This window comes from Saimiri boliviensis, chromosome 17 (assembly GCF_048565385.1).
Source record: "Saimiri boliviensis isolate mSaiBol1 chromosome 17, mSaiBol1.pri, whole genome shotgun sequence".
Taxonomy (NCBI): domain Eukaryota; kingdom Metazoa; phylum Chordata; class Mammalia; order Primates; family Cebidae; genus Saimiri; species Saimiri boliviensis.
In genome coordinates this window covers 7,445,032-7,495,788 of record NC_133465.1, presented here as the reverse complement: position 1 = coordinate 7,495,788, position 50,757 = coordinate 7,445,032, and the positions used below count along the sequence as shown (strand labels likewise).

The window sequence follows — 50,757 nt, the reverse complement described above, 5'->3', positions numbered from 1 at the left end:
GGAGGATTGGTAAGTCGCTTTCTCACCACCATGGCTATCTCTTTTTGACCCCAAGCAGATCTAGACAAATCTCCAGCACAGGGTGTCACCAATAATCCCCACAGTGAGTAAACTAACCCCTCCAAGAACATTCTGAAACTGACCTTAAAAAGATTGCTAAGCCGGCCAGGCGTGATGGCTCATGCCTGTAATCCCAGCACTTTGGGAGGCCGAGGCGGGCAGATCACCTGAGGTCAGGAGTTCAAGACCAGCCAGACCAACATGAAGAAACCCCATCTCTACTAAAAACACAAAATTAGCCGGGCGTGGTGGCACATGTCTGTGATCCCAGCTACTTGGGAGGCTGAGGCAGGAGAATCGCTTGAGCCTGGGAGGTGGAGGTTGCAGTGAACCAAGATCGCACCATTGTACTCCTGCCTGGGCAGCAAGAGTGAAACTCCGTCTCAAAAACAAAACAAAACAGAAGACTGTTAAGCCGCTATATTTTTTTTATTTTTTAGGTTACAGAAGTAATACATTCTATTGGTAAAAAACATTTTAAATGCCACACACACATACACGCATATACATACACAGACATACGTACATACACATACACAGGTACGCACAAACACACACACGAGTGTCCTCTCAGTCCTCCCTCGTCTCCCCAGAATCCATTCTTTCATGTGTCCCATCAGAGCCCTTCCTGTGTGCACGCTTAGATGCAGTATTATATGTCATTACATAGCTGGCCTGTCCCACTTGGCAATACTTTATGGACATTGATCTAATCTATGCCATTACCTGACAGTGTTGCCTCCTTGAACTTAGCGGCTGTAGAGAATTCCAAAGTAAGGATGTGCCATAGATTATGGAATCATTTTCTGTGGCGGGCAAATGGCTGTTTTGTTTCGTTTTCCTATAGAATGTTTCAAAGTAATTTTTTGCTTGTAAGCTTGTGGTAGGTCAAGACTTCCCGGTTTTCAGTTGCAAAATTTTCTAGGATTGCCCCTTCAAAATGTACATGATTGGCATTAAATTTAAAAAATTGTGAAAATAGTCTGGGCACATTGGTTCACACCTGTAATCTCAGGATTTTGAGAGGCTGATGTGGTGGATCGCCTGAGTTGAGACTAGCCTGGGCAATATGGTGAAACCCTGTCTGTACAACACACACACACACACACACACACACACACACACACACACACACCTGCTGGGTGTGGTGGTACATGCCTGCAGTCCCAGTTGCTTGGGAGGCTGAGATGGAAGGCTAGTTTGAGCCCAGGAAATTGAGGCTGTAGGAAGCTGTGATTGCATCACTACACTGCAGCCTGGGTGGAGAGCGACGTCCTGTCTCAAAAAATAAATGATGGAAGTAATAATACACACACTCTAAAGTTTCATAGGGCTAGAATTTGTACAGAAAACTAAAAGTTTTGTAAAGTATGTAAAACTAGAAGTATAAAGTCTCTAAGACCAGAGGTTTTACAGGGCAATCGGTCAGCTGAACGGCCCCTTTACCTTCTCTTGTCGCCTGGAGAAACTGCTTTTGGTGGTTCTAGCTGTTTCTTCTAGTACTGACATCTGCAGTTCTAAGTAAGACACACAAACTGATATTTCATCTTTTTATTAGTTGTAGACATTAGTCACTATCATGCAAATGAGGTAAAATCATCCAATTTTGTCTACAATTTGTATTTAAATACTACTTTAAAATGTGTATCAGCTGTACTGGTAACAATATTGTTCCTGCTGAGTCAACTACTATAATCTGATTACATTTCCTTTCTTGCACAACTCTTATTTCTTCTGAAATCAAAATGAAAAGTGTTCCATTTAAAAAATTTGTCTCATATTCTTAGAACTTATTGCTGAGTTTTCTTGAACTGTAAAAAGCTTGACAATATCATTTTTCCGGATGTGCAAACCAGTCATATGATCAGTATTTTAGCTGTACTTGGTGTTCTTTTTCCTAGAGCCAGAGACGTGATTCTAAGTTTTTTGGGGTCTGAGGTGTAAACAATTATTCTCTGTAAGAATAATTACAGCCGGGCGCGGTGGCTCAAGCCTGTAATCCCAGCACTTTGGGAGGCCGAGGCGGGTGGATCACGAGGTCAAGAGATCGAGACCATCCTGGTCAACATGGTGAAACCCCGTCTCTACTAAAAATACAAAAAATTAGCTGGGCATGGTGGCATGTGCCTGTAATCCCAGCTACTCAGGAGGCTGAGGCCGGAGAATTGCCTGAACCCAGGAGGCGGAGGTTGCGGTGAGCCGAGATCGCGCCATTGCACTCCAGCGTGGGTAACAAGAGAGAAACTCCATCTCAAACAAAAAAAAAAAAAAAAAAAAAGAATAATTACAATATGGATATAAAATTAAGCATAAAATTACCATTTATTTAAATTAGAAAAAAATCACAAATTTAAAAAGCAGACAGATACCTGAAACATCACAGAATATAGAATATGCTATTATATATATATATATATAAATTGTGTGTGTACATATACATATATATGGACACACACACACACACACACACACACATTTTTTGAGACAAGGTCTTGCTCTGTCACCCTGGCTGGAGCTCAGTGCCACGATCATGGCTCTCTGCAGCCTCAAACACCTGGGCTGAAGGGATCCTCCCACTTCAGCCTCCCAAGTAGCTGGGACTATAGGTGCATACTACCACGCCTGGCTAATTTTTAAATTTTTAATAAAGACAGGGTCCCACTAAACTGAATTTGAGATCAGAAGGCCTTCTGAAGACCAGTTTGAACCTCCTGGTCTCAAACTCTTGTGCTGCTCAAGTGATCCACCTGCCTCAGCCTCCCAAAGCTCTGAGTTTCCATGTGGTGTTATAGGTCGTTAGGCGTGAGCCAGCAGGAGAGGCTTTCCTAGCCACTAGGAATGTCAGGTGATGGTTCAGCAATGATCACATTGCCTCTCTAAAGTGATAAATTGGCAACTGGTGGTGTCAGGGAGAGGCCATTTACCGAGGGTCAACACCTGTTGCGCTAAAGTGTCGATTGGATACAGATTCCAGGGAGAAGCCACTTCCCGGGCATACACATTAAGAGACAAAATGGACCAGGTGCAGTGGCTCACGCCTGTAATCCCAGCACTTTGGGAGGCCAAGGTTGGTGGATCATGAAGTCCGGAGTTTGAGACCAGCCTGGCCAGTGTGGTAAAACTCCATCTCTACTAGAAACACAAAAAATTAGCCAGGCGTGGTGGCGCCTGCCTGTAGTTCCAGCTCCTCGGGAGGCTGAGGCAGAAGAATCGCTTGAACCTGGGAGGCAGAAGTTGCAGTGAGCTGAGATTGCGCCACTGCACTCCAGCCTGGGCGACAAAATGAGGCTCTGTCTCAAAAAAAAAAAAAAAAAAAAAAAAAAAGCCAAAATGGCTTAGTATGACCTTCTGGGGCACTCCACTGGGAAGAGGAAGAAAGCCTCAGATGAGTGTGAGTACAACTTCCTAAACCAACTGGGCGTGCTCACCTCCCCAGGGTAAGGTGGGCACATGGGGGCAGCCACCCTAAGGGACAATCAGGGGAAAGGAGCCAGCCTAGAAAGTCCCTGGATCAACGTTAAATGTCGAGCTTGTTCTTCAAGTAGCCGGCTTGGGTCTCTTCCAAATGTACTTTCCTTTCCTGTTGTAAAGCCTTTTAAAATAAGCTTCCACTCCTGCTCTGAAATTTGCCTTGGTCTCTTTTTCTGCCTTATGCCCCTCAGTCAAATTCTTCCTTCTGAAGAGGCAAGCACTGAGGTTGCTGCAGACCCGTGAGGATTCACCGCTGGTAACGTGGACGCCTGCCGCAGGTGACAGTGTGAGCCACTGCGCTGGTCCTATAATATTTTAATAATCTTTCAACATTCCTCAAAAACCGATCCCGCCCCCATTTTTTGCTGCATACTGTTTGCCTCTGCATATTACAAACTCATTTTCTCTTTCTTTTCTTTCTTTCTTTTTTTTTTTTTTGAGACAGAGTCTCGCCCTGTTGCCCAGGTTGGAGCACGGTGGTGCAATCTCCGCTTACTGCAGCCTTCGCCCCCCGAGTTCCAGTGATTGTCCTCACTCAGCCTCCTGAGTGGCTGGTATTACAGGCACCTGCCTTCACACCTGGCCAGTTTTGGATTTTTAGTAGAGATGGTGTTTCACCATGTTAGCCAGGCTGGTCTTGAACTCTGGATCTCCAGTGATCCACCTGCCTAAGCCTCCCATAGTGCTGGGATTACAGGTGTGAGCCACTGTGCCTGGCCTTCTCATTTTCTAATTGAGATTTTTTTTTTTTTTCTTTTTTGAGACGGAGTTTCACTCGTTACCCAGGCTGGAGTGCAATGGCGCGATCTCTGCTCACCGCAACCTCCGCCTCCTGGGTTCAGGCAATTCTCCTGCCTCAGCCTCCTGAGTAGCTGGGATTACAGGCATGTGCCACCATGCCCAGCTAATTTTTTGTATTTTTAGTAGAGACGGGGTTTCACCATGTTGACCAGGATGGTCTCGATCTCTCGACCTCGTGATCCACCCGCCTCAGCCTCCCAAAGTGCTAGGATTACAGGCTTGAGCCACCGCGCCCGGCTTTTTTTTTTTTTTTTTTTTTTTTTTTTTTTAACTGTTGAGTTTTGGTAAGTCATTGCATATTCTAGGCACTAACCCTTTGTTGGACATGTGGTTTGCAAATATTTTCTACAAGTCTGTAGCTTGTCATTTTATCGTCTTAACAAAAACCCATTTCCAAAAAGACTAATAGGATAAATAATATCTTGGCAAGTCCAATTAAGGAACTGAGAAAAGTGACATGACCACAGGAAATAGGAAGGTTAAATGACACTTTTCCTGTTTTTATTTGGCTGGATTCCCAAAGCTGAGAATGATTGTCGATAAGGGTCTATTTAAAACAGGCCTGTAATCCCAGCACTCTGGGAGGCCGAGGTGGGTGGATCACCTGAGGTCAGGAGTTTGAAACCAGCCTGACCAACATGGAGAAACCTCCATCTCTACTAAAAATACAAAATTAGCTGGGCCTGATGGTGCATGCCTGTAATCCCAGCTACTTTGAGAGGCAGCAGCAGGAGAATCGCTTGAACCTGAGAGGCGAAGGTTGTGGTGAGGTGACATCACCCCATTGCACTCCAGCCTGGGCAACAAGAGCAAAACTCCATCTCAAAGAAAAAAAGAAAAAAAAAAAAAGGCCAGTGTTGGATGCTTGCTGGGAAGTGCACCTTGACTGTCACACCAGCACAGATGGCTGGCCCCATTTCCTTGCATTCTTCTCTCCCCTACCCAAGCCCTTGAGGAGAACTGAGAAGAGGAGGAAAAGAAAGAGAAAGGAGGAACAGAACAGCCCATGCCTCCAGTCCTGGCTTCTCTCGTGCAGTTTCCGAGAGGATTCTTATGAAAGTGAGTCATTAAAAGGGTTCTTTGGAGAACTGGAGAGGAGAATGGGGAAGCAAGAAGAGGAAAGGAAGTTCAGTGCCTGTGAGATAGAAGCTCACTAGGAGAGGAGGGTTCTTGTACAAGGAATCCAGGAAGTGCTTGAAGGCAGGTCTTGTGTTGGTGGTGGTGTAACTTTAGCTCGATCCCACCGGGGAGCATCAGAATCAGTGTAGGTCACATCTCAGAATTGCCCCCATTAGGAACAGGGGAGCTGGAGGTCTCACACCTCAAAACCCAACAGTCGGGGGTTAACATCCATTCCAAGACTTCCTGCCTTCTGGGTGCTCCAAAGCTTGAGGGCAGTCCTCTGACACAGAGACGCTGGTGCTGCTGATTGTTAAGAATTCGGCTGGAGACCGGGCGCGGTGGCTCACGCCTGTAATCCCAGCACTTTGGGAGGCCAAGGTGGGCTGATCACAAGGTCAGGAGACGGAGACCACCCTGGCTAACATGGTGAAACTCATCTCTACTAAAAATAGACACACACACACACACACACACACACACACACACACACACACACACAATTAGCCAGGCGTGGTGGCGCATGCCTGCAGTCCCAGCTACTCAGGTGACTGAGGCAGAAGAATTGCTTGAACCTGGGAGGTGGAGGTTGAAGTGAGCCAAGATCGTGCCACTGCACTCCAGCCTGGGTGACAGAGTGAGACTCTGACTCAAAAAAAAAAAAAAAATCATAAATGCATATTGAATTTTGTCTAATGCCTTCTCTGCATGAGTTGATACAATTATGCAGCTTTTCTTCTTAGATTGTTAATATGGTGGATTACATTAATTGATTTCTGAATATGGAACCCGCCTTTCAGGCCTGTGATAACCCCTACATATTTGTAGTGTTACTCTTTTATGCATTGCTAGGTTCCAATTGCTAATATTTTGTTGAGATTTTTATGTCTATGTTCATGAGAGATATTGTTCTGTAGTTTTCTTTTCTTGTATTACCTTTGCTTTCAGCATCAGAGCAAAGGCTAGCCTAATAAATGAGTTGGGGAGTGGTCCCTCTTTTTCTATTTTCTGGAAGAGATTATATAAAATTGGTGTTGTTTTATCTTTAAATGTGTGGTAGAATTCTCTAGTTAAACCATCTGGGCTGGTGATTTCTTTTTTGGAAGGTTTTAAACTATGAATTCAATTTCTTTCTTTCTTTGAGAAAGTGTCTCTGTCGCCTAGGCTGGAGCTCAGTGGTGCAATGATAGCTCACTGCAGCCTTGACCTCCTGCAGTGGCTGTGCAGCTGGTGGGTGTTCAGATGAGGTCACTGCCCCACCTCAGCCTCCTAAGTAGATGGGGCCACGGATGCACCCCACCACACCAGGCTAATTTTTCTATTTTTTTATAGAGATGAAGTTTCGTCAGGTTGCCCAGGCTGGTCTCAAACTCCTGAGCTCAAGTGATCCTCCGACCTCGGCCTCCCAAAGTGCTGGGATTACAGGCATGCGCCACCATGCCCGGCTAATTCTTTTTGTTTTTGAGACGGAGTCTCACTCTGTCACCAGGCTGGAGTGCAGTGGCTATCTTGGCTCACTGCAACTTCCGCCTCCCAAGTTCAAGCAATTCTTCTGCCTCAGCCTCCCAAGTAGCTGGGACTACAGGCACGTGCTAGCAAGCCTGGCTAATTTTTGTTTATTTAGTAGAGATGGGGTTTCACCATGTTGGCCAGGATGGTCTCCATCTCTTGACCTTGTGATCCACCTGCCTTGGCCTCCCAAAGTGCTGGGATTACAGGCGTGAGGGAGCCACCGTGCCCAGCCTCAATTTCTTCATATTTCTTTTTTTCTTCTTTTGAGACGGAGTTTTGCTCTTGTTACCCAGGCTGGAGTGCAATGGCGCGATCTGGGCTCACCGCAACCTCCGCCTCCTGGGTTCAGGCAATTCTCCTGCCTCAGCCTCCTGAGTAGCTGGGATTACAGGCACGCGCCACCATGCCCAGCTAATTTTTTATATTTTTAGTAGAGATGAGGTTTCACCATGTTGACCAGGATGGTCTCGATCTCTTGACCTCGTGATCCACCCGCCTTGGCCTCCCAAAGTGCTGGGATTACAGGCTTGAGCCACCACGCCCGGCCTAATTTCTTTATATTTCTAAAACGATTCAGTTTATTTAATCTTGGGTAAATTTTGGTAATTAGTGGTTTTTGAGGCATTGTTACAAATTACTGAAATTCTGTGCATATTCATAATGGTCTGGAAACAGATGCTCGGTGCCACAAAGAAAAATGAGCACTGAGACAAAAGGTTCTTTCAGCAACGCAGTTTTTACTTCCTGCACTGCAGGAAGGGTACCCTCGCTAGCCATCTTGCCAGGGGAGTACGACAAACAAAGGAAAGCAGACAAAAATGTATCCCTTGCACATTTGGGGTTGTCCTTACTGCTGTGTCTGGTCTCCCTTGGCTGGAGCCAGACCTCACAATCTAAACTAAACCCCGAATGGCTAGTAACTTAAAACTTTTCTAAACAGGTAAAAGCAATGGCCAGCTGGGACATGCCTGTGAGCACATCCAGCACAGATATCTTGGCTAAAGTACAAGGACATAGAATGTTCTACCTGCCTGTAAGCATGGCATGTCTAACAGAATAGGGCTTAACAAAGAGCTATTAGCATACTTACGATTTATTCTTTAACAAGAAGGGAAACTTTAAAGAGGAAGTTCTTTACTTCCCACAATTATTATCCTTTTAATCTCTTCAGGGTCTGTAGTAAAATCCCCTCTTTTATTCTTAATAATAGTATTGCGTGGTATCTGCTTTTTTTCTTCTTCATCAGTGTTACTAGAGGTTTATCAATTGTATTGATGATTTCAAGTAACCAGATTCTGGTTTCGTTGATTTTCTCTACTGTTTTTCTGTTTTTAGCTTCACTGTTATCTGCTCTTATCTTTGTTATTTTCTTTCTTCTGCTTGTTTCGGGTTTGTTTTGTGTTTCTTTTTTTAATTTTGTAAGGTGGGAGCTTAGGCTATTGACTTATGAGAACTTTCTTCTTTTTAACATAAGCATTTTATATTATAAATTTCTCTCTAAGGGGCTAGGTGTGATGGCTCACGCCTGTAATCCCAGAAATTTGGGAGGCTGAGGTGGGTGGATCACTTGAGGTCAGAAGTTTGAGACCAGCCTGGCCAACATGGTGAAACCTCATCTCTACCCAAAATACAAAAATTAGCCAGGCGTGGTGATGTGTGCCTGTAATCCTAGCTACCCAGGAGGCTGAGGCAGGAGAATTGCTGGAATCTGGGAGGTGGAGGCTGCAGTGAGCAAAGATCGTGTCACTGCCTGGATGACAAAGCGAGACTCTATCTCAAAAAAAAAAAAAATTAGGCAATAGGCCCCTGAGGCTCTGCCATTTTTTTTTCCTATCTTTTTTATCTCTGTTGCTCAGAGACACTCTTAGGGAGCATCCATGGATCGATCTTCAGATTCACTGACTCCTTTATCCTTCCATTCTGTTCTAGGTCTAACCGCTGAGTTTTTTGTTTCAACTATTATACCTTTCAATTTTAACATTTTTATTTTTTAATTTTAAAAAATTCTACTTATTTAATTTTTTTTGAGATAGGGTCTTGCTGTGTTGCCCAGGTGCAGTGGTGTGACCATGGTTCATTGCAGCCTGGACCTCCTGGCCTTGAGTAATCCTCTCACCTTAGCCTTCTCAATAGCTGGGACTACTGGTGCATGCCACCATGCCCAGCTAATTTTTAGGTTTTTTTTTTTTTTTTTTTTTTTTTTTTTGTAGAGAGAGATGTTCACACTGTGTTGCCCAGGCTGGTCTTGAACTCACGGGCTCAAGTGACTCTCCTGCCTTGGGCTCCAGAAGTGCTGGGATTACAGTCATGAGCCACTGCACCTGGCCCGTTTTAACATTTTTATTTGGTTCTTCTTTATAGCCTCTACTTCTTTATTTATTTTTTCTTTTCTTTTTTGAGATGGAGTCTTGCCCTGCCACCCAGGCTGGAGTGCAGTGGCATGATCTTGGCTCATTGCAACCTCCGACTCCCGGGTTCCAGCAGTTCTCCTGCCTCAGCCTCCTGAGTAGCTGAGATTACAGGTGTCCACCACCACACTAATTTTTGTATTTTTAGTAGAGATGGGGTTTCTCCACGTTGACCAGGCTGGTCTCAAACTCCTGACCTCAGGTGATCAGCCCACCTTGGCCTCTCAAAGTGCTGGGATTACTAGCATGAACCACTGCACCTGACCTATAGCCTCTATTCCTTCACCAAGGCTTTCTATTTTTTTTTTTTTTTTTTGGAGACGGAGTTTCGCTCTTGTTACCCAGGCTGGAGTGCAATGGTGCGATCTCGGCTCACCGCAACCTCCGCCTCCTGGGTTCAGGCAATTCTCCTGCCTCAGCCTCCTGAGTAGCTGGGATTACAGGCACGTGCCACCATGCCCAGCTAATTTTTTGTATTTTTAGTAGAGACAGGGTTTCACCATGTTGACCAGGATGGTCTCGATCTCTCAACCTCGTGATCCACCCACCTCGGCCTCCCAAAGTGCTGGGATTACAAGCTTGAGCCACCGCGCCTGGCCGGCTTTCTATTTTTAACATTTGTTTCAAGAGTATTATCAATGGCTCTCTCAAGCATTCTTATAATATCCGATTTAAAGTCTGTCAGATAATTTCAACATCGTTGTCATCTTGAGATTGCCCTTTACCATCAGGTCAAATTTTAGTTGTTATTTATATGTCAAATGATTTTGATTTGGGACATTTTATTTTAGTTTTGAGATGGAGTCTTGCTCTGTCACCCAGGCTGGAGTGCAATGGCATGATCTAGGCTCACTGCAACCTTGACCTACCAAGTAGCTGGGATTACAGGTGCATACCGCCATACCCAGCTAATTTTTTTTTTTTTTCACAAATAACTTTTTATTTGCCACTACTGTAAGTCTGAACTTTAAACAGATTCTTGGACTGGTGGTTCATATCCATCAGCTCGTTCAACTTTAGCACCTGTCTCATCTCCAGCGGCTTTTCCAGAACTACTGCCTTCACCATGAAGCTCCATGAGTTTTCCCAATTCAAACTTGGGCTTCTTCAGCATTTTTACTTTTCTAACGAAGACATCATGGAGAGGATAAATAGATTGGCAAGCCTTTTCTATGTCTTTTCCAATGCTGTCTGGAATCAATTTATTGACCACTTCTTTCAAGTCATTTGTCTGCACCTCTCGGGTCATGATTTCCATCATCTTCTTCCGGATTTGGCGGACCTGTTGGTGCTGAGCATAAGAGGTCTTCCATATCTGATTGTTGCGTTTTTTAGTAAAACCAACACAGAACAGACGAAGCAAGTAACCATCGGTAGTCTTGACATCAACATGAGCTTCAATCATTGTCTGCCATTTTTTGACCATGGAACACATTTTGTCACGGGTAAGATCCATGCCATGGAAGTTAGTCAGGCAGTTTTTGCCCTGAACATCTTCAGTAATGAGCTTGAATTTCCTAAATGCTACTTCATCATTCTGCAAATCAGCAAGACTAACTTCAAATACTCGGCCCTTGAGGCCATCGGATGCAATTTTGGTTCCTTGGGTCCTGGTGACTAGCGTCTTTCCAATATTTCTTATGTTGAACATAGCGGGCGCTTTCACATCATACCAATCTTTCTTAGAAAATGGATCAACCGGCCGGGCGCGGTGGCTCAAGCTTGTAATCCCAGCACTTTGGGTGGCCGAGGCGGGTGGATCACGAGGTCGAGAGATCGAGACCATCCTGGTCAACATGGTGAAACCCCGTCTCTACTAAAAAAATACTAAAAATTAGCTGGGTATGGTGGCGTGTGCCTGTAATCCCAGCTACTCAGGAGGCTGAGGCAGGAGAATTGCCTGAACCCAGGAGGCGGAGGTTGTGGTGAGCCGAGATCGCGCCATTGCACTCCAGCCTGGGCAACAAGAGCGAAACTCCGTCTCAAAAAAAAAAAGAAAATGGATCAACCACTTTCTTCTTGGCTCCCTTTTTGCCGCCTTTCGTAAGGCGCTTGTTCTTGCCAACCACCATGGTGCTGCTCAGAGAGCCAAAAGCAATTTTTGTGTTTTTAATAGAGACGTGGTTTCATCATGTTGGCCAGGCTGGTCTCGAACTCCTGACCTCAGGTGATCCACCCACCTTGGCCTCCCAAGTGCTGAGATTACAGGCATGAGCCACTGGACCCAACCTATTCTGGACATTTTAAATGTTAAGTTATGAGATTTGAGGTCTTGTTTAAATTCTATAGAGAATGTTGATATTTTGGTTTAGCAGGCAATTGACTGGTTAGGTCGAGGCTGTCTGTTCCAACACACCTCTGTAGGCTGCGGTTCCAATGTCAGTTCAGTTCTAAGGCCTTTTGATATGTTATGTTCTCTTCCTGTTTTTTAGACCCCTTTAGGTCCGTCATGGCTGTGTGCCACTCAGTGGTTAGTGTGGAAAGTAAGCGGTAGTTTATTCGTTAGTTTGGATCTCAGAGTCTTTAGGATGCTAATTAGGATAAGATCCTTACAAAACGGGCTCAGTAGTTAGCCCTGGAGCTCATCTACAACTTTCCCAAGCACACATATCGTCATGGTCTCCCTGGTACCCTCTGGTTTCCTGCAGCTCCTCTTTTTGGGTCTACTGTGAGAAACCCGAAGGTCTAAATGGAGGGAGGGCACAGAGAGGGGAAACAAACCAACCATTAACAACACAATGGTATTCACAATGTATTAGACCTTAGGCCAAAACTCTAAGGAAAGTTCCTCTCCCTTAGAGTGTTGGCCTCTGATGGCCCCAATTATGCCACTACTGCCATTGCTGCCATGAGATTGACCACGGACATGGACACAAGAGAAGAAAGCGTGGGTAGGGGGGGAAGCCCACAGGAGATTTCTGTATATCCTGTAAGTGTTAGGAGTTTCTATTTCTAGGCCTCCAGCCAGACCTAGAGAGCATTTCCTGGAGCCCCCCTCTATCCACGCCACAGTGTTCATTTCTAGAATTTTGGCCATGCTGAACTCAGGTTGGGGAACAGTAGGAGAAACGATGGTAAACTCACTGCCAATTCAGTGGTGCTTCAAATTCTGGCGTTTTTCTACAACAAACATGTTACGATTCATTTTTCCGGGTTTTCAAAAAGCTGATGCATATGTTCTACCCACCTTTTAGAGTTGTATTCAGTGAGAGAGAAAGGGTGGAATGTGTTTATATCATTTTACCTGGAACTGGAAACCCTCAGTAAATGTTTAAAAGCTCAGAATAATACATTTTCTATGATCAAAATGGAATGAAATATTAAATATGTTAAAATCAATAACAAAAAAAGTAGGAAAAAATCTCAAATATTTTGAAATTAAACAATACACCTCTAAATCACCTATGGACCAAAAAAGAAATCACAAGATAAATTAGAAAATATTTTTAACTGAATGAAAATGAGGGCTGGGCACTGTGGCTCTCGCCTATAATCCCAGCACTTTGGGAGGCTGAGGCAGGCGGATCACGAGGTCAGGAGATCGAGACCATCCCAGCCAACATGGTGGAACCCAAACAGTGCTTAGATGAAATTTTACAACATTCAGTGCTTATACTAGAAAAGAAAAAGGGCCAAAAATTAAAGAATCTAAGCTTTTACCTTAAGAGACCAGAAAAAGATGTTTATATCTAAAATATGAAAATGAAGAAAATAAGAGCAGAAATCAATGAAATAAAAAACAAACAAAAATAAGGAAAATTACTGATACCAGAAATGGTTTTTAAAAAGATCAATAAAATTGATAAAAGTTAGATTGATTGAAAAAAAGCATGAAGACACAAATTGTCAGTGCTGGCCAGGTACAGTGGCTCATGCCTGTAAGCTCAGCACTTTGGGAGGCTGAGGCGGGCAGATTACTTAAAGTCAGGAGTTTGAGACCAGCCTGGCCAACATGTGAAATCCCATTTCTACTAAAAATACAAAAATTAGCTGGGCATGGTGGCGCACTCTTATAATCCTAGTTACTTGGAAGGCTGAGACATAAGAATTACTTGAACCTGGTAGGCAGAGGCTGCAGTGAGCTGAGATCGTGCCACTGCACTCCAGCCTGGGCAACAGAGTTATACTCTGTCTCAAAAACAAACAAACAACAAAACCCCAAATTGCCCATGTCAAGAATTAAAGAGGCCAGGCTCACACCTGTAATCCCAGCATTTTGGGAGGCAGAGGCGAGTGGATCACTTGAGGTCAGGAGTTTGAGACCAGCCTGGTGACACTCTGTCTCTAGTGAAAAATAAAAAATGAGCTGGGTGTGGTGGCATGTGTCTGTAGTCCCAGCTACTTGGGAGGCTGAGGCAGGAGAATTGCTTGAACCCAGGAGGCGGAGGTTGCAGTGAGCCAAGATTGCACCACTGCACTCCAGCCTGGGAGACAGAGTGAGACTCTGTCTAAAAAAAAAAAAAAAAAAAAAAGAATAATAATTAAAGAATATAAATACAGATCCTACGTACATCAAGAGAATAAAATGAACAACTTTTGCCAATAAATTTGCTCATATAGAATAAAATGGACTAATTACTTGAAAGATACACATTACCAAAACTAAAAAAGCAATAGGAAATCTGAACAGACCTATCTGAATTCAAATAAATTCACAATTTAAAATCTTTCAACAAAGAAAATATCCAGTTTCAGATGACTTCTCTGATGAATTCTATCAAATGTATAGGTAAAAATAATTAATTAAATGGAGAAAAGTATTTTCAATCAGTGGTGCTTGAACATGTATATATATGAAAAAATTGAATTCATAATGATCATAGACACACACAAAAGCTGAAACTGTCAAAATTATAAAAGAAAACACAGGCTGGGCATGATGGCTCACACCTGTAATCCCAGTACCTTGGGAGGCTAAGGTGGGAGGATTGCTTGAGGCCAGGAGTTTGAGAGCAGGCTAGGCAACAATAGTGATATCTGGTTGCTATAAAATAGAATATGTAACTGATGTGGTAGGTGCATGCCTGTAGTCCTAGCTACTTTAGGAGGCTGACGTGGGAGGATCACTCGACCCCAGGAGTTCAAGTCTGCAGTGAGCCTCGTTGTGCCACTGCACTCCTGCCTGGGTGACAAAGCAAGACCTTGTTATCTTGAAAAAAAAATTTTTTTTTAATGGACAAGAGGTTTGAATGGAAACTTCACAAAAGAAGATATCCAAATGACCATACACCTATGAAAAGATGTTCTGTATCATTAGTGATCAGGGAAATGCATATTAAAACCAAAATGAGACACCATTACAGAACTATTAGAATAGATAAAATTTTAAAGTCTGAAAATATCAACTATGGGCATGAATGTGTAATAACTGGAAAGCTCATACATTGTTTTTAGAAAGGTATAATAGAAATATATTGGAAAATAGCTTGGGAGTTTCCGATAAAGTTTAATACACATTTACCATATAATCCAGTAATTCCCCATTGACAGAAATGAGCAAACATGGCTACATAAAGACTTGTACCAGATGTTCATAGTAGCAAAGGCTGATAATGGCCAGAATCGGGAGGCAACACAAATGTCTGTCAACGGGTGTGTGGATAAATAAATTGTGATACATTCATGCAATGGAATATTACTCAGCAATAACAAGAGTGGACTACAATATTTGCAACAACATGGACGAATCTGAAAAACATGATGTGTGAAAGAGCCGGACCCCAAAAATGTACATCGCGTATTATTACATTTATTTGAAACTCTTAAAGAGGAAACCCTAATTTACAACGACGTTATGCAGATCTGTAGTTATCTCGGGACAGGGATCAGGGTGATTGAGAAGTGGCACAATGGAAATTTTAGAGTGGTGGAAATGTTTTTGATCTTGATTATGATGGGGAATTACTGGATTATACGGTAAATATGCGGAGGTTGCAGTGAGCTGAGACCGTGCCATTGCTCCATCCTGGGGGACAGATACATCTGTGCGCTGATTCTCTTGGATTTTTAAAGTAGACAATCATATCGTTTACCCGTAATGAGAGTTTTCTTTCCCTCTTAACCTTCACATGTTTCAGTCACTTGTCTTTCTGTACGGTCTGGTAGAATCTCATGGAGAACGGGTGGCATGAGCATGCTTTCTCTTGTTTCTAGTTTAAAAAAAAAAATCCTGACCAGTATGGCTGCTTCTCGTAGTTCCAGTGGGGAGAGAAGGAGGAAGCAGGAAGCGGGGTGGCTGCAGGGGGACCCCCCGCGGCTGATGCCACCGCCTCTGCTCCTAGTGTGGGAAAGGAGGTGTGAGTCCCAGGTGCGATCTGGCGGCAGCGCCCCTGGGAGAGGGTCGGCCATGGGAAGGCGATGGCAGATTTAGATCAACTCAACATCAACAGCATCATCCAACGGCTGCTGGAAGCCAGAGGGTTCAGGCCTGGGAAGAATGTCCAGCTTCAGGACAATGAAATCAGAGGACTGTGCTTAAAGTCTCGTGAAATCTTTCTCGGTCAGCCTATCCTGCTGGAACTCGAAGCACCACTCAAAATACGTGGTAACATCCATGGGCGATGCTATGATTTGCTGCGACTTTTTAAGTACCGTGGTTTCCCGCCAGCGCCAGAAAGCGACTACGTGTATCTTGGGGACTATGTGGACAGGGGGAATGAGTCGCTGGAGAAGATCTGCTACAAAATCAACTATCCTGAGACATTTTTTTTCTTCTCGGAGGGAACCGTGAATGTGCTAGCATCAACAGAATTTATGGATTGTAGGATGAATATAAAAGAAGATACAACATTAAACTATGGAAAACTTTCACAGACCGTTTTAACTGTCTCCTGGTAGCAGCCATGGTGGATGAGAAGATATTCTGCTGTTATGGAGATTTAGCACTAGATCTTCAATCTATGGAGCAGATTCGGAGAATTATGTGACCGACTGATGTACTAGATCAAGATCTTCTTTGTGATATTTTGTGGCCTGATCCTGATAAAGATGTCTTAGGCTGGGGTGAAAATGACGGAGGAGCGTCCTTCACATTTGGTGCAGAAGTGGTTGCAAAATTTCTCTGTAAACATAATTCGGATCTTACATGTAGATGTAGAGCCCATCAGGTGGTTGAAGATGGATGTGAATTTTTTTGCAAAGAGGCAGTTGGTCACTCTGCTTTCTGCACCCAATGATTGTGGAGAGTTTGACAATGCAGGTGCCATGAAGAGTGTGGACAAAACACTAATGTGTTCTTTTCAGATTTTAAAGCCTGCAGAGAAAAAGAAGCCGAATGCCATGAGACCTGTAGCACCTCCAAGGGGTATGATCACAAAGCAAGCAAAGAAATAGATGTATTTTGGCCGGTGCGGTGGCTTACACCTGTAATCCTAGCACTTTGGGAGGCTGAGATGGGTGGATCACGAGGTCAAGAGACCGAGACCATCCTGGTCAACATGGTGAAACCCCGTCTCTGCTAAAAATACAAAAAAAAAAAATTAGCTGGGCATGGTGTTGTGTGCCTGTAATCCCAGCTACTCAGGAGGCTGAGGCAGGAGAATTGCCTGAACCCAGAAGGCGGAGGTTGCGGTGAGCCAAGATCGCGCCATTGCACTCCAGCCTGGGTAACAAGAGCGAAACTCTGTCTCAAAAAAAAAAAAAAGAAAGAAAGAAAGAAAGAAATAGATGTATTTTGACACTGCCTAGTTGGGACTCGTAACATAGAGTACATGACCTTCATTTTTAAGACTGTAATGTGTACTGGTCAGCTTGCTCAGATAGGTCTGTGTTTGTGGGCACCGTTCCTTCCATTTTTGATTTAGTGAATGGCATTGGCTGGTCAGAACAACAAATGCAGGACTCCTCTCTCCAAAAAGAAAAGCGTCTTGTGTTTTAATTCTCTTTTGCTTTTGCAAACAATTTTAATGATGGTGTTAAAGCTGTACACCCCAGGACAGTTTATCCTGTCCGAGGGTAAGTATACAATTGATCTTGATGTTCAGTTCAGTGTAACCCATAGTCATGTTAGGCGAATGTGGTAACCGCTACACTATGGAAACCTGCTTCATAATCATGTAAATGCTCGTTTTCTTTAGGACATAGAGCCCGAGGTGCTCTGAGTCTGTACATGTTCTTGTCATAAAATGCACACTTGATACAAACCACTGTGAACATTCTTTATTTGAGAATTTTGTTTCAAAGGGATTATTTTTCCCTCTCATTGTCTTGTTATGTACAAACTAGTTTTTATAGCTAACAACATTAGGAGTAACTTTCAACCTTGCCAGCATCGTCAGTATGATGCATATTTAATTAAATCACTCTTTTCCCCTACAGTATACTTAAGACAATGATTAAAGCCATTCTTTTCTTTCTTTCTTTCTCTTTCTTTCTTTCCCTTCCTTCCTTCCTTCTTAAAAAAAGAATTCACAGAAAATGTGGTGGAAGAAGGAAATGATCATTGTCAACTGTGAAAAGAGATCTCAGGGACAGAAGCATTTAGGAGAGAAAAGGAGATGGCTTGCCAAGACCTGGCAAAGGAATCAGACTTTAGGAGGACAGGCTTGCCAAACTAAAATCACAACAGGTATTGAAAGGGAAATTCTGCAAGGTTACCACTGTTAACAAGTTTTATCAGTCTGCTCATGATGGCAAAACCCAGCGCTTTTCTCACGTGATTTTCATACTCACAAAAGGTCATGACATATCCAGGCGTCAGCATTGCAAATGTCAGAGTTAGAGTTGTTTTTCCTAGGGAGTCAGCAATTTATAGAAAATGCTCAATGTTTATTTTGGGGACTGGAAGGAGAACTATTTTTTTTTTTGTATGTGAAACAAGAAATTTATCAGCGAAATTCTGTGTGTTCCACCTTCACAATATATCTAAAATCACAACACTTCTCACAACCTCATTTCTCACCCGGATGTTGCAGCAGCTCCTTAACTAGATTCTCTGTTTCCAGCTTGTTCTTCTTCATCAGATTCCCAACACAAATGCCACACTGTTACAGTTAACATGTAAGTCAGGTTATGCCATTCCTCTGCTCCAACACCTTCAAAGTCTGCATCTCTGACTCAGGGTAAAAACAAATCCTTGATAACAGCCAACAAGGCCCACATTTTCCCCTGTCGGTCATCTACTCTTCTCCTTCCTGACTCACTTCTCTGTAAAATCTCTGGCAGCTCTGTCAAATGGATGATCCACACACACACCAGACCTTCTCCCACCTCAGGGCCTTTGCCCTTGCCCTGCCTCTCCCTGGAGCACTCTTCCTGCCAGAACTCCCTTGGGACTTGCTTCCTTACCTCCTTCAAACTTTGTACAGATATCACCTTCCCAGTGAGGCCTTTCTTGACATTTTGGTATGGTTTGGATCTGTGTCCCCACCCAAATCTCGTGTTGAATTGTAATCCTCAATGTTGGAGGCGGGGCCTGGTAGGAGGTGACTGGATTATGGTGTGGATTTCTCATGCTTGGCTTAGCACCATCTCCTTGGTGCCGTTCTCATGAGAGGGAGTTCTTGTGAGATCTCGTCATTTAAAATCTGATGCCCTCTCTTTCTCTTGCTCCTGTTCTTAACACGTGAGGTGTCTGCTCCCCCTTCACCTTTCACCATGATTGTAAGTTTCCTGAGGCCTCCCCAGAAGGTGAGCAGAGGCCGGCACCATGCTTCCTGAACATCCTGCAGAACTATGAGGCAGTTAAACCCCTTTTCTTGATAAACTACAAAGTCTCAGGTATTTATTTACAGCACTGTGAGAATGGACTAATATATGCCCTATACTTGGGGGACATTAAAAATCAACCCTATCTCATATCCCTGCTCTTTTTCCCCAAAGCACTATTGCCATGTGAGTGCTTTAGGGACAAAGAGCAGGGATATGATATATATTGCCATAATATATATATATTAGGAGATGGAGTCTCGCTCTGTCACCAGGCTAGAGTGCAGTGGGGTGATCTTGGCTCACTGCAACCTCTGCCTCCCGAGTTCAAGCGATTCTCGTGCCTCAGCCTCCTCAGTATTTGGGACTACAGGCGTGCGCCACCACACCCAGCTAATTTTTGTATTTTTGGTAGAGACGGGGTTTCACCATGTTGGATGGTCTCCATCTCTTGATCTTGTGATCTGCCCTCCTCAGCCACCCAAAGTGCTGGGATTACAGATGTAAGCCACCATGCCTGGCCTGTGACTTATGTATATTTTATTCATTTATTTTGTTTATTGATCACCCACCGGAAGGTAAGCTCTATGAAGCCAGGCCTTTTTTGTCTGTTCACTTTTGAACTCCTGAACTCTGCCTCTTGGGAAGGAGAGTGCTCGGCATGCCATACATGCTCAATAAGTATTTGAATAGATGAATAAATGCATATAAGAGTGAATGGATATAGCTTTATTGCAGCACTATTGACAATAGCAAAGACTTGGAACCAACCCAATGCCCATCAATGATAGACTGGATAAAGAAATTGTGGTACATATATACCATGGAATACTATGCAGCCATAAAAAAGAATGAGTTCATGTCCTCTGCAGGGACATGGATGAAGCTGGAAACCATCATCCTCAGTGAACTAACACAGAAACAGAAAACCAAACACTGCATGTTCTCGTTCATAAGTGGGAGTTGAACATTGAGAACACATAGACTCAGGCAGGGGAACACCACACACCATTGCCTGTCGGGGGGTCAGGGGAAAGGCGAGGGAGAGCATTAGGACAAATTTCTAATGCATGCAGGGCTTAAGACCTAGACGATGGGTTGACAGGTGCAGCAAACCACCGTGGCACATGTAGACCTATGTAACAAACCTGCACGTTCAGCACATTGTATACCGGAACTTAAAGTAAAAAACAAAAAAGAGGAAGAAGCAGCTTCAAACCCACTGAACCAGATTAAAAAAAAAAAGGTGAATGGAAAAATATCATGTTCTTTATTTTTATTTTTATTTTTATTTTTATTTGAGATGGAGTCTCGCTCTGTGGCCAGACTGGAGTGTAGTGGTGTGATCTCAGCTCACTGCAATCTCTGTCTCCCAGGTTCAAGTGATTTCCCTGCCTCAGTCTCCTGAGTAGCTGGGACTACAGGCACACACTACCATGCCTGGCTAATTTTTTGTATTTTAGTAGAGATGGGGTTTCACCATGTTGGCCAGGATTGTCTCGATCTCCTGGCCTTGTGATCCGCCCACCTCGGCCTCCCAAACTGCTGGGATTATAGGTGTGAGCCACTGCGTCTGGCTCATCATGTTTTTTCATGGAAGATTCAACAATGTCAAAATGTTGATTATCCCCAAATTAATATGTGAATACACTGCAAGACTGTGGTAGACACATATGTGAGCTACCCACGTCCCCCTTCTAGGAAGGCTATGGTGTCCCATTGTGGGGAGTGTAACCTGCAGAGAGCTGCTTCCCAAGGTCACGTCCATGTCGAGGTTGACTGCCAGTGACTGAAGGAGGTGGTGCTCTACAGGCCCCTGTGTCAGGCCAATGCTGGACAGTTCCCAGGGGCAGCACTGTTTGAACTCCCAGAGCTCCCTGTTGGTTTGATCAAAGGTCTCCAAAGTGTTGGGTTTCTCCCTCTGTGCAGTGCTGTTTCATCCACTTTTCTTTTCCAAGTGTTAATCCCTAATAAACAGCCTGCACCCCAAATTCAGCTTCAACCTTGGCTTCCGAAAACCTAACCTACAACATACACTAATCAAAATACCAAATAAAAACAAAACCGGAAACAATCTGGTCAGTCACGGTGGCTCCTGTCTGTAATCCCAGCGCTTTGGGAGGCTGAGGCGAGGCAGATCATCTGAGGTCAGAAGTTTGAGACCAGCCTGCCAACATGGTGAAACCTCATCTGTACCAAAAATACAAAAATTAGCCGGGCGTGGTGGCAGGTGCCTGTAATCCCAGCTACTTGGGAGGCTGAGACATGAGAATCGTTTGAACCCAGGAGGTGGAGTTTGCAGTGAGCTGAGAGCGTGCCACTGCACCCCAGCTTGGGTGAAAGCGTGAGACTCTGTCTCAAAAAAAAAAAAAAAAAAAAAAAAAAAGGAAACAACTTAAATTTCTGATTTTGTTAAAAGAGAAGCGCTAAATAAATAAATTATGGTGCCTATGATGAAATGGGTGCAGGTAGATCAAGTACATTTTGTAAACTGATGCGGAGAAATGTTCCTGATAGATTGTTAACTCCTAAAAAAGCACATAGCAGAACACAGTCCCATGTACATAGAAAATATAACCTAAAATGTATTTCTTCTCCTTCTCCATCTTGTAAGATACTCAGGTTCCTTCCTACTGAAAGGGATGTGCACATGGATTCGGGGCAATTCCCTTAGGGGCTCGGCAGGGGTCATGGGATGAAATGGAATCCTGTTCATGAAGACAGCCCATGTGCCGAGAGCCAGACCGGGGTGCCAGACTTTCTCTCTTACAAGCTGTGTGTGATCTCCGGCCCTGTTAGTCCGTCATCCAAAATGCCTCCCCAGATGCGTGCAGGGAATGGTCATGTAAGGTAAGTGTCTGGCATAATGCCATCACAGATTAGATACTCAATACAAGTTTGCTCTTTTCTTTGGCTTCTCCCTTCCTATTCTGACCAAGAAGTTCTATTCTCTGTCACCCACTTCCCTCCTTCCGAGTGGAGTGAGGCGAATGAGGCCAGAGCTGGGCAGCTTAATGACTGGGACCCAGAGGATGCTGATGCTAGGGACTCGGGCCAGGATTGAGCAAGGGCACAGAATGGGCTTCTCTAGGACCAGGGGTGCGATGATGGAGACCAAGAATTCTGGGAAATTTAAAGGCAGGAAGTGAAAGGAAGTGTGGGGTAGAGAAGGAACAGCAGCTTGCACCTCTGACTGACTTTGATCCAGCCCTGCTCCCAGATGGTAAAAATGAGGAAGTTAGAGGCGCTCCAAAAACGAGGAAAGGAAGTGGCATGTCCTGGAGGAGGAGAGCAGAGCTGGCCTCAAACCCAACTCTCCCCACCCACACACGACTGCTGTGTGTTCCAATTCCAGTGCACTCTCATTTACTGGAGGAAATGGGATGTCCCAGATTATAAGGCTCCTGGGATTTCAGACACAAGACCAGCAGGACTCCAGTCACCCCTACCCCAGCTCTCCAGGGCTCAGTGCTTCCAGCTCTGAGTGACGTCCCAGCTCTGGTCCTTGCTGCACAACCAAGGTGGGAATCACAGCCTCCAGACCCCCCACAGGTAATGGTGCTGCAGGGGCTGCTGAGACCCAGGGGGCAGGGAATGTCAGAGGAAGCAGGGAGAGGGGGACTTTGGGTCTTGGGCGGGACTAAATGAAAATAAATACAAGGGGGCAGTGTGGGATTTAATTACTATGCAGAGATTTAAGACTCTATTCCCTTCACAGGATTCTAGATCGAGTTATGGCAGCCACAATCCCCTGTTATAAATTAAGACTCTGGGAGACTGAGGCAGGAGAATTGCTTGAACCCAGGAGGCAGAGGTTGCAGTGAGTCAAGACTGTGCCACTGCACTCCAGCCTGGGCAACAAGAGTGAAACTCCGTCTCAAAAAAATAAAAATAAAAATAAACTAAGACTCAAACTCAGCCTCATGGCTGGCCCATTTCCAGCCTTATTTTCCGCCCCAGCCCAGCCATGCCCTAACCCCAATACTAACCCCAGCTCCTACTTTTTTTTTGAGTCTCACTCTGTCACCCAGGTTGGAGTACAGTGACATGATCTCATCTCACTGCAAACTCTGCTTCCTGGGTTCAAGTGATTCTCCTGCCTCAGCCTCCCAAGCAGCTGGGATTAAAGGCTTGCACCACCACACCCAGCTAATTTTTGTATTTTTAGTAGAGATGGGGTTTCACCATGTTGGCCAGGCTGGTCTCAAACTCCTGACCTGAAGTGATCTGTCTGTGTTGGCCTCCCAACGAGCTGGGATCACAGGAGTGAGCCACTGCACCCGCCCAGCCCCCCACCCAATGCCACCACCAAGCTCCTACTTTAACCCCAGGTTCAACTTGAATCTTAATGCCAGCCCAAAGCCCAAACCTCAACTGTATTCTATTTCCAAATTCAGCCCCAAAGTTAACCCCAGTTTCATCTACGGCTCCAACATGGATACGGACCCCAGTCCTAGCATGAGACACGACCTCAAGTCCTGCCCGATTACTGGCCCACTGGGCAGTCCTGGCAATACATTCAGCTCTCACTTTACCCTCCAGTTTCACTCCCAAACTCAACTCGACCCCACTTCTAACTTGGCTGCAAACCCAGGCCCATTTCCGTCTTAGCCTTAACCCTGGGCTCCTTCTCAACCTGAGCCTCTTCTCCCAACTCAGCTTCAGCCCTGCCCTCGGCTCCAACCTAGCCCCAACCTCCTATGCCCCCTCTCCGCCCCAGCCTGGCCACTGGCCCTGCCTCCGTTTCAGCTGTGACAGCCTCAGAGCCGTGTTGGCCCAAGCATGACAATGAATTATGAAAACTTGCAGCACTTGGAGAGTGAGGAGAAAGTCCAGGGGGTTAGAAATGGTAAGAGGAAAGGGGAGACTCTCCTAAAATGCCCTCTTTATATGTCTAGAAGGATTTCTCCAGTCATTTCTGTCCCTCCACCACATGGGTCCCCATGCTGAGACCCAGGCTCCAGCCTCTGACGGGCTCAGTGTGAAGAGGACGCGAGGTCCCCAGAAAGACTGGAACAGGGAGGATCACAGTGGACCCGGCTTCTCATGCTCTGCGGGGTGGGGACGAGAGCTGTGCATTGGTAGAGGGGAAGATAAGTGGTTGGGTTTGAAGGAAACTCATTTGTGAACCTGACTGTCCAGCAGGTAGGTGAGCCTGAGCCTGTGAAGGGCCTGGCTGCCCCAGCTCTCCCTGTGTCCTCCTACCTCCGCCCCCAGCTCTGACCATGGGACCCCTCATATTGCTATTGTCCCCATCTGTGTGTGTGCACGTGGGTCCCCAGGGGTGGGAGGGGCCCGTGTGATTGAGGACTTGTGCTGGTCCCTGAGATCCAAGGCCTGGGCATCCCCCGCCCTGAAATCCACCTCGTCCGGTCCTCCCCTGGCGTCCCCTGTGCCTAGCCCTCCTCTCTAGACAGCTCCCTGGGCCCTCCCCTCCTCCTGTCTCTGTCGTGTCTGGCCCCTCCTCATCCTGACACCCTCTCGTCTTGCAGAGCTGCCTCCTTCCCAGTCCCTCCTGCAGCATCTCCGCTCTGGGCCCTGGCTCCTCCTGCTGGCCCTGGGCCTCGGCCTCCTGCTGCTGGTCATCATCTGTGTGGTTGGATCCCAAAGTGAGGGTCACAGGGGTGGACAGGGAAGAGAGAAATAATGGGGTGCCACAGCAGGGCAGTGGCGGGGCAGTGGTGAGGCCTACAGGAGGAGCAAGGCGGGGCACAGTGCTGGGCAGCTGTGGAGATGACAGCGGGCCATGGTGATGGCGATGCCACCAATAGCCTTGGCGGTCATCACAGGGCCACTGAAGCACTGATGAGTGATGGGTGGGAACAGTCGGGGGGCACTGATGGAGAGAGTTGATGGACCCATAGTCAGATGGCTGCTGGCTCTGCCACTCATTAGTTGGGTCATGTACTCAAATTACTTCACCTGTCAGAGGCTTAGTTTCATCATCTGCAATACTGGACAATAACAGTGCCGGCCCCACGGGGTTGCCGCGAGGACCCAACGAGGCAATGCTGATGGAAGGCCCTGCTCGGTGCTGGTACAGAGGACCCGATGAATCCCAGCTCTGACTTTCCCATCCACCTGTCTAGATTCCAAATTTCAGAGGGACCTGGTGACTCTGAGAACAGATTTTAGCAACTTCACTTCCAACACTGTGACTGAGATACGGGCACTGGCTTCTCAAGGTGAGCCTGGCTTGAATGGGGCTCTGGGCTGGGGCGGGGCTGGGCCGGGCCAGGGAGGAGGAAGCTGATCCCTAAAGCCGAGTCTCCATGTCCTCCAGGGAGCAGCTTGCAACAAACAGTAGCATCTCTGAAAGCTGAAGTGGAGGGTCACAAGCAGGAACTGCAGACACGTGAGAGACCCTCCGAGTATGGGTGTGGGGGGCTAGGCTCTCAGACACAGGTGGGGGTGGCAGCAGATTCAAATTTCAGAGGGACCTGGTGACTCTGAGAACAGATTTTAGCAACTTCACTTCCAACGCTGTGGCTGAGATACAGGCACTGACTTCCCGGGGCTGAGCCTGGCTTGCATGGGGCTCTGGGCTGGGCCCGGGCCGGGGAGGCGGCAGCTGACCCCTAAGCCGAGTCTCCATGTCCTCCAGGGAGCAGCTTGCAGGAAATGATAGCATCTCTGAAAGCTGAAGTGGAGGGTCACAAGCAGGAACTGCAGACACGTGAGAGACCCTCCGAGTATGGGTGTGGGGGGGCTCAGACACACGTGGGGGTGGCAGCAGACTGCTGGTGCTGAACTGCCCTCCCCTTCAGCCAGCAGCTTGAAAGGGAGCCTGCTTTCTCCGGAGAACAGGCTGGAGAAACAGGAGCAGAGGAATCCAGAGCGGATTTGCTGGTTGCACCTGGGCATGATGTGGGGGATGGTGGGGGGCGGGAAGGAACGTTCCTAGGCCTGGCCCTGCGCAGGGGCCTCTGAGCTCCAGGAACACAGTAAGCAGAAGGCACACCTGGGCCGCTGTCCCCACTGCCCATCTGTGTGTGTCCCAGTTCATTCTGAAATGCTCCTGCGAGTCCAGCAGCTGGTGCAAGACCTGAAAAAACTGGCCTGCCAGGTGGCTAGTCTCAAGAACAACGGTGAGGAAGGTCGGGGGAGGGCCGGACCCTGCTTTTCCGCCCACAGCCCGCTGGGCAGCACCTCAGCCTCTCCACCCCATTTCGCCCCACTCAGCCTCCACCGAGAGGACCTGCTGTCCCATCAACTGGGTGGAGCACCAAGGCAGCTGCTACTGGTTCTCTGGCTCCGGGAAGACCTGGCCCGAGGCTGAGAGGTACTGCCAGCTGGAGAGCGCGCACCTGGTTGTCATTAACTCCAGGGAGGAGCAGGTGAGGCTTCTACTCAGTTCCTAAGACCCGTCACATGGAGGGAAATGGTGCTTAAGCTTGGCAGCACATTGGAATCATCTGGGAGCTTCCAGAATGACTGTCACCTGTGCCACACCCTCAGCTTTAATAGGTCTGAGCAGCGGGAGAAACTCCTCCAACTCCTCAGTTGATTTAATGAAGAGCAAACGTTTAGAATCCCTAGTTCAAGGAATTGGCTGGCATGGGAAGTCACCACTGCCCTTCTGTCACCCCAGAATTTTGTCCAGGCACAGTTGGGCTCTGCATACACCTGGATGGGCCTCAGTGACCCCGAAGGAGTCTGGAAGTGGGTGGATGGATCTGACTATGCGTCCGGCTTTCAGTGAGTACACCCGGGCTTTCCGTGCACTGCCCCCCGGGAATCTGACTGGCGGCTTCTCCTCCCCCGAAGTGAATTTTACTCCATCGACCCTTCCTAGCTTGCTGTTGTCCTCTCCCCTCAGGAACTGGAAGCCAGGCCAGCCAGATGACTGGCAGGGACACGGGCTGGGCGGAGGCGAGGACTGTGCCCACTTCCACCCGGATGGCAGGTGGAATGACGACGTGTGCCAGAGGTCCTACCACTGGGTCTGCGAGGCTGGCCTGACCCAGGCGAGTCAGGATAGTCACTGAGCTGCCTTTTGCTGGACTACCCGGCCATGGAAATGGTGGAGGGAGGAGGATTCTTCCCAGGACCTCTCCACAAGACCGCTTTGGGAGAGGAATAAGCCCTGGAAGATTGGAAGCGCTGCCAACATTTGGCATTTTTTCCTCCTTAATTTTACAAAGATGATAGAGAGTTCCTAAGCTTTTGTTTTTCAACTTTTGAAAGTCAACTTCCTTAAGGCATACTTTTTACATAATAAAAATGCACTCTTTCAAAGAGTAGAGATGACTTTGGCGAATACGCATGCCTAGGTGACCACCACTCCAGTGGCAAAAGAGAGCATTGCCATCACCCTCCCAGTCCGCTCACGCCGCTGTGCGATCTAACCTCTTCCCTGTTCCCAGGCAACAGGTGGTCTGCTTTCTTTCACTATTTATTGTCCTTGCCTCTTCTAGTTTCTAGAACGTCAAGTAAATGAAATCATACAGTATATACTCTCGTGACAACTTACATATTTTGCGTTGCTTGATTTTTGGCAATCTAAAAATGGCAGAGTGGAGAAGCCAGGTGAAGTCTTTGCAAGTCCTATGCTATTGTGAAAATAGCATTTTCTTCTCATAGAGATGGCAGTTCAAATCTTTTCTGTCACTTAAAGATGGCATAAACTTAGGATGATTTAGGAAAAGCCGTTGTTTAATTTCTCTGAAGATCCAAAGCAGATTTGTTGGGAGATGAAGATAAGATCCCCAGGTGTATTGGTTAGCAACTGGTTTGTGTAACAAACCACTCCAAAGCTCAGGGCTTATACAATAAGCATTGATTACTGCTCAAGAGGCTATAGGTCTGGTCTGGCCAGGTTTGGGTCATCTTGCCTGGGCTCGTTTATGCATCTGTGGTCAGCTGGGGGGTTGGCTTGGGGTTGGCTGGTCTAGGGTGGCCTTGCTTCCATGTCTGACGTTTGGCTGGCTCTGGGCTGGGACAATGGGGATGATTGGGCCACATTAGCCTGGCCTGGCCTTGTTCACAGAATGGTTGGGTAGCGGTCCAAGAGAGAAACTGAAAGAGTCTTGCTGGAACTGAAGCATCATTTCTGCTGCATCCTATTGGCAAAAGCAGATTACAAGGCTGCCCAGATTCAAGGATCAGAGAAATAGATTCTACCTTTTGGTGGGGGAAACGACAAAGTCATACTGTGGAGAGAATGAATATAGAGAGAGGTAGAGATTTTTATTTTTCAGTCAATCCAGCATACCAGGGGAAGCATCTCAGCTATTAAGATCCAGCTTATAGGCTGGGTATGGTGGCTCACGCCTGTAATTCTAGCACTTTGGGAGGCTGAGGTGGGCAGATCACCTGAGGTCAGGTGTTTGAGACCAGCCTGACCAACATGGTGAAACTCTGTCTCTACTAAAAAAAAAAAAAATCAGCCAGTTGTGTTGGCAGGCTCCTGTAATCCCAGCTACTCAGGAGGCTAAGGTGGGGGAATTGCTTGAACCCAGGAGGTGGAGGTTGCAGTGAGCCGAGATGTACTCCAGCCTGGGCAACAGCAAGACTCCATCTCCAAAAAAAAAAAAAAAAAAAGAATCAACTTATTAAGTTAAGCAAGGGCAGGACCCATTCATTGCTGTTTTACTGTACCCAGAAAACTCCCTGGCATATAGGAATGTTTCAATTAGCTGTCAGGATTTGCTGATGGGTTGGTTGAGGGGTTTGAGAGAATGAGAGAGTCAAGGATAATTCCAGGTTTGGGGCTTGAAAACCTAGAAGTATGGCATCCCAGTTAATTAAGATGGGGAAGACTGTGTGAGAAGCTGGTTTTGTGGTGGGACAGGGAGATGAGAAGCTTTGTTGTGGATATGTTGAGTTTGAGAAGCCTGATAGATTTCCAAATGGAGTCTATTCTTTCTGTGTACCATAGTAAACATTTATAATTTTATTTTTTTTTTTGTAAATCAGTTCCACCAAGATACAGGTGTCAAAACAAAAGGATTTATTCTCTTTCTCTCTCTCTCTGCATATATATATAGAGAGAGGTTCTTGCTGTCACCCAGGCTAGAATGCAGTGGTGTGATCACAGCTCACTGCAGTGCTGAACTCCTTGGCTTAAGCAATTCTCTCTCCTCAGCCTCCCAAGTAGCTGGGATTCTAGGTGTGTGCCCCCATGCCTGGTTAAGTTTATTTTTTTGTAGAGATAGGGTTTCACGATGTTGCCCAGGCTGATGTCAACCTCCTGAGCTCAAGCAATTGTCCTTCCTTGGCTTCCCAAACTGCGGGGATTACATGTGTGAGCTGCAGTGCTCGGCCACAAAAGGGTTTATTGAAAAGAGTTGAATGACTTTTGCAGAGTGTGAGCAGGACTGGGGAAGCCGACAAAGTTGGTGGAGTCCCTGTGGCTAAGAACAGCAGAGACATCACGACTCTGAGGCCTGGAGGCACAAAAGGAAAGAACATCCACCCAGATCACCCACCCTAGCAGCTGTGTGCCTGTCTCCCCTGGGCCTGAAAGGTTTTGGATCATGGAAGGGAAGCCACCCAGCAGGAGCATTAGATCACAGTTCTACCAGGGCCACAGAAGGTAGAGGGGAGCAGAGCAGGAGAACCAATACACGGCAGTTTCCTCCAGAAGTTTCTGACCTGGTAACTGTGCTACCTAAGAAAGCCAACAATCACATTCTCCAGTTTTTTACAGGTAAAGGGACTAGGGAGGCAGGGAGGACATTAGGGAAAGTACAGGGAGGGCAACTGTGTGTTACAGGTGGAAATAACTGGAAAGACAGATCACAGATTGAATTAGTCATTGGAGGAGATTGAGATGATCTCTCTGCTGACTTCCAGATTGGGTTGGACAGCCCCAAACCAATACAGTCACAGCTCCAGCCCCAATTCCAGTCCCAAGGTCAGCTCTAATGTCATCCTGAAATTCAACCTCTGTCCCCATTGCAGCTCCAGCCTAGCTGTGCTACACCTCCACGCTCGGCCCCACCACATGTCCAGTCTCAGCCCCAAACTCAGACCCTACCCCAGAGAAGCCCTGTCTACAATCTTACCTTGACACCCAATCTCATTTTTAGCCCCAAGTACGTCAACCCCATCCTCACCCCTGATACAACAGTCATAAGCCCCGTTTCAACCTCACCTGCAATCCCAGCCCCAGCCCCACTCCTAGTCCCAATGCCTGGCTCAGTATCCACTGGATCCTCATTGCTTACCTCAAAACCAGCTCCACACCTACCTCCAGACCTTATCTTGCGCTCCCCCTTGGAGTCCTTTCTCTGCCCCCATCTCAGCTCTCACAGCTGCAGAGACCACTTGGGCCAAGGATGTCAATGAGGTATGAAGACCTCAAGTGCTTAGAGAGAGAGAAGGAACATGATCTTAGAAAAGGGAAGACAAGCAGAAGATCTCTAAGACAGGCCCACTCCCCAAAGTTTGCAGAGGCCTGAGCTAGTTCCTCTTGAGCCCACTCCCCTTTGCTCCCCTCCCCCAGCTCAGTCTTGTACCTTGAGGAGCCTGGGGCACACATGGGGACACTTCCAGTATGGCCCACACCCTCCATTCACCACCCCCCCCCAACCCCTGTCTATGCCTACTACTTAGGCCTCGGGTGTGCACGGCGGCAGCAGGGTCCGCCACCCAGAGTACAGGCCCAGGGAAGAGAGATACGTAGCTGCTTGGGTGGATGACCTGGGCTCCCAGGTGCCCAGAGGATGGTCTAGAAGAGCAGGTATGGCTTGGGGTGAGCACACCACCTTTGGCCCTGGAGATTCCCAGTCCCACAGGAAGCGATGGAGTCAGAGGAGGGCCCGTGAGGGACCTTTAAAGTGTGAAGCCCAGGTGGTAGCTGTAGTCTAAGGATGGAGCTTCTTTCTGAGACAGTGCCTCTTTCTATCTGCAATGAGGGAGTTCTCGTATCTCCCCTGTTGCTGTAGCTCCAGAGCTCCTGGTTTTGGTCATTTCTGTGACTCCAGTATGGACTGTGGTGATCCCCCTCTCTCTGAGGGTTCAGAGGCTGGCTTCTGTGGCCCTAGTCTTCAGAGGAGTTAGGGTCCTCAGGGGCACCAGAACAGGGAGGGGGAAAAACATGGGCTATTTAGGAAAGTCTTAAAAGGGAGACCATAACCTAACCTGCTTTCACAGATGAGTGTGAGCCTGTGAGGGGCCTGGCTGCCGCCAACTCTCCCCGTGTCCTTCTGCTCCTTCCCCGAGCTCTGACCGTGGAACCTCACATACCACCATCATCTCCCATCTCTCTCTCTCTCTCTCTCCTCTCTCTCTCTCTCTCTGTGTGTGTGTGTGTGTGTGTGTGTGTGTGTGTGTGTGTGTGTGTGTGTCTGTGTGTGTTTGGCCATCCCCAGGGGTGTGAGGGGCCTGTGTGACTGAGGACTTGTGCTGGACTCTAGGTCTAAGGCCTGGGCATCCCCTACCCTGAAATACTTCCCATCCTGCCCTTTCTTGGCATCCCCTATGGTCAGCCCTCCTCTCTAGACAGCTCCCCTGGGCCCTCTCCTCTTCCCATCTCTGTTATGTCCTGTGCCCTCCTCATCCGGACACCCCCTCCTCTTGCACGGCCACCTCCTCCCCCGTCCTTCCTGCAGTATCTCCACTCTGGGCCCTGTCTTCTCCTGCTGTCCCTGGGCTTTGGCCTTCTAGTGCTGGCCGTCATCTGTATGGTCAGATCCCAAAGTGAGGGTCACAGGGGTAGAAAGGGAAGAGAGAAATAATGGGGTGCAGTGGTGGGGTGGTAATAGTGAGGTACAGGGTTAGTGATGGATGGTCAGAGAAAAAGTCTTGAGACAAGAAAAAAATCTTTCAAAAGTGTTGGAGCAGTGGTGGGGTAGTGATGCGGTTTGAATCTGTATCCCTGCTCAAACCTCATGTGCAGTTGCAATTCCCAACATTGGAGGCCTGCTGGGAGGTGATTGGATCATGGGAGCAGTTTCTCATGGTTTAGCAGCATCCCCCTTGGTTATTCTGTCATGGCAGTGAGTTCTTGCGAGATCTAGTAGTTTAAAAGTAGACTGTGGCTCTCTTTTTCCTCCTGCTTCAGACGTGAAAGATGCTTCACCTCCCCTTTACAGTCCGCCATGATTGTAAGTTTCCTGAGGTCTCTCGAGAAGCCAAACAGATGCCACCATCCTTGCTGTATAGCCTGTAGAACCCTGAACCAATTAAACTTCTTTATCTCTATAAATTACCCAGTCTCAGGTATTTCTTTATAGCAGTGAGAGAACAAACTAATAAAGAAGATTGGTACCAAGATGTGGGGCATTGCCATAAATTACCTGAAAATGTGGATGTGACTTTGAAATTTGGTAATGGGCAGAGGTTGGAAAAGTGTGGAGGGCTCAGAAGAAGACAGGAAGATGAGGGGAAGTTTGGAACTTTCTAGATAATTGTTGAATGGCTGTGACCCAAATGTTGCTAGTGATATGGACAGAGATGGCTAGGCTGATGAGGTCTCAGATGGAGATGAGAAACTTACTGGTAATAGGAGCAAAGGTCACTTTTGTTACACCTTGGAAAAGAGCTTGGTTGGATTATGCTGCTGCCCTAGGGATCTGTGGAACTTTGAACTTGAGAGAGATGATTTAAGGTATCTGGTGGAAGAAATTTCCAAGCAGCAAAGTGTTGAAGCTGTAACCTGGGTGCTTCTAGCAGCATGAATTCATATGCATGAGCAAATAAATGATCAAAAGCTAGCACTTACATTTAAAGGGGAAGCAGAGCATAAAAGTTTGGACAATTTGTGGCTCTGCCACGTGGTAGAAAAGAAAAGCCCATTTTCAGGGGAGGAATTCAAGCAGGTCACAGAAATCTGCATAACTGAAAGGAAGGCAAGTGCTAATCAGGAGGACAATGGGGAAAAAACCTTGAAGGCATTTTAGAGACTTTCATGGCAGCCCCTCTTGTCACAGGCCCGGAGGCCTAGGAGGGAAGAATGGTTTCCTGCGCCAGGCCCAGGGCTCTGCTGTCCTGCATAGCCTTGGGACACTGGTCTCTGCATCCAGCTCCACATGTGGGTAAAAGGGGCCCAGGTACAGCTTGGGGTACTGCTTCAGAGGGTGTAAGTGATAAGTCTTAGTGGCTTCCATATGGTGTTAAGTTTGCAGGTACACTGAATACAAGAGTTGAGGTTTGGGAGTCTCTGTCTAGATTTCAGAGGATAAATCTACTAGGGCAGTGGGGAGGGGACATGTGGGGTTGAAAACCCCACACAAAGCCCCCACTGGGTCACTGCCTAGTAGAGTTTTGAGAAGAGGACCACCATCCTCCAGACCTCAGAATGGTAGACCCAGCAGCTTGGAAAAGCCTCAGGCACTCAACACTAGCCCATGAGAGTGGTTGCAGAGGCTGAACCCTGCAAAGCCTCCCAAGACTTTGGGAGCCCACCCCTCATACCAGTGTGCACTGGATGTGAGGCATGGAGTCAAAGGAGGTTACTGTGAAGTTTTAAGATTTAATGATTGTCCTGCTGGGTTTCAGATTTGCATGCATCCTGTAGTACCTTTATTTTGGCTGATTTCTCTCTTTTCGAATGGGCGTATTTAACCCAATACACATACCTGCATTGTATCTTGGGAATAACTAAATTGTTTTCTATTTTTGCAGGCTCATAGGTGGAAGGTACTAGCTTTGTCTCAGATGAGACTGGACTGGGGACTTTTGAGTTAATATTGAAACGAGTTGGGTCTTTGGAGGACTGTTGGGAAAGCATGCTTTGTATTTTGAAATATGAGAAGAACATGCGATTGGGAGGGGCCAGGGGCGGAATAATACGGTTTGGATCTAAGTCCCCACCCAAATCTCATATTCCATTGTAGTTCCCAATGTTGGAGGTGGGGCCTAGTGGGAGGTGATTGGATCACTGGGGCAGTTTCTCATGGTTTAACACCATTTCCCTTGGTGCTGCCATGATGACAGAGAGTTATTTAAAAGTGTGTAGTCTCTCCCTTCCCCTCTCCCCTCCCTCCCCCACTCTCCTCCCTTCTTTTTGGTACTGTTTGCCCCTGTCGCCCAGGCTGGAGTACAATGATGTGATCTCGGCTCGCTGCAACCTCCGCCTCCTGGGTTCAGGCAATTTTCCTGCCTCAGCCTCCCAAGCAGCTGGGATTACAGGCACTCACCACCACGCCTGGCTAACTTTTTGTATCTTTAGTAGAGGCAGGGTTTCACCACGTTGGCCAGGCTGGTCTCGAACTCCTGACCTCATGATCCACCTACCTCATGATCCACCTGCCTCGGTCTCCCAAAGTGCTGGGATTACAGGTGTGAGCCACCGTGCCCGGCCAGCACCTCCCCCCACTTTCTTTCTCCTGCTTCAGCCACATAAGATGCCTCACTTTCCCTTTGCCTTCTGCCATGATTGTGAGTTTCCTGAGGCCTCCCCAGAAGCCAAGCAGATGCCATTATGCTTCCTGTACAGCCTACAGAACCGTGCGCCTATGAAACCTCTTTTCTTTATAAATTACCAACTCTCAGGTGTTTCTTTATAGCAGTTCAAGAATGGTCAAATCTAGGCAATCGGGACAGAGTGTTTGGGGACAGTGATGAGGGCAGCTTTGGGCCAGTTGGGTGGCAACTGTGGGACAGACAGGAAGGCAGTGTTGGGCTGTGATGATGAACTGGGTATTTTGTAGTCAAACACACGAGAGCCTTGAATCCCGGCTCCTTCTTCTTTTTTTTTTTTTTTTTTTGGTTGCAGCCCAGCTGTTGCAATCCCAGCTCCTTCTTACTAGTTGCACAACATGGACAAATCACTTTACCTCTCTGAGCCTTAGTTTCATCCTCTATACCATCAGGACTATGATAGTGCCTGCCTCACTGGGTGACTGCAAGGACCGAGGGAGACACCGTGTGTGAAGTGCCCTGCTCAGTGCTGGCACAGAGGCCACCTGATGAATCTCAGCTCTGATAATCCCAAATGCATTCTCCACCTGATCAGGTTCTCCACGTCCGATGGACTTGCAGGCCCTGAAAAATGTTCAGCCCTTTCACGTCAAGCAACGTTGGGGAGGTTCTGGCATGGAATTCCCAGGGCGGGCCTGGCTCGAAGTGAGCCTGGGTGGGGAGTCGGGGCAACTGATTCTCGGAGACTGAGTTCCCTTATCTTCCAGGTGGAAGCTTGCCGAAAAGGGTGACTGCTCCAGAAACTGAGGTACAAGAACTGATTGGGAACTGCACGCAGGTAAGAGACCCCCCGAGGAGCGTGGGTGGAAGTGTCCCGTGGGCTCTCAGGACAAAGCCAGGGGTGGTAGCAGCCTTGTGAGTGCTGAGCCACCCTCCCCTCCAGCCTGCAGCATGAATGACGCTCCGTTGTACAGTGTGGGGAGCAAGCTGGAGAAGCAGGAGCAGGAACTCAGCAGATCCAAGGCCACCCTGGATGTTGTGTGTGGAGGGTTTGAGAGCTGCTAGGGCCAGGGCAGGGCACTGTTGAAGGGATTAGGAGTGTCTGTCCCCCACTGCCCATCTGTGTATGTCCCCAGGATGGACGACCATGTTCCCTCAAGTCGTGCAGCTGCTGGCTGACGTGCAATGTCCTGTCCTGTAATATGGCTGCCCTTGAGAGCCCAGGCTTCATCCCACCATGTTGCCTTCCCCCATGGGATCCTGGCCTCTGTCCATCAGGCTCCATGGGAACCTGGTGCCCCGGGAGCTGGCTGGAGCCCAGAGACAGCTTGAAATACCCCAGCTTGGCTATAATGAATACACTTGAAACAATCCTGCTAACTCCATTTTCCACTCTGAGCTATGTAGGGCATTCTGTTCTGAGAGCCTGTGGTCTGAGACACCTGGCGTCTTTGTAACCAATTTTCTGAGAAACAGGGCCCACTGGCCCTGTACATCCTGTACATTCTGTTTTGCAACTGTGTAACTGCCCACCCCACATCCTGAGTAAAGAAAAACAACTTTAAATAGAATTTTGTTGTTAGGCACTCCCCCTTCCTGAACCTGCTCCTCCTACTTCTGTAATAATCTGCTTACTGCCCCCTGACCCTAAACTGGTATAAAAATGTTGACCACCATTTGTTCTGGGATGAGAAGTTTGAGCTCTAACTGACTCTCGGACGCTGGCCGTTAAAGATGGACTCTTAACACACTCACAGTGCAGCGCTTCTGTTTTAAACTCGCTCCGGGTGTGACAAGCTGCCCCCAGCCATCTGGCTTTTAGGCGTTTTGGCCCCAGGCTGAGAACCCTCCACCAGCTGGAGAACCCCCACCCGGTTGCCATTCACTCCAGGAAGCGCTGATGAAGCCCTGATGATAAGACCCCCAGCCTAGGAGCACCCACATCTGGGTGGAGAGAAGCCAACGCCACCCATGGGTGTCAGATATGTGTCCAGACCTTCAAGGGCAGCATATATGTCAGGATGAGCCTCCGTGAACATGTGGGAGCTTGGGAATGAGGGGACAGCTCAGATGATGGGACACACTTCAGGCGAGTGCGCCACCGTCCCGTGCCTCGCACTCTGCAGCTTTGCCTTCGCGATCCGACCCCTCCCCTCGGTCCCTCACCCGAACGCTGCTCTGCTGACCTGTGGTCTCTGTAGTCCGAATCTTCTCCTTGTTTAGAATCTTCTCATCCTTCATATGAGCCAGGCACAGAAAGACAAGTACTTCATGATCTCACTGACATGTGGAATCTGGAAAAGTCCAATTCATAGAAATTGAGAGTAGAATGGTGGATACCGGAGGCTGGGCGAGCTGGAGCAGGAGGGGAGACACAGGTCAAAGCCTACAAAGTTGCAGTTAGACAGGAGGAGTAAGTTTTCCAGATCTATTGTGTGGCTTGGTGACTATAGTTAGGAACAATGGAATTTTTTTTTTTTTTTTTTTTTTTTGAGAGGGAGTCTCGCTCTGTCACCCAGGCTGGAGTGCAATGGTGCGATCTTGGCTCACTGCAACCTCCACCTCCTGGGTTCAAGTGAATTTCCTGCCTCAGCCTCCCGAGTAGCTGAGATTACAGGCGTCCAACACGGTACTCAGCTAATTTTTGCATTTTTAGTAGAGACAGAGTTTCGCCATGTTCGCCAGGCTGGTTTCAAACTCCTGAACTCAGGTGATCCACCCACCTCGGCCTCCCAAAGTGCTGGGATTACAAGTGTGAGCCAATGCGGCTGGCCAGAATACAAATTTTAAAACTGGTAAGAGAATAGATTATAAATAGTTGCCTCACACACCAAAAAATGTATCAGAGGTGATGGGTATGTTAATTAGCTTTCTTTAATCATCCCCTAACTATACATATATCAAAACATCACACTATACCTCATAAATATATATAATAATTATTTGCCAATTTAAAAAATAAAAGGGCCAAGCATGGTGGCTTATACCTGTAATCCCAGCACTTTGGGAAGCTGAGGTGGAAAGATAGTTGAGTCTGAGACCAGCCTGGGCAACATAGTGAGACCCCGTCTCTATTTCTATTTAAAATAAGTAAATAATACAATTAAATGTTTAAAAAGGTAAAAGTCTCTTCATCCTTCAGATCTCAGTATAAACATTACTTCTTTCATGGCCAGGCACAGTGGCTCATGCCTGTAATTTCAACACCTTGGGAGGTAGAGGTGGGAGGATTGCTTGAGCTCAGGAGTCTGAGACCGGCCTTGGCAACACGGCGAAACTCCATCTCTACAAAACATACTAAAACTACGGCCAGGTGTGGAGGCTTACGCCTGTAATCCCAGCACTTTGAGAGGCGGAGGTGGGTGGATCGCGAGGTCAGAAGTTCAAGACCAGACTGGCCAACATAGTGAAACCCCATTTCTACTAAAAAAATACCAAAAAAATAGCCAGGCACGGTGGTGGGTGCTTGTAGTCCCAGCTACTTGGGTGGCTGAGGCAGAACTGCTTGAACCCAGGAGGCAGAGGTTGCAGTGAGCCGAGATCGCGCCACTGCACTCCAGCTCGGGCAACAGAGTGAGACTTTGTCTCAAAACAAACAAACAAAAAAAAGCGAAAACTAGCCAGGTGTGGGGGCTCATGCCTGTAATCCTAGCTCCTCAGGAGGCTGAGGTGGGAGGATTGCTTGTGCTTGGGAGGCGGAGGTTGCAGTGAGCCAAGACTGGGCCATTGCACTCCAGCCTGGGCAACAGAGCAAAACGCTGTCTCAAACAAAACTAAACAAAATTACTTCTTTCAGGGTAGGCTGCCCCATTCCCTGTAGAAAAAGGAACCTCTTGCGGTTCTAAGTCCCTCTGCTACTCCGAGCTTCTTCCTCTGTGCCCCCATCCCCTGGCCGTGACTAGTCCAGATGTCTAGCCTACCTCATGGACGGAGCCCCAGGACGGAGGGACCACAGCTGCCCCTCCACTGATGTCCTCTCAGCTGCTGGTGCTGGGAGGTAGGTGGAGGGAAGGAGGGTCCCAAGGAGCAGACATAGTATTCCACAGTCCTACAGGAATTTTACTCAGTTCTCTCTGCCAGATCATGGTGCATGCATTATCGCTGACAGCTGAAAACCACCTTGCTGACTGCGGATCACCCGTCACTGCTAGATTTTCTGTCCTTTTTGGGCCTTGGTCGATTCTGGATTCTCTCCCCGTTCCACTTTCTCCCTGACTTTCCTGGGGATGATCTCTCTCTCTTTGGAGTGGGGCCTTCTCCTCACAGGTATCTGCTTCTCCTTCTCCCTCTTCCTCCCTGAGGTGTCCATGCTCCTTTCTGTTCTGGTCACACAGGTCACCCTGTATCCTCCCTGCCCCGTACCATGCCTCTGTGTCTACTGGCTCAACCTTACCTCTTACACAAACCTCTGAGGATGCAGGAAGCTTTAGATAACTCTCTCGCTGCTCTTTGGGGTGATGGGAGATTCGGAGTTTGTCTTCAGCTCCCTTTGCCCACACACCAGCTGTCATCCCTGCCTTCTGTCAGTGGCGCCTGCTGCTGCATGGGCCTCTCCCTGACGTCTTTTGCCTGCCCTTCACCTGAGAGGCAAAGCACAACCCTCTCTGCTCTGTTCAACCCCAACCCCATGCATAGTCCATCATCCTTGTTCCCAGAAGTTGCACCCCATCCGTGGTCAGAGCTCTGACCCCTTTTACGATGAACCACACCAGTGACTCACTTTCTTATTCTCCTCTCGCTTTCCCCGGCGGAACTGTATCTCATTCTGCAATGCAGTGAGGCTAGTATTGGATTCCTGTCTCATCTCTGGACTTGGCTTTATGCAGCCTTGTGATTTGTATCATGGAAGCTTTGGCTGGTGGTGTTGAAAGTCAAACCTTTGAAATTCAAAAAATCTTCTCTCAGGCCAGGCACGGTGGCTCATGCCTGTGATCCCAACACTTTGGAAGGCTGAAGAGGGCAGATCACAAGGTCAGGAGTTTGAGACCAGCCTGACCAACATGGTGAAACCCTGTCTCTACTAAAAATACAATAATCAGCCAGGTATGGTGGTGCGCGCCTGTAATCCCAGCTACTTGGGAGGCTGAGGCAGGAGAATCGCTTGAACCCGGGAGACAGAGATTGCCATGAGCTGAGATTGTACCACTGCACTCCAGCCTGGGCAACAGAGCGAGACCCCATCTCAAAAAAAAAAAAAAAAAAATCTTTTCTCTCCTCTGTGGCCTGACTCTTGCAATCTAGAATCACCTTAGCTTTCAGAAGTTTGCTTTTGTTAAGAGTTTGAAAATCCATTCAGAAATGCAGCTGACTTATATCGTCTGTTGTTCGTACCCACCCCCAATTTAGGGCTGTGACTAAGGAGAGCTGTCACTGAGGCCTGAGCGCTAGGTAGGATAATGCTTACAACACAGGGGTTTGCTGTGCCTGACAGAGGCCTCCTTTGCTGCTCCAAATATTATCTACTGTAAGCCTTTCATTTAATGTCTTTCTGCACTGCTTGGATTTTTTACCTGCATACATCGTATTATTTGAATTAAAAACCAACAAATAAATGAATGAGTTAAGATCATGCTATAATGGTCACCCCACAGCGAAAACAAAATCAAACAGTTCCAGCCTGGTTAGGAGAGGATGATGTGGGGCAGGTTGCAGCCACCAGGAAGGGACAGAAAGGAGAGGCTGTCACAGCTCTGAGAAGCTGGAATGCTTACAGTGGGATTAGATTAAATTGGGGCATTCGGTTGGTGGCAGGCTCCATGCATTAAGCATACTCAGAAAGTGGGACAGGGACTGGGAGGAAGCTCAACTGATGTACTGGGAGGAGGCACAGCTGATGTACCAGTAGACTCAGACTGAACAAAACAGTGCTTTTTATTTTATTTTACTTTATTTTATTTTATTTTTAGATGCAGTGTGGCTCTGTCCCCCAGGCTAGAGTGCAATGGTGTGATCTTGGCTCACTGCAACCTCCACCTCCTGGGTTCAAGCAATTCTCCTGCCTCAGCCTCCCAAGTAGCTGGGATTACAGGCACCCACCACCACGCCCAGCTAACTTTTTTTTTTTTTGAGACAGTGTCTCTCTCTGTTTCCATGCTGGAGTACAGTGGTTTGATCTTGGCCACCTCAGCCTCCCAAAGTGCTGGGATTACAGACGTGAGCCACCGCGCCTGGCCAATGGCTTTCTTGCCTTGTGTGTCTGTGTCTCCTTTCTTCTTGGGAGGACGGCAGCCATACTGGATTAAGGGCATAGGCTACTCCCACATGACTGCATCTTAATTTATTACATCTGCAATGACCTAATTCCAAAAGATCACATTCTGAGATACTGGGGGTTAGAACTTCAACCTGTCTTTTGAAGGATACAATTCAACTCATAGCAGATTGTGTGAGATGCCCTTGTATAATGAATAGACTCTGTATTACCTAAATCTAAAGATTTTCTGTAGTTTATGACTCCAGAGTCCTTTTTTTTTTTTTTTTGCTGGAGTCTCGCCGTTACCCCCGCTAGAGCGGTGCAATGGTGCAATCTCAGTGGCCTCTCCTCCCTGGTTCAAGTGATTCTCTTGCCTCCACCTCCTGAGTTTAAAAAAAAAAAAAAAAGACTGTAAAAGAGGAGCTGTGCTTGTGACCTTCCTGTTGTGGGTGTTTCCTTTTCCGAGGGCAGGAGACCCGGAACAGTGGCTGCCGTCTCGTGACTATGAAGGAAAGGCTGAGAGTCGAGTTGAGCTGTTACTGTTTGGCAGCTGTAGCAAGGTGCACGTGCTGTGACCCTCGGGGGAAGGCAGAGAGCTGGGAGTTCAGCTGTCCACGTAGTGGGTCCACCACCGGCTTCACACCAGGCACTAAGTAAAGTGGCCAGCCCATCCTGCCTGTCAGCCAGAATGAAAAGATCCACTTTTCTTACAGTTAACCCACTTCCAGGTTCGGGAGAAAAAGGAACGGCCAGGGTTAACAGAATCTGAAGAAAATGTATGAATCATGCTGGAAAGGTAGACAAATGCTTCTAGTATTGCCCCCGCAATTCTTAGGCTTTGTAATGTCAGAATACGTCACAACTGGTTATGTTTTAAAAGTGAAAAAGCAATCTCATTGTATATTATTCATGGCGTGCGTGATTACTTCATGGGGGTGGACAGGAACGGTCTATTGCCATTTGATAGAATGAGAAAAGAAAACCATTAAATAAATCAGAATGAGTAATGGGCACCGCTCTTAACTATCCGTTTTCCACAGCTTGATTTGCACCACCTAAGAATGAGGAAGCGAGACATCTATACCTTCCAAACACTCAGGCATAGGTACTACCACTTAAAATCAGCCAGTTCAGAAGTTAACACATGGCCAGGTGCAGTGGCTCATGCCTTTAATCCCAGCACTTTGGTAGGCCAAAAGGGGTGGATCACCTGAGGTCAAGAGTTCAAGACCAGCCTGGCCAACATGGTAAAAGCCTGTCTCTGCTGAAAAATGCGCACACACACACACACACAAATTAGCCAGGCGTGGTGGCAGGCACCTCTAATCCTAACTACATGGGAGGCTGAGGCAGGAGACTCGCTTGAACGTGGGAGGCAGAGGTTGCAGTGAGTCGAGATCGTGCCATTGCATGCCAGCCTGGGTGACAAGAGCAAAACTCCATCTTGAAAAAAAAAAAAAGTTAACACGTAAATTCTCCAGTTCCATACCTTGACTATGATGAATTGAGACTAGGAATGGAGTAATTGTGTTCCAGAAACTCACAAGGAACAGAATGAGGCGACACTGCCTTGGACATCTGTAGAAAAACTAAAAGCAGTTTTTAGTTTTTGCAACTGCAAAAAAAAAAAAAAAAAGAAAAGAAAAACTGCTTCCCTCTGTGCTCCGCCACTGCTCTTCAGGCTTTTATAAGATTCTCAGCACATCCTCCTTCTTAAAGGGAAAATCTTCTCCATCATTCTCATTAAAGGCAAAGACGTATTGAGTCATACATACACTGCCTCCTTCTGCCTGAGAATCACCCCCGTTTCCTTCTGGAACCTCGAAGCTGGTTCTGTCAACATTGTGGGATTCAAATTGTGCAGGAGGACCAGTTAGAATGACCTTCTATAGTGTTAGAAGACCTTCTGTACACTCAGCCACAGCCACTGCCACTTAAAATCAGCCAATTCAGAAGTTAAGACATATGGCTGGGTGTGGTGGCTGTAACCACCTAGGCTGGGGAAGAGAGATACACATTTATTCGTTGCTGCTACATTGATGCCCATGGACCATTGATGCCCATGCCAGATATGATAGGATGCCAGGTTCTTTGCACAGGGTGTAGGTATTTCTTCTCGCTCCTCGGGCAGTATATGTTTAGTGGGGAATAGAGGAATTGGTGGTAAAAATCAGGACAAATCATGTTTCTAGTAATAAACAACAACAACCAAAAAAAACCCTCAGCAGATTCCCAAGAATAGTCCCCTGCAGAGTAGTCTTTGGTTTATAACCTCCTAAAGTTCCTTCAGGTACCAACAGGCAGACCTAGATGGTTTAGTCAATACTCTTGGTTTTCTATGCAACATTGACTCTAGCTTTGTCCTCTCTTAACTGTCCCCAACTGGTGTTTAGGAATTTATGCTACCCTACAACAGCAATGGTCTTCGGGTGACGCTGGTGGCTCCTGCCAGTCCTAGAGGTAGGACCCAATGAAGTAAGTCAATCGCGGTGGCTGGTTTAATCACAGACATGTGGCACAATTCTGGCAATGGCTGAGGGACTGTCTGCTGGGGGCTGTAGGAGCAGAGATCTTTACTGCTAAGGGGCACCCACTGAAAGAGACGTGCTCATTTCCCTTTGCACGTTGTTACGCCTAGATGCCCTATCTGAAACTGCAATAGCCATGTTGCAACTTTAAAAGGAAAAAGCTAAAACACTGAGGTGATAGACTGAAAATACGGGAAGAACCTGAGTCTTCGATGATGACGTTGAGACAGTGATAAGCTAATCTTGGAGTATTCCTACTTCTAGTTTTATTGATCTAGGAGATATAAAACGGAATGTGTTTGTGTTCCCCTGTCCCTCAAATGTATATGTTAACTCCTGAAGCCTAATGTGATGGTATTTGGAGGTAGAGCCTTTGGGAGGTGACTCGGTCATAAGAATGGAGGACGCGGGCCAGGCACGGTGGCTCACACCTGTAATCCCAGCACTTTGGGAAGCCAAGGCAGGTGGATCACAGGTCAGGAGTTCAAGACCAGCCTGGCCAACATGGTGAAACCACATTTCTACTAAAAATACAAAAATTAGCCTGGAATGGTGGCAAGGCATCTGTAGTTCCAGCTACTCGGGAGACTGAGGCAGGGGAATCACTTGAACCCGGGAGGCGGAGGTTGTAGTGAGTGGAGATGGCGCCGCTGCACTCCTGTCTGGGTGACAAGAGCAAGACTCTGTCTCAAAAAACAGACAAACAAATAAACAAACAAAACAAAAAAGAACTCATGAATGGGATTAGTGCCCTTATAAAAGATGCTTCACCGGATGTAGCAGCTCATGCTTGTAATCCCAGCACCTTGGGAGGCCAAGGTGAGAGAGGATTGCTTGAGGCCAGGAGTTTGACACCAGCCTGGGCAACAGAGTGAGACACCCCCCCATCTCTATAAAAAAAATTAAAAGTTAGCCAGGCCTGCTGATGTGTGCCTGTAGTTCTAGCTACTTGGGAGTCTGAGGTGAGAGGACTGTGTGAGCCCAGGAGTTTGAGGCTGTCGGGAGCTATGGCTGTGCCAGTGTTCCAGCCTGGGTGACACAGTGAGACCCCCACTCTCTGACAACAACAACAACAAAGCCCAGAGAGCTAATTGTCCTTTTCTGCCACGTGAGGACACAGTGAGAAGGCATCAGGAATGGGCCCTCACCAGACACCTGATCTGCTGGTGCCTTGATCTTGGACTTCCCAGCCTCCAGAATGGTGAAAAGTCAATTTCTGTTGTTTGTACCACCCAGTCTATGGTATTTTGTTATAGCAACCCAAACAGAATAAGATATGAGAGAATCCATTTCCTTATTGTTTAAGTCAAGTTGTATTCTTTGGTGCTTGCTGCCAGCAAGAACTAATCAAGATGATTTATGTAGCCTGTGAGCACACTGCTTATTTATGCTCTCCTGGACGGCTTGTGACTCAAAGTCAACAAGGTCTTTCCTTCATTCTGGGGCTGGTAGTACCAGAACACCACTGAGCCTTCTGGGCACTGCCAATTCTCATCACCATCTGCAATATGGGGTGGGATCATGGGAAGCTGAACCCATCATGAGAGGCAAAGACAAAGGCAAAAGTGAGAGACAGATTGAGAAGAAGTGATGAGTTGGGCATAGTGGCTCATGCCTGTAATCTCAGCACTTTGGGAGGCCAAGGTGGGAGAGGGTCCCTTGAAACCAGGAGTTTGAGACCAGCCTGGGCAACATAGTGAGATGCCATCTCTCTCTACCCCTCCAAAAAAAGAAAAGCCAGGTGTGGTGGTACATGCCTGTAGTCTCAGCTACATGGGAGCCTCAGGTAAGAGACTTGCTTGAGCCTTGGAGGTTGAGACTACGGGGAACCATGGACCACGCCACTGCACTCCAGCCTGAATGACAGAGTGAGACCCTGTCTCAAAAAATAATAAAAAAAAGAATGGGTAGAGTCAAGGAGGTGTATGTGTTGTGTTGGGTGCTCAGCAAAATCAATAGCCACTGAAGGATCCAGCAGGTCAGTGTAGAAATGGATAATGAGATTTGAGAGGAGTTAGGAAGATAGCTTCCTTAATAAAACCAAACCTGAGGCAAGGCATAGTGGCTCACGTCTGTAATCCCAGCACTTTGGGAGGCTGAGGTGGGTGGATCACTTGAGATCAGGAGTTCGAGACCAGCCTGGCCAACATGGTGAAACCCCATCTCTACTAAAAATACAAAAATTAGCCAGGCATGGTGGCGTGTGCCTGTAATTCCAGCTACTCCAGAGGCTGAGGCAGGAAAATCGCTTGAATCCGGAAGGCAGAGGTTGTAGTGAGCCGAGATTGTGCCACTGCACTCCAGCCTGGGTGACAGAGTGAGACTCAGTCTCAAGAAACAAACAAGCAAACAAACAGACAAAGCCCCACCAAACCTGGAAACTCCATGGGTTAGCCCAGGTAGGAAAGGCCCTAACGCTGGATGGTAACTCCAGGGTCTCTGAGTTTTCCCCTCTTCTTGGGGCCCCTTTTTGCTCTGCCTCCATGCTGAAAACAGCAGGTTCTTCTCATAGCTGTGGCCTGTCTGCAAACCACAAGGGGTTCACTAGCCAGGTGAACTGAGATGGAACTTTCTTAAAGACTTAAGCGTTGGCCGGGCGCGGTGGTTCAAGCCTGTAATCCCAGCACTTTGGGAGGCCGAGGCGGGTGGATCACGAGGTCGAGAGATCGAGACCATCCTGGTCAACATGGTGAAACCCCGTCTCTACTAAAAATACAAAAAATTAGCTGGGCATGGTGGCACATGCCTGTAATCCGAGCTACTCAGGAGGCTGAGGCAGGAGAATTGCCTGAACCCAGGAGGCGGAGGTTGCGGTGAGCCGAGATCGCGCCATTGCACTCCAGCCTGGGTAACAAGAGCGACACTCTGTCTCAAAATAAATAAATAAATAAATAAATAAATAAATAATTGGAGATTTAGACACAGACCAGGTACAGAGCCTTTAGCTGGGAACTTTCCCCAGGCACTTTCCCCTGCTGTCCCTGATCTCCTGTCCTGGACACTGGACTGTCCAGAGAGACCCAGGAGTCAGGTCCTCCAGACCTCTAGCATGTAATAGAGTGGGAAGGGGTTGGTGATGACAGAGGGAAGGGATGGGGTCTGGACTGGAAAAGGCACTGGAAACAGATGTGGTAGAGGGGCACAAGAAAGGAGTAATGTAAATACAAAAGTTAGCCGGGCGTGGTGGAGGGCTCCCTTCATCCCAGCTACTTGGGAGGCTGATGCAGGAGAATTGCTTAAACCCGAGAGGCGGAGGTTGTAGTGAAGTGAGATCACGCCACTGCCCTCCAACCTGGCGGACAGAGTGAGACTCTGCCTTGAAAAAAAGGAAGCCGTACTGTGAGGTAGGATTCCCAGCACAGCCGAGGCCTTGGCTCCGCTCTAGCTCCAGCCTTAGCTCTGTCTCATCTGTGTCCCCCTCACCGCTATCACCAGCCTCCCCACAGCCCCAGACTCAGCAAAGTCCTACCGCACTTCCAGTCCCCACACCAGGAAAGCTCAGGAGACTTGGCTCCGTCTCCTTCTTCCAGCTGGTGTGGTCGTCCAAGCAGACTTGTTCCAGGTACACAGGGAGCCCCTACCCTCCTGCTTCACTACCCACTTCCCCTTTCATTCAGAGCGTCTCAGTGACGTGCTCCCGCACCCTGAGCCACAAACCCTGAACTCTGTGTCCCTATCGCCTCCGCAGGTCATGTGCTTCTCCCACTTTTCCAGGCCCTGGGTGTGGGCGTTAGCTCTATGCTGACTTTCCACAGCCTGGTCTCTGGGTGATCCAGGGAAGGGGGCATTCTTGGGGGTGAGGGGTGAGAGGTAGCTCTATTAGGTCTTAGAAACCCAAGATCAGCTGAGCCAAACAATATAAAGCCTCCTATTTTTGAGCACCTCCAATAGAGCAGTGCTCCCTGTGGGTAACCCACTCACTCTTGCCTGCCCACCTCCCTCCTGGTCCACCTTCTGCAGAGGGAGCCCATTGGTGGGGGTACTGGGAAATAGATGGGCTCAGTTTAGGGCTTCTCTGAGGCGGCAGGCTCCAGAGGCTCCAAGAACCTCCAGCAGGAGCTCCCATGAAAAAGCCCTTTGGGAGCATTTGAAAGCAGGCTCTAAGCCGGACATAAACAGGCCTTAAAGAAACTGGCCAGGCCGGGCGCAGTGGCTCAAGCCTGTAATCCCAGCACTTTGGGAGGCCGAGGCGGGTGGATCACGAGGTCAAGAGATCGAGACCATCCTGGTCAACATGGTGAAACCCCATCTCTACTAAAAACACAAAACATTAGCTGGGCATGGTGTCGTGTGCCTGTAATCCCAGCTACTCAGGAGGCTGAGGCAGGAGAATTGCCTGAACCCAGGAGGCGGAGGTTGCGGTGAGCCGAGATCGCGCCACTGCACTCCAGCCTGGGTAACAAGAGCGAAACTCCATCTCAAAAAAAAAAAAAAAAAAAGAAAAAAAGGAAGAAAGAAACTGGCCATAAACAGAATATCCATAGCACTGTGACATCCTCGTGATGGCGGGATGCACATTGCTAGAAGTTGTTTGTTTACTGGAGCCAGGGAAAGAAAGACCTAACCCGCCCTTGGGTAGAAGACTGATGGGGGGTTTCTGAACCATAAACAATAGCATGAGTGACGCGTGCCTTAATGACATGTTCCAGCTGCAGTAGATAAGCGAGCCAGAGCCTGTTTCTTACCACTAGTAAAGAATGCTTTGTTCCCTGCAAAGAATGCTTTTATTTAAAGTATCATGTGCTTGCTGTCAATAAATGTGTGGGTCAAACTCTGTTCGAGGCTCTCAGTGGGGAATGCTGAGGTCTGCTGTCTGTCCCTTACCTTTTTACTCTCTATCTCTGTGTCTATTTCTTCAGTATCACCTGGGTTGGGGTCTCTACGACTGAGCTGGTCTCGGCGAGCCCCAGGGCAGTTCTAGAGTTTGCAAACTTAGATGCGTTCCCAGATCCTGTGGTTCCCAAAGCAAATGATGTGCCCTTTTTTATGATCTCCCTATAGACATCATCTAGCTCAGCATCTGCTTTGGGGGCTTTCCCCACGTGGGTAGGCTTTGTGGTTTGGTCCATCCGCGACTCCTTCTTGTGCTACTGCTGCATTCTGTGGAGCACCAGGCGCTGGGTCCACTCATTCAACGACTCCTTTGTCCAATGTTTCTGTTATCCAGTGATTCAGCGCTCACCGTTGGCGTCTTTGTGTGTGAAAAATCCAGAAATCAATGACGTAAGGTCCCACCTCTAGGGCCTCGTGATGTAAGGGTAATGTGAGGGATAAAGGGCCTAGGACAAAAATGGAGAATTTCTTCCCGGGCTGATCAGAAGTGGGATCACACTCCAACCTGAGCAACATAGTGTGACCCTGCCTCTAAAAAAAAAAAAAAAGAAAGAAATTAAAAAAATAAAAAGATGATTTCACTACAGGCTGAGAAATACTCTGATGGGGTTAGCACAGGCAGACAAGAGCTGGCATGGTCAGGGACTCTTCAGGGGAGGCTTTGCTGCACCATAGTGGTTCCCCATCACCCCAACGGCGGTATGCCAGGGAAAAAAAACCTTAGAATAAATATATACATCTTCCGGGAGAGTATATGTGTGTGTGTATATATGTATATATATATATATATATATATATATACATATATACACACACACACACTTTTTTTTTTTTTTTTAAGGCAAAGTCTCTCTCTACAACCTCCACCTCCTGGGTTCAAGCGATTCTCCTGCCCCAGCCTCCCAAGTAGCTCGGACTACAGGCGCCCACCATCATACCCAGCTAATTTTCATATTTTTAGTAGAGACAAGGTTTCATCATGTTGGCCAGGCTGGTCTTGAACTCCTAACCTTATGATCCACCTGCCTCAGCCTCCCAAAGTGCTGCGATTACAGGCGTGAGCCATTGCACCTGGCTGAGAGTTATATTTTTTTCTTGAAGGTATGAGGAGAAAAGGTTAAATTATTTATCTTGTCACTGAAAGCATTATTTTCCTGTGAACACATGCATCAAAAATGGTTATAAAGTAGAATGCGGCTGGGTATGGTGGGTCACGCCTGTAATCTCAGCACTCTGGGAGGCTGTGGTGGGTGGATCACTTGATCTCAGGAGTTTGAGACCAGCCTGGACTACATGGAAAAAAACCTGTGTTTTGCCAAAATACAAAAATTAGCCAGGTAAGGTGGTGTACACTTGATGACCCAGCCACTTGGGAGGCTGAGGTGAGATGATCACTTGAGCCCAGGACACAGAGGTTGCAGTGAGCTGAGATTGTGCTGCCCTTGGCGACAGAGTGAGACTCTGTCTAAAAAAACAGAAAGAGTAGAATGCAAAATTCTGCATGAATTTTCAACATAAAACAAGATGTTGCAAAGAAATTTCCCACATGCAAAAGGCAAATGCTCCTTACCCCTCTGAGTGTGGCCTGACTCCTCTCTCCTCTGTCTTCAGCTTCCGGTATTAGTGAGTGACTTCAGTGGACATTTGGAAGCAGTATCAGCCTCTGGAATAGTATCTAACTTCCTTAGACTGGCCTTCAGGGCCTTTCAGACAGGACCCCCTGCCCTGCGGCTTCATCCTACCTTCTTCTCCTACATATTCTCTGTTCTCTACACAGCAGCTATTTATAGCTCCCCAAACAATAAACAATGTGCCAAGCTAGTTCATGCCTTTGTGATTTTCCACAAGCTGCTCCCTTTGCCTGGAATGACCCTGCCCACATATCCATCTGGCAAACTCCTACTCATCCTTCAAGACCCAGCTCAAGGAGTCCCTCTTCTGTGAAGCCTCCCAGCAGGCCTAAGTGGAATGAGTCAGTTCTTCCCATGCAGCACTCTACGGTGTAAGTGTCCCTGTCCTTGTGCTGACAGTTTTTTTCTTTTTCTTCTTTTTTTTGAGACGGAGTTTCGCTCGTTACCCAGGCTGGAGTGCAATGACGCGATCTCGGCTCACCGCAACCTCCGCCTCCCGGGTTCAGGCAATTCTCCTGCCTCAGCCTCCTGAGTAGCTGGGATTACAGGCACGTGCCACCATGCCCAGCTAATTTTTTGTATTTTTAGTAGAGATGGGGTTTCACCATGTTGACCAGGATGGTCTCGATCTCTTGACCTCGTGATCCACCCGCCTTGGCCTCCCAAAGTGCTGGGATTACAGGTGTGAGCCACCGGGCAGGGCCAAATTTTTTTCTTTATATGATGATCCTCTGATTTGATTGTGAGGCTGAGAGGGGAGAGATTGTGTATTATTTATATTTGTATTCCTAGCCCTACGCATAGCACTTGGCATGTGGTAGCTGTCTATAAATATTTTGCATGAAGTTTTATTTTGGTTTGTTTATTTTTTTATTTTTGATACGGAGTCTTGCTTTGTCTCCCAGGCTGGAGTACAGTGGTGAGATCTCAGCTCACTGCAACCTCTGCCTCCCAGGTTCAAGCGATTCTCTTGCCTCAGCCTCCTCAGTAGCTGGGAAAACAGGCGTGTGCCACCACACTTGGCTACTTTTTTGTATTTTCAGTCAAGGTGGGGTTTCACCATGTTAGCCAGGATGGTCTTGATCTCCTGACCTCATGATCCGCCTGCCTTGGGCTCCCAAAGTGCTGGGATTACAGGTGTGAGCCACTGTGCTCAGCCTATTTTTAAATTTCTTTTTTTTTTTTTTTTGAGATGGAGTCTCTCTCTTGTCACCCAGACTGGAGTGCAGTGGCATAATCTTGTCTCA

The 50,757-nt window shown here is 47.4% G+C and overlaps 1 protein-coding gene, 1 long non-coding RNA gene and 2 pseudogenes across 5 annotated transcripts; 2 read left to right on the top strand and 2 right to left on the bottom strand.

Moving 5' to 3' along the window:
• The first annotated feature begins 4,624 nt into the window (after positions 1-4,624).
• CLEC10A (C-type lectin domain containing 10A) lies at positions 4,625-27,468 on the top strand. Of its 4 annotated transcripts, none has more exons than XM_039476552.2 (12): positions 4,625-5,391; positions 21,631-21,866; positions 22,372-22,568; positions 23,766-23,865; positions 24,509-24,625; positions 25,106-25,201; positions 25,300-25,371; positions 25,621-25,692; positions 26,018-26,104; positions 26,199-26,353; positions 26,608-26,714; positions 26,836-27,468. In XM_039476552.2, exons 4-12 carry the CDS (start codon positions 23,799-23,801, stop codon positions 27,002-27,004), a joined length of 942 nt encoding a protein of 313 aa, XP_039332486.1. In that variant the 5' UTR covers positions 4,625-5,391; positions 21,631-21,866; positions 22,372-22,568; positions 23,766-23,798; the 3' UTR covers positions 27,005-27,468. The 4 variants fall into 4 exon arrangements, with proteins under 4 accessions (XP_039332486.1, XP_074244213.1, XP_074244211.1 ...); XM_074388112.1 differs by having other exon boundaries at positions 23,737-23,865; XM_074388110.1 differs by having other exon boundaries at positions 22,735-23,865.
• LOC120366867 (small ribosomal subunit protein eS1 pseudogene) lies at positions 10,338-11,187 on the bottom strand (annotated as a pseudogene).
• On the top strand, positions 11,171-20,233 carry LOC141581790 (serine/threonine-protein phosphatase PP1-gamma catalytic subunit pseudogene; annotated as a pseudogene).
• A 38-nt stretch (positions 27,469-27,506) lies between the features above and the next one.
• Positions 27,507-38,875, bottom strand: LOC141581791 (uncharacterized). The gene is made up of 3 exons (XR_012514528.1): positions 38,719-38,875; positions 36,512-36,619; positions 27,507-30,327 (listed from the first exon to the last, which is right to left on the bottom strand). It is a non-coding gene; the product is annotated as an uncharacterized LOC141581791 (long non-coding RNA).
• Between the last annotated feature and the right edge of the window lie 11,882 nt (positions 38,876-50,757).

Bases quoted from the DNA above. Each gene is read 5' to 3' on its own strand.
- CLEC10A (XM_039476552.2), top strand. From the start codon at position 23,799: ATGACAATGAATTATGAAAACTTGCAGCACTTGGAGAGTGAGGAGAAA. The intron at 23,866-24,508 runs GTAAGAGGAAAG...CTCGTCTTGCAG, and splicing joins AGTCCAGGGGGTTAGAAATG to AGCTGCCTCCTTCCCAGTCC. The intron at 26,105-26,198 runs GTGAGGAAGGTC...CGCCCCACTCAG, and splicing joins GGCTAGTCTCAAGAACAACG to CCTCCACCGAGAGGACCTGC.